Raw genomic sequence first — 72,089 nt, forward strand, 5'->3', positions numbered from 1 at the left:
CGCTTCTCCTCCCCGCTGCGGGTCTCTGTCTGGCAGGGCCGAGGGGCTGCTTCCCAGGTTGCAAAACGCCCTCCGAGTAGCTTTAAAAAGAAAAATATTTAATTATACATATGTAGCTTTAGATATATATTTAACATTGTATATATATTATATATAAAAGATCTATTTTATTTCGTTATTTGGAGAAAATAGCTAATTAATGCCACCCTTTCTCCCAAGCATGTTTCCCTTCTCGTAAAGGAGGCTCCACCTCTGCTAGGGACTGATTCGCCCAGCAGTTTTTAGGATAATTTATGGAGCAACCTGATGAGCCTATTGGGTGAGTTGCTCGGTCCTTGAAGAGTGGGTTCCTACCTGTTTGGGGTTTTTTTCTTTTTTTTTCTTTTTCCTTCCCCCCTTCCCCTCCCCTCCCTCTGCCTGCTGTGTGCCGTGGGGGGACGGTGGGATTGGCAGGGTCGCTATTCCCCAGCTTCTCCGGAGAAAACTCGTGAAAGGTAGAGCGCCTTCACGCCCATGGATACGTGGGGCGGCCCCGCACCCCGCTGGAGCCGCCGCCGCGGGGCCCGGCTGCTGCTGCTGCTGCTGACCGTGAGGCTGGGAAGCGGGTGAGTACGGCGGGGACCTCCGCACCAGCCCGGGCCGCCCGCATCCTCCGGCCGGCTCTCGGCTCTCTGCGCGTTGTGCCCCGGGCTTAGCTCGGGGGATGCCGGCCGGGCTTGGGGAGGGGGAAGGGAGAAGGGGAAGTGCGACGCGCCGCGAAACTTCAAAAAAAAAGAAAAAAAGTCCCGGTGCTGTGGCGACGGCTCCCGCGGGCGGCTGCGGGGGAAGCCGGCACCGGCAAAGTGAAACTTCTGCCGCATCCCGCTTGTTCGCTGAGCGAGTTGGTGAGTCTAGGCTTAGCTCGGTGCAGGGAAAAGCGCGTCCCTCCCGGCAAGAGGGCGGCGGGGCCGGGCCGGGGGGCGGCCCGGGGCTGGCGGGGCAGCCCCGCACCCCGAGTTGGGGCGGCGGTGCGGCTGCTGCCAGCGCAAGGAGCTCCCTGCAGCGCCGGCACCTCCCCGCTGTGCTTGCCCGACCTCGCTCCCTCGCCAGTGGCTGCTGAGGGAGGAGGCTGGAGTTTCGCTGGCGAGCGGCTGCGGCGCTCATGACTTCTTTGGAAGAGCCTGGTCCAGCAGCTGGTGGAAACGCGAGGGAACGGCTAGTGGTGCTAGTACTTTTTCACTGTGCTGCCCGTGCAGCGGGGGGACATCCTGCACGGCACCGGCTTGTGCCTCTGCACCCCTCGGGAATGGAATTGGACCCATGCGTGGGATGGTGCCGAGCAGCTGCTCAAGTCCCAGAAGTTAGAAACGTGCATTTTAGGAGAGTTACAAAACTGATCTGAAGGGCTTTGAAGAAACAGCAGTTTGGTACTGTTGTGTAAAGGTGTCATTGGTACCCATAACAACGTAACGAAACGCAGGCTGAGCATTCAACTGCATTAATAATTCAGACCTAATGTGAATCATTCCACAGGTTATACTCTCATAAAAATCACAAGACAGTACTGAAAGGGTATTTGACTCTTGCCCAGTGTGTCTTTATTTTTAATGATAAACCAAATTATCATTCTAGGAGGATATACCAAATGTGTAGTATGAAGGCTAGTAAAACAAGAAAAAAATTCTATTAAACATTTTTTTGAGTCCGACAGACTCTAGACCCCTTCCCCATACAGAATGATAATTTATCAATCTGTGTGAAGTGTGTTAATCTTGGCTCATCTCTCATCTTCAGAAGGCTGCTGTGTTATCCTGTTGATAGTCAGAAACACCACTGATCATATTCTTCTTATTCTGTGTCTTTGAAAACCTTGGCATATTATGGAAATATTTTTCAAAAGCAGTGATGGAAATTATACCAGTGCAGCTGTGCATCTTTAGAATGTTTCTTAATGAACATATTGTACCTCAGGTACGAAAGAAATTATCAAGTGATTTGCGAGAAAAGAATCTGCATGCTAATTTATCAGTTCAAAGCCTTAGTTACAAAGGAGGAGGACTAGCTAAAAAAAAAGTTATAATTTTTGTTTGTTTGTTTGTAAAGTGTGATTGTGATTACAGGACTAGGTGTATATTATTATGTATACATCTCATTAGCAGTAGCATTTATAAATAAGTTCATAAGAAGTCTTCAGTGAGAAAAAGAGGTAATTTACGTGCATTATTTTATTTTGTGCTAAAGAGTATCTCAGATAAAATGAAACTTTTGGTATAAGTATCCATGTATCTCAATCAACTCTTTTCCAGCTTGCCTTGCATTCAGAGATTACATGGAAAAAAGGTGGCTGTTGAGAGATTTTTCTCTGTCTTTTTTTTTAAGTGACCACAAATTGACATGTTTTTGAGATCCTGATTCTCTGGTATGTAGTGCATTACAATTCAAGGATGTTTGCAGAGAGCTCAGGAGCTCTAGGGCCCTTTAGCAGCCTGCCACAAAATAGGATGGAAATATTATTTTTCTGATTCTTTGGATGCATTTCTGTAGTTTCAGCCAAAGCTTTTCCTTGAAGTTCAAACTGAAACACAGAAGTAAGGGCTTTCACAAGAATAAACCAGGCTGCACCAATTCTGGCTGTTTTTCCAAAAACATCCTGAAGGAACCAGTCCACCTTTTCAACACACATGTTTAAAAGATTTCAAAATGCATTGCTTCTAGTGCATTTATACACAAAGTAGTTTGTGCTGAGCATGAGTAAAATTGCTTCAGTTATAACAAATGGAGCTAAAGCCTAAGGAAGAAAGTTTGAAGTTGAGTCCAAGCAAGAGTTCATCCTTTTAATGTATCACCCCAAAAACTGTAGCGTGGCATTAGATCAAACTTCTTTCGCCACAGGGATTCATAGCAGTTGAACTCTGTCACACCAAACAGTTGTTTTCCCCAGTTTTGCACATGCACCACAAACACACCTGAATGGCCAATGCACTTGATGTAACTTCACAAGCCAGTTTCTTGAAGGCTTGTTTCTGTCAAGAGCTGTCATCTCGTATGTAGCAGAAGTTGGTCTGTGAGCCTTTCTGTAAGGTATATGCAGGAAAAGAGTAGTTACCCAGCAGTCTCTTCGGTCCTAGATGTTCAGCAAAACCATTGTTCTTGTTGAGCTAAAATAAATAGATAATTCATAGGGAGAACATAAGAGCTGACAATATAATTAATATTATTTCCTTAGTTTGAACCATACAGGTACAGCATGGCTGTAGCATTTCTTCTAATTTATACTGCTTTAAATGCTATGTGCTGGTCAGCATTCCTGAAAGTCTATTGTAAGCTTGATAATTTTGGCAATATCTTCTCTTTAGTTTTGTAACCTGATGTTCTAAAAAGCAATTGTAAATGCTCCATTGCATTGTAACTGTCATCAGGTGCAGATGTCAACTGATATTTTCTTTTCCACTCTAAGGTATCTCCTAGGAAAATACTTATATAATATGGCCTATGTTTTCTTCTTGTATAAATTACTGGATCAGAGTTGAGCCTGTCATAACAACATGGGTCTCTTAATGGTTGATAATAGTGATTTGCTGTTTCATTTGAACATCTGTGATGTTTATTCATTATTTTCCTCACTCTTATGTCCGTTGTTCATTTGACAGTGAAGAACTTGTTATTTAGTGGTTTAAACTACTGTTTATTTTATTTAAACTTTATTAATATTTTCTTTTGTTAGTATAAAGGTTAATGAGACATAAGTGTTAAGAGATACTCACATTCTTTACACATAATTTTCTTATGGTGGATTTAAAGGAAATCTTCAAGCTATGGCAATATATTAAAAAAAAAAAAACCCTCTCATAACAAATTAAACTACATTTTTCATTACTTTTAACATTCTGTTTTTTAAATATGCCTGATGTTAAATAAAAACACCCTTGCTACCAATTCAAACCTTTCTGAGATGGATAGAAAAGATTACAGGTGAGCACTTGTTGACATTGGTCAACTGTTTTTGTGGATACAGAAGTGAATTACAAGGGGGCTGGGGATACTGTGATTTTTCTTTGAAGCTGTAGAGGAATCGTAATAAACAGGGTTGAACAGAACACCTAGTTTCTATGGCTAGTAGGTAGGATTACTTAAATGAACTTGCATTTGCACTGTTTGAAGGTGAATTGCCTTGGCTTGTGCTACCATATATATATTTAAGAAGTCATGTATGTTGAACTCATATACAACCAAATGTGAGTATCTTCCAAGATGGGCAAAGAGCCATTTTTGTAGTAACATTTATGAGAGAAGAGTATTAGGGCTTTTTTAGTTACTTGCATAAGCCTTTCTTGCACTGCATACTCAATTGAGCATGTACTTAAATAAAATAATGATATCATAACTTATTTGGTAAAAAGTAACAGAGTAATAATTATAAGAAGTAACAAGTAATAATTATAAATGACAGTGTGTAGCATACTAACAGGAACCTTTCGAAGGGTGGTGAATGACGGTGCCACTAACTTTTATTTCTTACCGATGTCTTTGAATGGTAATAATTTGTAAGGAGTAATTCAGATGCAATTGAATTAACCTGGATATGACACAGAAGCCTCAATTTTTGCAGTTTTACACAGGCAAACAGTTTTAATAAGGCTGAAAATAGCGTGATGAGTTCAGTCGCCTGCTGGCCTATGTAAAAACTTGATTCTACATGTCTAAACTTAAAATGGTAAGTTAATGCAACATTTAACTAATAGAGGTGACTGAAGAGACTAGAAAGGTCAGCAGGAGTTGATCTGGAACAGAACTTGCTTCAAAGAAGAAAATCTTAGTGATATGGCAAAGATGGAAAGAAATAGTTTCTAAAATATGCTTTCATTGCTGGATGTTCTAGTCAGTAGGATCTGTTGTGATAATTCAGTCTGATATCAGAATCATCAAAATTGGAGAATTTACCCTGGCTTCTGAATCAGGTTTATGGCTTCAGTATAATTGTTGTAAGTCCTTGCATAAAAGCTTGGAGGAGGAGGAATTTGATGAAGTATTTTACATTATTTCTAGTTGGAGGTGTCTGTGGCTTCCAGCTAGTGGATCTTCTGACTTCTGCTAGCTGAAAAAAAGCCTGATATTTTTTCCCAGTACCACCTGCTACAGCTGCCTCATCCACTGGATCCCATGTCCATCTCCTTGTGGGGAAATCCAGGTCTTGGTTCATACCTTTGGTTATGCAGGGCAGCCTCAGGCAGCCAGATCCATGGCTGCAGTGGCTCTTGGGGAATGGACTGTGGTCTGCAGCCAGCTGCAGTTCAACAGGAAAGCCACTCACCAAAGCTCTTTCTTACCCTATGTACCTCTGCTGAGTTTTACCTTGAGTAGAGCCCAGAGCACCTAAAATGAATCCTGGAAATTCTTAAAGGAATCAGCATTTTGGTCAGAAGATATCCTGCTGACTTTTTCTTTCCAGACTAGTCTTTCATGACGTTGTAGATTATTTGCTTAGAGAAACCTCCTCACCCCTTGGAGATGAGAAGCTGCAGTGCAGTTCTATGTCAAGCAGTTGTTGCAGGATGAATGATCTAGTCCAAAAATCAAAGTTTTAGACAAATGTGTCACAATTTGCAATACTCTACATGGAGTGGAAATTTCAATTGTATTTGATTTACCCATGTCATACTAACTATTGCTAGAAGTATTTCCCTGGTATCTGTAGTTTAAGAGGCAACTTGGTAGCAGCTTCCACTTTTCTCCCAGATGAGTAAACTGAGCTTGTTACATTTTTTCAGAAAATATGAAGTTGTTTGTTTAACCATTCTATAAACCTTCTCAATTTTTTCTTTGAATAACATACCTAAAAATAAATAGATTATATAAATATTAGCCTCATTAATGGCAGGTACACACAGAATATTGCGTCCCTACTCCTGCTTCATACTACTGAGATACTCTATGTCAGGATTAGCCACGGTACTACTCTGGTGTACCTCATATACTTTTTACTTTCTACCTTGATTCTCAAATCCTTTTCAGTTTCACTGCGTTCATCTCTGGTAACGTATGAATGGCTAATTCTGTGTTTCTAAATTTATATGCACTTATTTTTCTTGTTTTCAGGAAGGCAGACAGACATAGTGAAGAGGAAAGATCTGAGGTAACATGAGTTATGTCACCTTTGGATTAAATTATTTGAGGTCTTTAAAAAATTGTTAGTCCTTTCATCTAATATGGTTTTCTTCTTATTTAAGGCAGTATACCAAAGGGATTAAGTCTATTTATTATTAAGTCTTGTTAATGTAAGATTATGGTCCAATTTATCTTTCGGAATAGAGTTCAGCTGGATGGCATTTATATTTTATATTGGGAAAAACTTGTATTTTTTTGTATTAAGTATTAATTTAGGTGGCTAATTCTGTCACTATAAGCCATGGCATTTTTTTTTTCTTCACTGTCCAATGCCATAATTTATATGGCAGAACAAATTATGCAGATTCTTTTTTTTAAATGGAGTACTAGATCTCACCAGCATACAGTCATAAAAAATGTACTGGATTGTATCAGACCTGCACAAGTCAGCTATGGACCTGTACCTTAGGTTCTTGCTTTGCAATGAGGGCCATCCAACTGATGGCCTGCAAGTTGCATCCAGCAGGGAACAACTCTGACAGCCATAAATTTTAGTCACTATCTGACAAGATGTTTAATACTCCTGTTGTAAAAGAGGTGTTATATTTAAAACACAATAAATTACAGCATAGAAGAGATAATCTTGCTTGCAGAGAGAGAGAGAGAGACAGCAAGCTTTTTATTACATGGTTTAGGTATTTCCACTAACCCTCATGGGGTATATTCACCTCTTTGTATGATTATTCATTTATTTCATTGACCTTTGGATTAGCCCATCAATGCCTAATGGCAATTACAGTAAAATTCCAGTAGAACCCGTTGACCATTTTCCTCTTGGGCACATATTGTCATCATCTAGTTATTGTAGGCTTTTTCTGTGATTTTAAGTCAGATTCACCTGTAATCCACGATTATGGTGTGGAGTTCAATGCAAGTCTCTGGTTGTGTTGCTGCCTCTTTCTATACATATTTCTTTGTGTCCTGTGGGAGGAGACTGATACCTGCTCACATGTGTACCAGACCTTGGAATTATTTCAAATAAGCTTGTTTTTGTGAAGGGCTGCAGTAGATTCCTAGTTACCTGAAGATTTTGCAGGAAAACACAATTCTGTTGGAACCAATGTTCATATTAGTATGTTGAAGTATCTTAAAGCACTTAAAGGACTGAAAATGCCTCTTAAAGGAATCACAGAATCACAGAATGTTAGGGATTGGAATGGACCTCGAAAGATCATCTAGTCCAATCCCCCTGCCGAAGCAGGAACACCTAGATGAGGCTACACAGGAAGGCGTCCAGGCAGATCTTGAATGCTTCCAGAGTAGGAGACTCCACAACCTCCCTGGGCAGCCTGTTCCAGTGCTCTGTCACCCTCACTGAGAAGAAGTTTCTTCTCAAATTGACATTTTAAAGTTGCAATCTAACAAAATTGACTTTGCAATTTTATGAATGTTATAGTGACTGTGGGATGGCATGAAATTAGGGTAACTACTTTTTATTGAGGTTATGGTTAGCATTTATTTATGTTAGCTTTAAGTCTAGTTCCACTATGAAAAGTGCTTCTTGGACCAAGGCACTTAATCCATCATCAGTAGATCAGTTCATTCTGAATTTGATGACAATAAACCTTTCATCAGTCAAGTGTAGACAGAGATCTGCAGATTCTTCAATGGGCTGCTGGCATGTGGCACATAAATTTGTGTGTCTTTGTGTGATGATCTAGTCTGAAACTCCCAGGAGAGCTGATACTTCTGTGGTTAGTACATGTTTCAGATATCCAGAGAGGTGATACCTTTTCATCATCATATCCTTCCTTAACAGCTTGGTGATATTTAATGTCCTTTTTCAGTTATATCTACTTATGCTCTATAATTTGCCATTGTTATCCTTTTATCTTCTGTTCTCTGAATCTCCACTTATTCCCCACTGTTTGGTCTGGATGGACAGGGACTATGGCTATTTACATTTTCATAATTTGATTGCATGGTCTGGCCTAGACCCACAAAGAAGGTAAAGCTTACCAACTGAGAAGACTTACCAGTTTACATTTCTAGGTTTCATTCAAATCCATCTAAAATAAATTGTCCTAAGAATTTTAGTGGGTTTACACTTCAGTTTCAGTCAAGGCAACACACATTATCTGAAAAAGTATTTTATCTTCCCGATAAATTTTATTTTTTAATTGCATGCAATGGCTGGAAGGCATTTCTTAAAAACATTTTGTAGAGGAAGATGAATGTATATTCACCTGAACATTTTACAACAACAAAATGCTCTTGATCTCTAAGATTAAAATATAATTGGCAGAAGAGCCCCTACTAATTTTTCAGCTAGCATTAGAAATGTTTGTGCTAGAAAAAAGGAAGGACCTACTTACTATGTGTGGGAGAAAATGTCTCTTTTAGAGATGTACTAGAGTCGAAGCTCTAATGGCTCAAAAGAGCTTGATCGCCTGATGCTTGTAATATGTATTAAGATATATATTAAGATATCACAAGTCTGAGAATCTAGACCTTAAATATGTAGCCAACTCTTTTCATTACAGGGAATGAATTGCAGAGGTACCTGATTTTATTCTGTTAGTGCTATGATTGTTCTTTTTTTTTTTTTTTTTTCGTAGCAAAGCTTTACTTATTTAACATGAAGTGAACTTCTTTATGTAGCATATCCTAAAACTCTGATGTTTCTTTCTGTAGAAGAATTTCTAATATTTTTTCCACGCTTTTCCATTCTAATTTTACTGCCGACTTAATGTCCAGAATCATCCCTTCAGTAAAAACTCAGGGAGGAGTTTCTGCTGCTTCTTCAGGAGTCTATGGGTTCCCCACAATCAGCCTCACTTGTAGGACTGGGTGGCATTGGGTGTGTTGACTTGGAACAGGAGCCTGGAAATGGACAACTAAATGAATCCCTGTCTGTGTTTAAATACTCCCAGCTACGCTATATGTGTAAAACTTTGATATGCATGATGCAAATAGCAGTAGGAGCACTTTCATCATATCTTTTATTTTTCTTCAGTTCATTACATTACCGGACAGATGTTCATTGCAACTTAAAGCTAGTCTGATTGGTTTTCCTCTTATTTAAAGGAGAACAAAGGCCTATGGTATTAATGCATGAATATAAGCTTATTGCCTGATGTTGAAAAGACTTATTTAGTCATAAGTCACTTGTGCTAAGGGATTTATTAGTTATGGTAATGTCTCCAATTAGCTGAAGGACAGAGAGCATAATTAGGGCACTTTTTGCCTAATTACTGTTAACTGTATACATGAAGTTTACTGTTGAATTTATGAGGCTTGCTGAAGTGTTATAACAACAAGAGTGTTAAGAAATTAGGTCTCTAATTTATAAAATAATTAAATTTAAAATTATCACCTGCAGTAATAGATGTGAAACAGTGTAGTGCCGTGGAACAGAAATGTTTTAATGTTTGATGTCATATTTTTTCTAAGTCATTGTCTCTACAGACATTCTGAAAAAGACCTACTCAGTGAACTTTGAAAGAAAAAAAAAATTACAGTAAATGGAGAAAGGGTCAAGTATTATGTTCCATGTATAATGAAATAACCTTTAGATGAACTTGGAAAGGAAAGGAATTCCTCTTTAATTAAGTTTGCTTTTCTTCCTGGGACTGTGAGATAAAGGGGAAAGTGCTACTGTTAAAGTAAGGATGGAGTTAATTGACGTTAATCTTCCTGGGTTTGTTAGATTTATTTTAACTGCAAAGAAGTAAAAAGGTGCTCAGCCCAAATTACCTGTTGCTAAATATTTGAATGGCATACCTGAATTTAAAATTTTATTTTCTGGGTTGGAATGAAGTTTGCTGTCTTCTGCCTTTCCTTCTACCCCATTCCAAACCCTGTGGAAAAAACTGGACTTTGCCATGTGAGACACACAGAAACTTGGGTAAAAGGTCAACAGCTTTGAATTATCTTGTTTTCCAAAGTAAATGTTTCTTTGAAGGATGTGGTTGAGCATCCTCAGTTAGATCCTGGTAACACTGTCTCAGCTGGTCCTGCCAATGGTGTAATTCTGAAGGGACTTCTACCTGTGAAACCGAGTGGGTTGAATCTATTTAGTGTGACAAAGATCAGTAATTAAGATTCCTAGAAATGAACAGGAACATAGTGTCTGTCCTGTTGCCTTTGTGTGTCTAGATGCGCTTTTTGGGGAGTTTTATGCAACTCCCCCCAAAACATCTGAATTGAGAATGCAGAAGGCTTCCAAATATTCTGGTCACTTCCTTTCTCCAGCCAGCATCATTCCTGTCTTATCTTAGTCCTCTGACTGCACATCAGAGGCTATAGCTTAGGAATCAAAAGCATAAAACTGGATGCCATCAGTGCTGCCAAGACATTACAGTCTTTATTTCATACTCAATGGTCTTGAGCACATTCTAAAGACGAGTTAAAAAGATGGTATTCTGCCAGCAAGGTGGGTTAATCACCGTCAACCATCGGGGGCCAGTAAGATAGGAATGGAGTGAGAATGTCTCCTTGTACTGTGTGGAGCAGCAATAGTCCAGTTCCTCTGCACTTGGTTATATTAGTTTCTGATTTGCGTTGGTTCATTTGCTGGTTTAGCTAATGGATTAGAGAGCCAAAAGTTCTTGTTAACCCAGTGTACTGGTGTGGAAGTCTAGTGTATTTCTTTTCTAGCAGCTGGCAATTTTTTCAGTGTGTGATGTTTTCTAGATAAAACTAGAGAGTTCCATGTAAATAGTAGGAAATGCACATTTTAAGCCAAGACTCTTGTCAGACACTAATTAAAGAAATGTTGCCTCTAATAAAAGTGCCTCCTTAAGGGAATTTATTTAGTAGTGACTGGAAAAGCTGTCAGATGTTGGAATGGAATTGTCCCTTCTCCCCTGGTATTGCATTATTAATAGCTTTCTGTAAGCTCTTGGTGTCCTTATCTGTATACCTACTTGTAGTTCAGAGTTTTAAAATTTGAGGGACAAGAGGTTCTGCAATCAAGCCTTTGGCGTGACTCTTGCACTTTTCATTTTGGCTAAATCTATGCTGTTCTTAATAGCAATGTGGAAAGAACATGAAAATGGGATAAAATTGTGTCATCATCACTTCAAATTCTCTGCAAATAGTTGGGTTGATCCTGAGAGTCGAGTGCCCTGGGTCTGTACAGAGCTGTGGTAGTTTCAGTGTGCTTTCTACTTCTATGGGATGGAAGACAAAAAGAGGAAAAGATCAGTTTTGTAGGGGGCATGTCTTTTTCCTTAGAGAGAAGCTTGTAAATTAAGTTTTATTTCTCATCATCTTAATGTACCTGGGGAAAGAGTGGCTTTGCCTCTGCACTCTTAGCAACCGTAAGGTAATTTGTATTGTAACTAGATGACATAAAGTGCAAGCAGACCAAAAATACATTTAAAAAAAAAAGCAGTGTGGTAACAAAACATGAAAGAGGTGGCAATAGGTAGCTGTGAGGGAAAAAGTGTGTACATTTGCAAAACTTAACTTCCTGCTTCTTTTAGTTTTCCCATTAGTAAGATCCTCCTGATGGGAAATGTTAAATATTTAATATCTAACATTTCTATAACGTCTATGTAGCGCATTAAAGATTAAGTATTTTATGGCGCGTTTCAATTTAAAAGAGTGAAAACGCTTTTCAGACTATTACAGGGGAAGCTGTCAGCAAACCTTGTATTTAGATTACATATTACTTTCAGCTGTAATAGACTCTTGTGATTTGTTTGCAGCAAGCTAGGTATGAAAGTCCTGATATCTGAGCAGTACCTTTTGTTCATCCTCTGGGCATCCGTTGAGCTGTGGGAACCTCCCTATTGCACTTCCCAAAATAAGCAGGCATACCAAAACCACCGAGCAGTTTCTGCAGCCATGATAGTCTTGATTTTTCAGTGATGCTTGCTAGGGTTATCTCAGAGGTGGTGCGAGGTCTTACTGAATTTTGGTGCTTTCTTACAAAGGAGTGCAATAAAAACCAAGCATGCCTACTCCATCTCTGTCCTTTCCTGACTTTTTCTGTCCTTTCCCCATGAAGGTGTAGTATCATGTCCATGTGTAAGATGCTGGTAGTCTTCATTCCTGTGGGAAATTTACTGAAATATTCCACTCTTAGTTTTGGGGGCAGTGTAGGGCCGTGTAATTTAGAAGCCCTTAAATACCTTTCTAATAATACAGCAATAATATTTTTAGTTTTGGTGTACAATACAAATTGGTATGAGGAGAGTAATTTAATTACTTTCTTTTCCTGGAATATCTGTGCTTATGTTAACATTGGAACTGATTTATATGGATTGCATACATTCTGTAATAATCGCTAGCCAATGCCCATTTGTGAAGTTGTGTGACTGTCAGAGTTACTGTCATCAGTCTGATGCACTTTGCTTGACTTGAAGCCCATAGCAGTTCCCTGAAATAAGCTGGATGAGTAATATAGATCGCAAACTTTAGCACTGGAGGAATACTTAAGTCCACACTCATTTGATTCAACTGGAAAGAAAACTGCTTTCAGGCATTCTTTGACCTTTCGGTGATATCTGAGTGAATCTGCAGATGCAACCAAGGTATTGTGATTTTTTTCTAATGACTTAGTGATTAACTATATATTGCAGCTTATCTAATTAAAAGATAGGCAATACATGAATGTGTAAATGTTTTCCTTGTACATTTATTTCATCTTCATAAAATAGGGAGCTAACAAATGATCTTCTTAACTGAAAGGAACAGTACAGCGTTTTAACTATACCACATATACATGCAGATACATAATTGACACACTAATGCAGCTTCTATGAATGTTTAGTCATAGCACATGGATGTAATATTTGTTTGCTTCCTTAAAATTTGAATGGAGTTGAATAAGTGTATGTCTTATTTTTTTTATATCATAGCTAGAATGGAGGTTACTAGGAAGGAGATTCTATTAATGTTCTTGACACCAAGATGTACCTATTACCATGATTGAGCATCTCTTAGAAATATTAGTACCACTACTTGAAAGTAAAATATATGTAGAGAAAAGCTCGAGAATTACATTTTGTGTTTTAAAACAGGAACAGGCTGGCTGTAAGAGGATGCCTACTGCTGTTTTTCAGGGTTTGAGTCATGGCTTGAACTTTTCCGTATGGGTGATGTGATAATGCCTCTCTTGACATGTTTAGTAGCTTACACTCTCTTGGTGTTTTAAATAGCGGCCTGCCTCTTTCTGTGGCACCAGAATACATTTGAATTTTTACAAAGTACTCTAAATAGTCTTCAATATTTTATCAGTTTGTTTTCTCTTGTATATTTAGTTTCACTGTTTGTTTTTGTGGTCTTTTTTCTAACTTTTTTAAAATTTAATTTAATTTTTTTTTTTTATTCACTCACCATAGAGCTGATAAAGCAGATGATGAGGATGATGAAGATCTAACAGTGAATAAAACATGGGTCCTTGCACCAAAGATTCATGGTGGGGATGTAACTCACATACTGGACTCCTTACTTCAAGGATATGACAATAAGCTTCGGCCAGATATTGGGGGTAAGCCCATAAAATAATTCAGTAAGTAGAAGATGTGAACCAGAGATGGTGTACTTTTTTTTCAAAGATGGCAAAAATCAGCTTAATGCAATTTCTAAAATTTGGTATAGCAAGATAAATATAACAGCAATAAACTGGAATGGTTTTCTGGTTTTATGTTCTATACATAAGTAGAATTTTTATGTTCTATTTACAATTTATTTTTCTTATGCAGAGTATTGCTTTTTGGGGACAGAGAATGAATCATTAAAAGGCAATTATAATTTGCTTTGTTTAACTAAGATCTTCTGACAGAAAGAAATGTAGATATAAACCAGCCATGGTTATTTAAAAAATTGATCTTTAGTCTGCAGGAGTTTGTTAAATAATTATTTGTAGATATTTTTACTCTTATTGTAGAAAATACATTGTAAGTGTGTATTTTGAGCAAATTTAGCTCAACCCAGTTCTCTTCTTCCCTTGGCTCAGATTTTGGAAAACTTCAAATGAATCCAAAAGATATAACTTAAGACTATATCTTTTCTAGAGTATCAGAAGGAAGACTGCATTACTATAGATTAAACTTTCAAGCTATTAGGAAGGTGGTTTTGTCTTTCAATACTCAAAATATCAGTTTGCATACACCTGCTAAGTGTAAATATTTGGAAGAATCTTCTGTTGAAAACATGGAACACATTAAGCCTTGCCAGTTCTTGTACACCACAGACACACTGGATCAAACAAAGAAAAATACTTTCTCTGAGTTTGTTTCCTGAACTGTGAAGGGAGAAGTGGAGGACATAATTGTTCATTAAAAATTTGGCATTCCCTGTCAAAGAAATGCATGTAAGTCTGTAAGCTGTTTGTATGATAAATGACACAACAATCCAGACTTGTTTTGTTTATGTAGAACAGAGAGATGCAATCTCAAACTAAGTGTTTTCTTTTGAAAGCTACTGATAAATTGTTTTCTTCCCCAAATTTCTTAGTTCTGTTTTATTTTTGACTAGTACCCTGAAGATGTTGAATGGCAATTTTTTCTCATTGTCATAATATAATCGCATGCAAGTCATAAAGGTTCTTGTAAGTCTATGCCTTCATGTTCATTTAATTGAATTACTGCAAACATTTAAACAACAATAAAGGTCTTTCACCATGTTTTTCCTTAAATTCTCCATGTGAAAGATGTATAGCCTGACGTTCCCTCCAACCCCTGCCCCCCCACCTGCTTGATGCAACAGATAGCAAAGTGATTATGAGGGAATGAACTCTCTCCAGTAGGATTCCTTCTGGTTGGATTAGCTGGTAGGTGAGAATGAAAGAAAATAGAATGCTCTTTCTCTTCTCTCACCATAAAACTTAGAAACAAAGAAAAGGAAAATAGAGGAAGAGCAGTTTATTCTGATGTCAAATGGATTTAGATGGGCATGGAAGAATTTTGGTATATTCCTTACCTTCACTTTTCTGGTCATGTGAAGAGTCTTTATAGGTCAAAGACTCTGCCTTTTTTGCGAATAACTCAGTGGATAGGTTTTTTAATTAAAAGTATCAGGTCTTAAAAGAAGATACTTGGTTCTAGCTTCTCTTACATAAATGCTCCTTTTCTTTTTCTTCTCTCTCTTGATACAATACTTCTGTACCAATCTGACCTTTGCTGTTTGAGACTTGCCTCCATCCCTCCATCCAATATATTAAAACACAAGCTTTATGAATAATCAGCCTGAGTGATGGAAACAGGAGGTGTCTGGGAGTATTCACTTTGTTGCTGGGAGAACAAATGTTAAGACTGGCTCTCTGCTGGATGGAAGTTACAGACTTCTGCCCCATGGCAGAAATATTGGACAACATAAGATGAAGTTTCCAACCTTGAGCAAAGGCATCACATTCTGTCCAGCTACTTGGTAACTGCAGCAGATACCTAACAGACAGGAAACCAAAATCAGGCTACAGTGCATTCATCGTAGTCTACCTCAATTATATGGATAAAATCTCATGTCAGATTCTACTTCTTCAGCGTATATGTCAGCACTTGTACAACAAGGTTATTGAACTGGAATTCTAATTATCTTTCAAAGCAATAATGGCCCACAGAACATTTTTTGCTATTGAATTTCGAAGCTCAGTTATAATAGCAACATTTTTTGTTTAGAACCTGGACTTTTTGGATTTGCATATCAGAGCAGAATTTAGTTTTCTTCCTCATGCTGACACAGAATTTCAGCATCTCAGAGTGAGAAAAGGGGTTTCATTGTTAAAAATGCAGTTAGTTGAGGGAGATGATAAAAGAAAGCCAAAAGCAAATTGAAACATCAGAGGCAATACTGAAATTTAATAGGAGAAACCCACACTCTGTCATTTTCTGTTTGTCTTATTCAAATATCCACAAGTGTAGTGATTTCTTAACTGATACTCTTTGCTATGCTTATTAATCTTGCTATTCTTTATCTCAATTTATGTAATATACTCTGAGGTGTTTGGAGCATAAAGGCAGTAGTATTAAAGTACATTCTGCTCAGTATGAGGTAATAGCAGTTACCAGATGAAGTCTCTTATCTGTAGCATAAATCCTTTAACAACAGATGCAAACTTGGAGTGTTGATATATTAATAAAGTAGTATTATTTTCACTGTAACTTTACCTTTTCACTACCTGATTTTATAATCATACTGTTTTAGCTTCCGTTCTGCATCAAAATAGCTGTTATTTTTCAACTTTCCTTTTTAAATGAAAGAATTTTGGCTGCATATTGTTCCATCTCCAACATCTTAGGGACACTGTTATATTAATATTAGTGTATCAATGTACAGCACCTTTTTTCCAGCTATGTCTCATGTCCGATGTATTGTAGTATATGGGTGAAATACAACCAGTCAATCTGAAAGTTTAATTAAAAATAGGGGATAATCATCACATATCTGCAGCTCTAAGGGTGTGTTTTCAGTCAATAATTTGAGGAAAGATATAACTGATCTAATGGTGATTATGACTGCTCATGGACATAGAAAAATTGGACACCTAGAGAAATTTGGGTAGTTGTAATTGCCCTATAAGCAGAGCATGGGTAAGTAATTATATCTCGGTGTACTAATGTGAAAAGTCATGTACTGAGGGATACAAAGGATACAGGAACAAGACGTGGACTTTCAAGAGACTAGTAGAAGCACTAATTCTGAAAAGATAAGGAGATTAGGTGAATATTCTGTTGAACAGGTATGCTTAGTGTAGCATTGATCAAAACATGATATAGACAGGAAAGTAATAAGCCCCAATAGGCAGGAAAATAACAGGTAAAGAAGAATGTATTCTGAGATTAAGAATATTTTGCAAGAATTGAAGGAAACTGAAATACAAGAGCAACATGTAGAAGAGCATATGCAGTAAATGTTAAAGGTACAAGATGTGTGCACTGCATAGAAAATGATGGAAATAATAAAAACAGTGGGGCAGGAGTATTTTTTAAAGATGGGTTTCTTTCAAATAAAAAAGTAAAAGAAGAATTGAAGAGAACAGGGCACTGCTTTCATCCAAATCACTTTGAAAAAAATATTCAGAAATGGAACTGGAAGCCTGCTGCAGACACTTGAGGCTGAAGTTTCAAAATAGATAACCATATAAGCAATACTCTTAGATAACTTGTGAGAATTGTTCTTATTCCATTTAAAACTATTACAAGTTGAAGGCCTCTGTTATTCCTGAATGTGGTACTCAATTAATTTGCTGAATAACTTCTTTATCACCAAGAAGAGATGCATCTTTAGGCAATTAATGAGGAGTTATAGAAAACATGCTCAAAGAACATAAGTCTGGATGAAATTATAAAAAATGGTCTTAGTGTAAATTAAATAGCATGATAATTAATAATAAAAAAGGTTATACATCTTAGACTTTCATTTCAAAATGGAGAATTGTGGTAAACTATGGGAACTCATTAGTGAATTTAGATGGGCTAACGCGCTATTGGGTGATGTTGAGTATTGGAGTATTGAAAATATAGCAATATTAAGCAATAAAACATGCAATGTTATGCACTATTATGATAATGATAATAATTTCTGTCAGGAGATGCAGTTTATAAACTGAAAATAACTGACAAGGAGAGCTCTTCAATATAGCAGGCAGAGACATTTTAAATATCAAAACCTGCAAATTGGGCCTGGATAAATATAGGGTAAGAAAGAGGCACTTCTGGTAGCAAGAGCAATTACTAAAATAATTTGTCAATGATTGAGGCAGATTTTCAGCACTATGTTTTTTCTAATAGAGAGTAAACTTTTTTCGAAGTACAGATTTTGAACTCAAACTGGGGTTCCCAATATGCCTGGTGGTAAGACAGCATCATCCCTTACTAGAAGGATGGTGGTCTATGCCTGCTGAGAGAGACTTCTTTCCAGATCTTGTTGCTTGTCCGGAAGTTCATTCTTGCTCTTGAATCCCAGGCACAAGAGCCACTTGTTTACTGTATTTATTTATTGGGACAAGCCTGTCCTTAGCTATGTGCTTGTGTTAAAATATGTTCAATACCAGTCAAACTTTTTAAACCAGTAAAAGAGAAGTTTAGTCTAGTGAAGAAAAGATGTAAAAGCAGGAAATCAGAAAGTGTGAGTAGATCTCTCCAGATCAGGCTTAGCAAACAGGTTCCTTGTGTGCTTCAGTTACGTTGGCAGCCAATGAACAATCCCTTGAGGGCACCTGCCCCTTCTTGATGCTCTTCTCTTTCTCTGTTGAATATGCAATCTGCTGTCCTCTCACCTCGTTATTCTACTCTAGTCTGGCTCATATTGTCTTACAGAGTAAATATTTAAAGTGTGCCATCTCTTTGTCCCATCCCTTAGAAGCTTCTATAAGTTTACAGTACTGTTTTGCACTTCACGCAGGATGTGTTAAACAGCCTTCTTCCTACTCGTAATGTTTTCAATGCTGATACAGAATTTTAAAATTAAAATAAAAAGTATTCACTGTAGAAGCATCTCAAAACAGCTTTCTCTGTTAGCTCTTTGTGGAGAGTAAATGAACAATAGTAATTGTATGGATGTCAAATGAGTACTAAGAATATATTTTCCTCCAGCATTTGTCATTTTCATGGACTCATGTCACTTCTAGTTCAGGAACATGAGAAGAATGAATTCTTTCTTCTAATTCACAGAAGTACTTCACTCTGTACCATACAGGAGAATTAAGGTAACAAACAGCCTCTTTCAGTCCTCTTGAATTGGATCTGTTTCTCTGGATCATTTGGGTCAATTAAAATAATTTCAACAGAGGCAGATTTTCAGACTCTTCACTGACTCTTAATATCACTAATAATCTTACTCAGAGCAGTATGGAAAAGGCAAATTGAACTCCATGGCACGTTATAGGAGAGCTCTTGTGGCAGATCAAGTGCTGCTTGCTGCAAGCTGGAATTTCATAAAATTGACACAGCCCTATTAAAAACTGGCTCGCTGACAGATCTCAAAATGTAGTTGTTAATAAGGAAATATCAGTGGTTTGGCTGTCTGTTGTTGGGTCTCATAGGAAAGTCTTGATCAAGAATAATGATATTTTGCATTATTTCAGCAATGAATTTTTGTAGTAAATTTGGCAGATGACACAAAGTCTGTTGGAAAGGGGGAGGTTGTATATGCAGAGTAATAATTTGCTCCTTCAGTAAAACTGGAAACACAAAAATTGAGAGGGAAAAAAAAAAGAGGTGGGGAGGAGGAAGCCCGTGGGTCATATTTCAAGATGAGAGATTCTACACAGTAAATCAGTCATTTAGGGCAAAACTTAGAGATTTTGAGTAGTATAAGATCTTAGGTATACATTCTCTGAGCATTGACCTGAGGTAACTCCCCTTTGAAAAGGAACACAACAAGGAAAAATCTGGAAATTCTCATGAAGTGTTGGTAACACTTTTACAAAAATTTCTCTCTCTGGTGTGCATATTTCAAGATGGATCTGGAAACAATGGAGGAAAATTGGAAGTTAAAGCTGAACATTTTATCTGTGGGTTGCATTTGTGGTTTGCGATATGAACTGTGCAGTATGGTGAAGGCAAGTTTCAGAGGTGACAGTCTCTGTGTGGAGATACTTGTGTCTGAAGAAGAGGTTTGATATATGGCTAGGGAGTACTGAAAGCTGGAATCAAGGACTTGAACCTCAGAACAAAACAAGATTTCCTAGCCCTAAGAAGAATTAAATATTACCTACAAATACAGGGGAAAAAATAGCTGATTCAGCATTGTTTGAGCAATGAGGCAAGGTACACTTTGATCCACCTCCTTGTGTTTTAGTCTAGCAGTGGAGTTGCTATTATAGATAAATAGGATTGCAAAATTAAAGAAAGAGGATATGTGTTTGTGAGATATGGCATGTGTAAATGTGTTATAAATACGTGTATATACACACATGCATTATATACTTTCTTTACTCTGATTTTTCAGTCTGTGGATATGAGTTCTTGTGTTGTGCTCCCTTTATGAGTCCTGCAGATATCGGAAACATTTGCAGCTCAAGAAGTACCTTTTTTTTTTACCCAGGCAATAAATTGGTTTCCAGAGTCTGTTTTAACTTTCTGTGAAGCATGTTGGGGACAGGATGGTGATGAAGTGACATGGTGATCAAGTGACACTGTGCTCTGTGGTTGTAGAGAAAATCCTTTGTGCAGCCTCACTAGTGTGTCTCACTGTCAGGCTCAAGGTCACACCAGTAATCGGATTTGGAATCAGGGAGAATTACCTCTCAGGTGAGATTGGCAGGGAAAGATTATCTTAGGATATTTAGGAAATGTATATTTCCTGTCATTGTAGCTTACAAGGATGTTAATGATACTTTATTTCTTTTCATGTGTCTGCTTGAGTTTTAGATTTTTGAGATTTAAAAAATCCTGTTACTTAAGATTTTAGGTTTGTTATAGAGCACTTGGGCAATCTCTGCTTTGCAATATAAAGAAATCAAATCTGATGATGCAGGGTCCCTCTCCTATGAAATCAAATTGCCTTTTTTTGGTGTATTCCTGGTTTTCCATCTGCAGATGAGCAGATATGCTTCATTTTAATGTGCCAGGTTGTGGAATAAAGACCAGCAGAGATTTATTATTAACCCTCTTAATTCCACTGGGGATGAGAACATATGTCCTCTTGTGTCCACATTCTGACTCTCCAGTACAGGCTAGGAGAAAATGCTTAGTAAATGGATGATGTTAAAATGCATCCTGGCCTCTCCATTTGTACGTTTTTTCCCTATAAGCCAGTTAGGAGGAAACAACTGGATTATCTGTGCCACCTGTACTTCAGATGTGACGTTTATAGGGAGTCATGTAAACTTTTTGCCCTCTTTGAATGCGCAAAATAAGAGAGTATAATCTGTAAGAGAATATATGTTAAAAACAGTTAATTTTTGTCTGCCTTGTGAGAGTGGTTTCACTGTGTTTTTTAAGAAAAACAAGTTTGGAAATGTTTAACTTTTAAATTATTTTCACTTGATGAGCTTTCAGTTTGGTATGTGAAGGAGTGTATTAATCGAGCTGATGAAAGGACGTTGTTAATCCTTAGGTGTGCTACAGTTGCATGGATTGAAGAAATCTGTGGTGAAAATTGTCTTATTTTTGTTACACATCTTCAGCAGGAATTGACAGAAAGCACTGCATATTGATTCCTTACAGCTGACAAACACATCTGCTCCTGGACCTCATGGTTTGTTATATGAGCAGTATTTTTACAAATATTTTCTTTCTGTTTATGATTCAATTTTTATGCTGGAAGACACTTTTCATTTTTCTTTTTCCTGCTTCCTCTACCTTTTATACTTTTTTATATCTGTCTTATATCTGTTCACAAAACACAGATGGGAATTGCATTACCAAGTAAAAAAATCATCTTGATAGTTCTAACAATTCATAAATAGAGGAGGCAAGTCATAAATGATCCTTCACAGAATGAACAAACCAGAGATTTAATTATTCTGAATCTAATAAAAGAATATCAGATTTGTTGTTGTTTAAGTAAATAAGTTAAATTACTTTAACAGTGTACAGAGTTAATTAAATAATTACTATGGTTACTGTTTTGTTTAGTGAGAACTACGGTAATTGAAACAGATGTCTATGTTAACAGCATTGGCCCAGTTGACCCAATCAATATGGTAAGTTCTGATTATTGACAGAAAACATTATCTGAATGATGCTATGGTTAATATTATGAAATAATTCTAGTCTCATTCAAATAAGTTTATTTCTTACTGTGTTTTCTTATGCTCTTGGATATAATTGTGATTATTACAGAAACAGGTTTAGATTCCCTCCATTTGAAATGGTTGTAATTTTAAAAATATATTTCTTGAACAAAGTGGGGTCACACAAAGGACACTGTATCAGGTCCTTATTTTTGTTTGCATTGAGCACTTTCACTATGTTTGTGTATACTTGCTTTATCTCTGGTTTAGTACAATTTCCTGAAGCTACCCTTCAGAAAAATAACAATTGACCCAGAATTTGTAAATAAAACTATTTTCATTGCAGTGATTTATTATTATTTTTCAAATTCATAGAAATAAAAATTTGAAATTAACTATTTTGTCCTCATTTTTCATGTCTTATTTGGTCTTATGGGTTGTCTTTAGTGTGTGTGTACACATAGCTGGTTTCTTCAGAAGTTAAACAATGCATCTCATCTAGTTTCTCGTTGACCTGTTGAGATCTGACCCAGCTATTTGGTACCAATGCTGAAGTAACAGCACTTATGAGGATGTTGAGGCTGGCCTTTTCTTAAATCACTTAGATTTTTTTTGTTACAATGTGCATTGTCTGAAATGGTGGTGTTGGAGACTTAGAAAGGCCTTGTTGCATGACTTCTCTTGGGGACTGCTGCCCAGCGGTGGCTGCGGCTCCTGTTAGCCAGTCAGAACCTGAAGGACTGAGACTGATGCTTAGGTGAGTTTGAGCTCAGCCCCCTCCTGCCTTTTTCCTTTCCTCTTCCCTACAGAATTACTCACAGTGAGTTTGTGTGGCAAAGAGGCTTTTTGTTCAATCTGAGGCTGGAGTATGCCAGTGCTTCTGTGAATTTGGTGAAAGCACAGTAATTCCAGCTTAAGGATCTTGTGGTTTACATGTATGTCATCATGCTTGGATGGAGAATATTGACTTTCAGGGATGGGAAGCCAAGCAAGGAAGACCAGTGGTACTTAGGTACTACAGGTAAAGGTGCCATAAGTAGATGATGCAGATTTGTGGCAAAGGATATTCATTCCACTTTAACAGTCTAACGAGCTTAGGGGTTGTCATTACCTGGGGCTATGTCAGACAAGTTCCATGTCTCAGGCCAGGGCTGTATGTAAACAAATGCATGAAAAAGCAGAAGAGTGATGGGGTAGGGGAAAATTTCCATGTCTGGTATAAGTGGTTTCTTAGGTTTTGTCTAACTTCCTACTGCAATCTTTCTGTTTTGCTTCTCTCCATCCTATCCTCTTCTGAAGGAACTTATTGTGGGGGCAAAATGTGTGGACAGGCCGCTACCTGAAAGGAGAATATAGCAAATGGTAAAGGCTTCCTTTTCCAGTAACCAATGTGAGTTCTTCAGCCGGTGGCCAGTAGGTATTGCACACACTGGGACCAAAAATGGGAAATGCTTACAGGTTCACTTTTCAGTTTTTGATGTGGCTGGCTTTGCAAGGTACGCCTGCCCCATTTCCTGTGCCCCTCTTCTTGTTTTTGCAGCGCCCGGGCAATCTCCTCACTGCCATGTACTGTGGCCTTGCCTGTGCCTTCTGCTTTCTCAACCCAGAGCCTGGGAGGCAGTGTTATCACACTGCACACTTGCAGCAATGACAGTATCAGCCATGGGACTCTTTCTTGTCACTTCTTTGGACATCTCCCTACCTCTGCTAGAGCTCTGCTAGAGCTTTCCTGGAGCTGGGTGGTGGTATTCTTGCCATGGCACTAATGAAATTCAGTCATACTGGCTTTAAGTCCAAGATAAAGATAGTATCATATTGGAATGCATATTACTTCATGAGAAAGCAGGCTCCTAATAGTTATAATGTATATCAACTGAATGTTTATCCCTCTAACCATCTAATTTCTGATTAAAAACCAAAAAAGTATAACAATGGATCATGCCACCAAAGGTTAATATGGTCAATGTCATTAAGACATAGAACTTTATAAACTATTCTATGTTTTTTTTAAAATGGACAGAGAACTATTTAGCAATTTAAATTATAGTATAAAAGCACTATGGCCTTCATAAGAGAGCAGTTGCTTTCACTGCACTTTGACTTCAGGAACCTGGATCATACGAGCATCTCATATCACTACAAGAATAAAATGTTTGTGAAAATAAATAAAATGATATATATGTAAATAATTTGCTTATGGTTTCAAAAAAAGATGTTTTTAATCTGGGAAACATTCTCAGAAAAAAACAAACAAATGAACAGATTTGACCCTGTAAGCTCTTTTTATATGAGCTGTTGATTTCATTAGGAAAGCACTTTCCCTGGAGTCAATATTTTTTCAGATTGTTAACCAATAATCTAAAAATTGTTTCAATTTCAAGGGCTGTCCTTAGCCCTTCATGTGATCACTTAATGTGAGAATACCTATCTGTGATTCTCCATTGCATTACTGATTTGCCAGACATGTCAGTTCACTCTGACAAATGGTGTCCTTTAACTATTTAGTTCAGATACAATATGACACGTGTTATGAGAGGAAACTGATTTATTTTTATAATTCAGTCTGTTTTCCTCTTGCTATCTGATAGACTTTTGCTTCCATAAAAAGGGGTGCTTTAAATGGATATGCGACATTCATTAGAATTTGATTTTGAAGGCTGTTGTGTTTTGGCTTTCACTGTCGTAACAAAGGTCTACACTGTATAGACACTCCATGCTTAAGGAGATGTTTTTCTATAGCATGTCATCTCTTCAGGCATCCACAACCTAAGTACACATTTTTAACAAGCGTCTGGACCTGCAGAGTAATTAGGCTTCTAACACTCATTAAGTCTAAAGATTTTCTTAATCAATCTTTCAGAGCTAACCTGTGCTATGCATCATGCAACAATAATGCAGCTAAATGCATTTTTATGGCCAAAGTCTTGATCTTCAACAGCTCTGCAGTAGTACAGGGATTTGTTAGCAAAATTTAGACATGGAGTGAATATTTAGAGCCTGGTTTTCCTCTATGTGGAATCTCATTCAGTTGAGCACTTAATGTAGTTGTACTAGGCTCTTACTATCTTTCCTCCTTAACTAGGACCAAGATGGAAAAAAAACCACTCTATTTGATGGTACAAGTAGCAGAGATATGGTCCCTATGAAGAAATGTATGTTGATTTGTGTTGCTGGTGGGCCTCATTATCTTTCTCTGCCTTGTATTCATCCCCCAAACCCGATGTGTTCATAAATACATGAAGTTTTGTACTACTGGTGCTCCAAGGGGTCCAGGAGAGAATGATGAGAGAGCCACAGCTTTTGTGGTTTGACAAGACCATGCAAGTGTGTAATGCAGTGGGCTAGTAGAGGCATGGCCAGCCTCCAAGACATTTTTACCTTCCTTTAACTAAGAGAATATCTGATCTCGTAATTTGTGGTCAAAACTCTCACGACAATAAAAGAGTGCTACCCCAAATGTGGGAAATTTTTGGAGAAGGAATACAGCAGCAGTTCCTTAAAATAAGAAGCAGTATTGCATCATTGTGTCAAAAATGAAGAGCAAAGAGAAAAGTTTATACTTTCCCTGCCCTTAATGTCTATTTAATCGAGTTTCATATAGTAAATAGTAGAGCAATACTCAAGTAACAAACATGGAGGAGGGATTATTAAGAAGCAGATCATTTCTATAGAGATACATAGACATCATAACTGATAGATTAAAAACTAACCAAAAGAAAATGCTGTATGTCTGTCCCTGTTAAGTGTATAGATATATAAATATGTATGTTTACAGAAACAAAATTATGTTTTAAAATTCCCTTGTGGTTTCATGTGTTTCTAACTCATGATTTAACATTCTGAAACATGATGTGATCATTGCCATTCTAGGGTGTTTGAGAGCTACATATTTTTTTCTTCCTTTGCTGTGGATGCAGATGATGGCCTCTATTCAGATTGCGTATTTACTAATGAAACTCAGAAGATCCACACTGAAGGCACCAGGATAAATTTCTAGGACTGCAATTCACTGAGGCAGTTCAGCTTCCTTGTTATTTCCTAACATTTCTGTTTCTTCTGTGCTTTTGTCGCGTGATCTTGGCTAGTTATCCATTGAAGGCTGCTGTGACTGCAAGCTGAAGGCCATACTTTGAAGCATAGCACTCTTACTTTTGACAAGATAGCTAAACCCCTGAGCAAATCAGATATTCACAGAATACACGATGTGCTAGTTTGGTACACGGGCTGTAAGGCCTGGACACTGTTCGGGTGCAATATTTCCGGTCATATTGTACCATTTATGACTTCGTGTAGAATGTACTGATGATGAATTTTAAATATCCTGTGACTTCTAAATTCCATTTCATTCTCAAGTCGTAGTAACTAGTGGCAGATTTTTAATATTTTTTTTTAGGCATTCAAGTATCAATGTGATCAGTATCCTAATACAGATTGCTCAATATTATTGTAGTAATGGAGGATGCTTTGTGGTCAGGTGTGTCACTGCACTTATTCTACTAGTCACTAAATTTGTATTAAAGGTTTGAAGGTTTTGTATTTTTACTTTACAGGGCCAGGTAATTTACATTACCACTCCAGAATAGAAGTAATTACGACACAAAAATACATTATCTGAAGCTACCCTGAAATCCAGCACTCAAAGATGCACACTCTGTGTGCACTATTCTGTAAATCAATCTACTTTTAAGTGGCTTTGAATGATATTAGATGTTTTGTTACTGAATGAGTAGTAACTATCATATAGGAAATATGAGGCTTAGAAAAAGGCAGATGTAGATACTGGAATTAGCAAGACCCTGATCCTGCAAATATCTAGGAATGTGCTTCAGTTTACATGTGTCAGCCCTATCACGTTGACTTAAGGATGTAACAAACACAATAGGAAAAGAAAAAAAAAAGTAAGAAGTGTGTAAATGGAAAAATACAAATGCTCTCTCTCCATCTCTGTCTGTCTGTTACAGAGAGCTGTGTGTCTAAGTGAATGTAGTTCCATACAAGAAGCATAACCATAATAAATCATAATGCTACCCAAATGCTGTAGTGTATAGTAATATTTCAGGACTGGGTGAACACTGCTCGATAGGGCTTGTCATGGTCTGTGAACTGCATTTTAAGCTTTTCCTGGGGGTTGGAATTGCTTTCATGTTTGAAGAAGATCGTTTTGAGGAGAATCATTGTCTCTGTGAGCTTTATGATGATAGACTGAGAAGAAGAGCATGAGGGATGCACTCCTGCCCTTAACGTTTCCTGAGGCTGTGTGGGTTCAGCGTGCAAACGCTGCAAATTTTCAGAGAGGTGTGTGCATTTTATGCAAACTGGTTCCACTCTCTTTCAAATGGCAGGAATATTTGTTCATAATCAGGACAGAAGTACCAGTAAGTATTTTAAATATTACCTGTTTCTTACTGTACAGCATCTTCTTTGGATTGGGCTGGAGTAGGACTTTTTTTTTTTCCTAACTTAGTCTTTTATTTTGATTAGGAAAGATAGATTCCAGTCATTTTGGTGCCTGTCAGCACTGCAAGTGATCAGAGTTAATTGACTGTTACTCAAATGAGTATTTGAGATTGATGGACATAGTGTGCATTTACGGTAGCTGAGTAAATATTCCTTCAGTAGGCTTGAGTATTGTTTTTTTCTTTGTTATGAAATATATTTGTGTCAAAACCCATATGTCTGTTAGTATTTCTTATTTTATCGGCCCTAGGAACTTGAGTAATATTTCACAACTACAATTTTATGAATGTTTTCTGGTTTATTCTGAAAAAAAATAGCCTAAATTGCTTATTCTGGCTCTTGCAGGCAGCTACTTTGCCTACTATTATTGCAAGGTACCTCTAAGCTTGCCCTATTCGGTTTCAGGGGAAGTGGCCAAGTATAGGCCATATTCTGCTCATGCTGGCTCAGCACAGCAGTTCCTGTGTCACTCCCACTACATTTTTAAGGTAATGGTGAGGGCTGAGGGAAAAGGCAGCCACTGTACAACAGTCAAATGTTGCAGTAGCTTTCTGAAACCAAACCAGAGTACAGGCATCTTTTCAGCCCCTGCTTTAAACAGTATTCAGTACTTTCCTGTTCTCAGCTGCCGTTTGCTGGTTGCCCCTTAATAGATACGAAGTCAGGAAAGTGGTTAAGATGCCAGAAAAATCAATGTTCTTTGCTGTAAAATATGTCCTAATTGGTGTGTCGCATTTAGCAATGCTAATATCTAAGGCTTCAGTCTTTTTGTGCTGTGGTTCACCCTTAAATTTTGTGTTTGACGAGTTAATACTTTAGGAAATACTGTTTTTGTATAGTACCATTGTATCACTTAAGCCACAGTTGGCTTTGTTTCAATGTAAATAAAGAAAAATAAATATTGCTTTGACTGTTTATACTAAGTAATTTCTTGCTCAGGTTCTTCCTCTCTTTCACTGGACCTCACACATAAACAGTTCCCTTTCACATTCAAGGTACTTCAAAGCCTATTCCCAGACATAATATTTTTTCAATTTTTATTTTTCTTCCCCAAGACCCCATTTCCTATCTCAGATCTCACTAGCTTCTGCTCCCATCCTTTCAACTTTTCATGCTACTTTCTCCGAAGCTGCCCTTTAAGCTTGAAATAAACTTTCTATAGATGTCTACAAAGCCACGTTATTTCTCATCATGTTCCTGTTTTAATATTTTTGTTTCTTCTTTTTGTGGAAGCTACAAAATATCACATCCCTTTAGCTTTTGTTGTGCTAGGATCACTAGCTATACTTCTGACTGGTATTGGGTTTTCTGTTTTCTGTCACTTATGCCATTGTTGTCTTTCCAAATCTTGTCTTTTATGTTAATTCAAAGCACAAGCTCCTTGTAGAGGATGTGTATCCTGTATAAGCAATATTGAGTGCCTGCACAATTCAGTTGTCATCTCAGATGACCTAAATCAAGAATAATGTTAATGTACTTAACTGGGAAGGTAAAGGTATTGACAAGCGCTAAAGCTAATCAAAACAGTCCTTTACTCCTGCTTTTCTTCCCAAAACTGCAGAGACTGCTTGGCTGCTCTGTTATACAGCTTATTGTTACTTCTGATTCTTTAATATCCTCTCCAAATACATTCTGTCTGCTTCCGCTGTGATTGTCTCCCTTGTGTCTGCAGCTGAGACAAGCTACATTTAGTTCTTTGTCTTGTACCTCTTATCTTTTTGTCTAACAGATGATAAATATTTTGAAAAGCATTACACATGTGTTCTTTGTTATTAATTCCTAATCTGTCTTTCTATATGGAAATTTGTGATGTTGCATTCCAGTTTTAGGAGTGATTTTGCTGGCCTAGATTTGAACTGGGTTTCAGGAAGAAAGGCAGGGAATGCGCTTGGATTGTTATAATAGACGTAACAGCTGATTGCACTAGAAACTGTCTTTGGCAATGGCTCCTGCTATGCAGGTTATCATGGCCTCCGCTGCTGTGCTCCAGAGGAAAGCTGCTGCCATTCACTGGTCCTTGCAATGGCTGGTGCCAGGGTCTGTGCCGACACTACAAGACCTCATTCTCTGCTAAAAGCTGGGCAGCTGTAGGAACAGGACTTTTCTCCTCAGAGTGCATGCTGTGGGAAGTTCACTTGACAAAGTGAGGGAATGGTCTGGATGCCCTTTCCTGCTGCAGCACCTCCAAGCTGTTCACCAAGGAAGCAGGTCTGTGCTTGAAAAGAGTGTTGCCCCACCCCCTCCTTACTAGGGGTGACAGCACTGACAAAATAGCTATTGTGCTTCTGCTAGTAAGTGAATGTATCTTCCCTGCCTGTTGATCTTGGCCTTCATTACTTTTATTATATTGTTGTATGACAAGTCTTCTACATTCTAGATGGTTATTTTGACCAGCATGGAGAATGCACATCTAAAACACTTTTTGCTGGACTGTTTTGGCATTTGTTATTCATTGGGATACAGTGAGTTCTGCATGAGGTTTCACCTTTTTGAATAACAGTGGTGACTTTATTGTAGAGGGTTATCCTGTGAAGGGTTACGTCCTTGGCACCAATAAGTAAACAGAGACTCTTTTAGGAAGTTCTTAACAATTGCTTATGGTCTTATGTACGCAGTGTAGCAGATGATTGATATTTGGAGTTGTACAACTGCTTAATCAAAAGCTAAATTGATAGGAGTGCTGTATTCCATGTGGGATCATGTATCTCACAGGAGATGCAGGGTAGAAACCAAACCAAGATAAGTCTCCTTGCTGTCAACGTTAGGATTTTGGATCATGGCAGGAGAATCTGGGAAATAAAAAAAGAAAACAGTAATTGTGCGATTAATCTTGCTTTGGAAGTAGTTACACCATACTGGAAGGTGAATCATTGTATTTGAGACTTTATCATTTATTTATAAAATGAAACTGGAGAAAACCATGTATGTTTGAGTAATGTGCAGTTCTATTGCTAAAGTTGTTCATGAGACCAATTTTGACTGCTTGAGTCGCTCTAGTTGCAGGAAGGTAGATATAGCTGCAGAATTTAGAAAACAGTTATTGGAGTTGATAAATCACTATTGGCAACGTCAAAGCCAAACCCTTAATCTGTATCAGTATTCACTCCTGGGTTTCTAACATATATATGTCTGTATTTATGTCTTTTTTTTTTTTTTGTTTGTTTGTTTGTTTGGGGTTTTTTTTTTTTGTCTTCCTTGATTCTTTCTATAGTTTGATGTTTGTTTATGAGTAGCAGCAGCTGAAATGTTCAAATTTTAACCAAAAAGCAAAACAAAACTTTTTTGTGTCGTTTTCAGGATGGGAATGTATATAGATCATATATATAATCTGCTTCCTCTCCTCATGCTTTCTTCAAATGCCCAAAATCTAAGCTGATCAAATAAAAGCAGAGAATTTGCTGAAGTGCTTTTCTAGCTAATCTTTTGACTATTGGCAAGATTTTAATTACAGTTTCTAATCTTCAAAGCATTGAAGTAAATCTTTATTCATATTTTTGTTTGCATCTGTCACTTTGCATGTTCAAAATAAGGACTGGATAAGCACAGATGCCAAATTATGAGTGATAGATTTTTTTCTGTGTTGTGACTACACAGGTCTCACTGTACTCCCTCACCTTCAATAGATATGGTTTGCCATATTTCCACTTACCCCGTGCATATGTTCTCATAGCATCCTCTAGTGTGACTGTCTGTACAATTATAACAGTCTGACTGATTACAAGACTCTGGGAGCAGATGCTGTGCACTTCTGTTCAGTGCATTTCCTGCAGCTCCCACCTCTTCCACTGCTGTAATATCATTAATTTAATATTACAGGTACATGTTAGAGTCATTGTGATTTGCTGGATCTTTGAGACCTCACCCTACGGTCACTAGGTTTAGCTTGCTCTAGTGAGTGAACTAACATGGTTTAACAAAACAAGAAATTTTACTTTTGCTTCAGTCCCAGCCGTGGAGATGAAGCGCTGAAACAATCATTAAGCCTGAAGCAGTTCTGAGAACTTTTTAAAGGGCTTTTAAAGTAACCCACCAGACAGAACCACCACACTTTAGGCCTTTTGTTAAGAGCAGTTTTACAACAAAGATAGGTTAAGTATTTTAATAAATTACATATTAGCCCCTTATTGATATCCAGAGATAGTTGGCTGAAGGAAAATGTAAAGGTTACAAGTGTTTATCGGCAGCATACTGGAAAGATGAATATAAATTAGCTAATACTTGATGCTTTATTTGGTGCTTACCTCTTAGGGAAGTATGTGGTTACCGGTTTTATCTATGAATTTCTTTGTTGTTTAAACCCCTTAATCAGCATACTAAACTGGGTCATTGATGTTAAATCACATCTCTTAATGTTGAAAAATAGAAATTGGTAGAATGCTTTCTTTAGTTTCCCCTTCTTATTTTTTTTTCCTTTTTTTTCCTGAAACATTCCCCAACTCCTTCACATTGAGGTCTGGTTTAAAGAATTAGAAAACCGGATAGTATGAAGAAACATGGAGAAAATATCTTGAAGCTCAGATAACTGAATAAGATGAAGTCATCTCACAGTTGGTAATCAAACTGAGTTTGGGGGCTCCCTATGAAACAGATTTCTGAATTAGCTTGTTGCATTCAAGAAAACTCCAGGTGCCTATTCAGCTAAAATTTTGAATCTAGGCAAAAAGCTGAGGTGAGTTTCTTGGACAAAGATGAAATGACATGAGTATGTTTTTATTCATTTTTCTCTGAAGTTCACTGGTAGTGAACTGTATTGCAATTCTGTAGTTCACACAATTTTTCAGTTCTGCGGTTGGTTTTAGAACTTTTCATTGCTTTTGTGTTTGATTCCAGAAAACTAGGCCACTTTTTTCCTGTTCTCAAACAAAATGTATTGCAGTTAACATAATTCAGCCAACAATTTAGCTACTTGTTGCTTGACTTCTCCACACGTTTTACTGTGGAATATCAAATCAGTTGTGAGACTGCCAGGCAAAATATCCAAGAAAAATGTTTTTTCTGCTTTGTGAGGCTTTTCCAACTTATTGATATGTTGGAATTCATGTGATGGGGTTTGCACTGAGAAACAATCATGTAGGGTGGTATCTGCCTCCATTTCTCTCACAACTTTCAATAAAACAGCTAATCCACTGGTCCATTTTCATGTCTGACTGTAACTGAACTGTGTGTGACAATGAAACTGATGTTGAGGATTCCATTTATTCCCATACAGTAGCCATTCCTACTTTATTTGGAGTAATTGCTTTTATTTATTAAATTATTTTCTCTGAGGCAGTACACCTGCTTATCAACATTCACAGTTTGTTCACTGCCTGGCCCTTTAATGGTAATCTCTGATTAGTCACTCTGTTCCCAGCCTTTGGAGTTTGTGATGATCTTTTAGAGAGGAAAGAGATGGAGGAGGATTTCAGTTATCTGTAAATAATTAAGCAGGTGGGCTCTTTATGCCAGCTGTGCAAAAAATGTTCAGTGATCTAATCAAATGCCAAATATGAGCTAACATGCGCCGTGGTTATTGAACCCTGTGAATAACCATGCATTTTGCTATGGTTGTGACTAACACAGCACAAATTGATTCCATTTTGTTCTGCATGGCTGTTTTATCATTAGTTTCATTTGAAAGAGAGAGTAGTAAACCAATTTTTATGGTTACACAGTGGCATTGAATGGTGAGCTTCATGAAAGACTAATAGAAGTAATGATAAGAGTATTAAATTTAACTTTGTATTAAAAAAAAAAAAAACACAAGGAAAACAAAATAGCTGCTCAGAAAGATTTGTTGCACTAAAATGGTATTGTATAAATCTGGTGTGCTGTTGTGCTTGCAGGGCTTTTATTTATCTAGTTTTGGAAACAAAATACTTCCATAAAATAAAGTATAATGAATTTTCTAGCTGATTTTCCACAATCTTTAGCGACCCAGATTTCTCTTTCTTATAGGGGAATATGAAATATTGTTCAGGAACTGCAAATTTAAGGGACTTCACTGTATCAGTCCATAAACCCTGCAAATTTAGGGGAATTAAGTGTTTGAATTCATAAAACCTGAAAATTTCAGTCTCATTTCAAAACTAGATTTTCAGAAAGAATCCAACTTTCTTCACAGTCTACCTAGCATAGTTTCCCTTTCAGGTTATTGCTCTCAAGCGTCTATACTGTCACAGCTGCATGCTACCAGATTCTCAGGTGTCTGATCATCCTGTATGTTTGCTTGTGCTTGGTGACTGGTTGGGGTCTGTTTGGACCTGTGCCATATGACCTCTTCTGTGGGGGAACTTGTATTCAGAAAGAAGGTTAATATACATTTGAGTCCCATTTTCACATACTTTGCACCTCCACAATGTGAGCATGTGTATGTGCTTGGACATTGTGCTAAAGTTCACTTGAATGAAAGATAGTGCAGATATAATGGATTGAAAAATGTGATCCCGTGTGAAATGCATTGTATGAAGAATATATGCAGCCTAAGTATGTATTACGGACCCTCAAAGACAGAGAGGTCTCAGGGAGGCATAGGACAAATAGTCATGCTGAAGAAATAGGTAGTAATATCCACCAAGGCAAATGTTAGAAGTGGAATAAATGGTCTTGGGAGAAATCAGAGAGCACTGACTCTGGGTCCCAGCTGGAGAGAGGGGTGAACTGCTGCTGCTACCCACCTCGAGGCTGCAAGATTAGTACGGTTATGCCTTTGGTTGGCCGACTCCTGAGGCAGATGGAGTGCTGACATGTCAGCTTACAAATGGAGGACCACTCCTTGCAGGTATGTATGTATGTGACAAGATGGTAGCAATTAGATCTCTTGTTATACATTCAGCAAGATACTTGAAAACAGGTAGTTACTAATGTCATTATATTAAACTATTCTGTATTAGATTCTTTTTGAACAGTGACGCATGTAATGTGAAGGAGTTTAACTATATTTTTTCTTTTTTCTTTTCTTACACGTTTAATACTGAAAGGTAAGAGAATACAAGTATCTGGGTACACTGAGGCTGTTCCTTTGCTTTGTGTGTTCAAAATATCCTGTGAGCTCCTCTTCCTTTTTTATCTTAATTTGTTAGGCTGGCTGATATTCTGTGACAACATGAGTTTTCTTGCTCTGTGTGGATTTGACTGCAATGACACTTTGATAATTTCTGTTTCTCAGATACTGTAGTGCTACTGTGAAGTGACTGCTTAGAGGAGCACCTTCAAACAGACATTTTTCCTCTTTTCATACATTTGGTTGTGTCTGTTGATTTCACTTAGTGACTTTTTTTTTTCGTACTTGTACTGTAAAGGCAACACATAAATCTTTGTTCATTCTGTTCCATTTAAGCCTATTAAAGTGCCTATCTGGTGGACTGCCTCAGGCCTTTACTTCCACTACAGCAAGACAAGCTTCCTTTCCAGTTGTAACCACAGAGAAATTCAGCAGAGAAAGCTGAATTTTAATGTTAAATGGGCTTTGGGTTTTCACAGGTGTCTTCAACATTGTTTACAGAAATAAAATAATCAAGGAGGACTTGTTTTGACTTGCAGAATCTTCCCCTGGTGGTGGTGACTCTCAAGGAATAAGCAAAGTTTTAGAGTGAAGTAATCTCTTAAATGCATTTTTGATTAGTCCTTTTGCTCCTTCTGTCTCTCCACTATTTGCCTCATACACTAATTATTCATAACCTTTAAGAGTCATTGAGTTACCACAGTCCAGGTGGTAATTCATCTGTCATACCTCATAGAGCAAGGGCAAGCCTCCCTCTTGCGTATTTATTTCCTAAACTGTTCTTCTCCCACCTGGAGAGGTGGGAAAATTGACAGGGATTTAGTTAGTCCTGGAATATGTGCCTTACCACTTCTCAAGGAGGAAGCACTAAATACACAAACTTTTTTGAGAGATGGGTGGTATCAGTTGCAAAAATGAGTGAAGAGTCTGTAACTCATACAGTTGGCTGCTCTTATTATTTGAAAGTAAAATAAACAAAACCCCCTAGTCCAACCAGCAAAGCCTTCCACTTTTATTTTATTTTAAGCCAGAATTGACTGTCTGCGCTGTGCATTTTTATTGACCAAGTAAACTAGTAGTGACCCCTTTGGCTCAAGCAAGAGTTTGAACCACTGTCTCACTTTTATCTTCCCCTGCCCACCCATCCTGTAACTGAGAGATGAGCAACCAACACCAAGTGTTTAAGTCTGGTCTCCAGCTCTTTTTCTTCCCTGCGGAGGAGCTGCTGAGTTGCTCATTGGAACCCTCATTGGGCAGCTGTGCAGGAAAGATCACATCTGCCATCAAGTAGAGAGACCATTGCCCTTAAGGTCAGAGTTGTGGTCAGGAGTGACAAATACAGCAAAGAAGAGACTGCTGCCTTGCTCCTTTGCCTGGACTGCTGGAACAACTGGCTTGATTCTTTGAAAAACAATATTTCATTGTATCTAATGTTTATCTCCCTCAAGGTTTACTGTGTCAAGAATTGTATCACTAAAAGGCTGTGGGGCTTCCATTTATTTATTTTTTCACCTTTCTTTTCTGGCCATAAGTCTACTGAGGAATTTGACATTCTGTCACAAAAGGAGCTTTCTTTAGACTTTTGTAAGTAAAGTGAAATTGCTTTGGGGAAATTTCATTCCTGATTATGATTATGTATACTTTTGTGTGTATGTAAGTAGATATATGAGGCAGATGGTATCAAATAGTTCTGCAAACTGTGATGTTTAGTTCCCACATATTTGTGAACTTTTCAAAATCTGAAATTTCTTGAAGGATCTTAAATTGTATGTTGTGAAGTTTGGGGAAAAATATAGAAAATTTACTTGGTTTGCTTCTTAAGAGATGTAGAATCTCTGTCTTAACAAGCCTATTCTAGCCCTGAAGTACACAGGTTACCCTTATATTTCTGTCTAGGGCCCCCAGAAGTGGTTGCATTGTGTGGTGGCCTCCAAGTTGCAGCAAGCTTCCATGTCTCCTCTTTAATTCATGTGTGTCAGGGGAGAGGAGGTAGAGACAGAATTCTGTGTGTGTCTTCCTCAGTCTGTAATTTCTTAGTTTGAGGCTACAGGCTGCTGTGCGCTGTGCAAGTAGCAGTATGAAAGATAATAGAAGTAGCCTTAGATTATATATAAATTAAAAATTCTTGGTAATGTATACATAAGTATGGCTGTTTCTCTGTTTTTAGGAATATACCATAGATATAATTTTTGCGCAGACATGGTATGACAGTCGTCTAAAATTTAACAGCTCAATGAAAGTGCTTATGCTTAATAGCAACATGGTTGGAAAAATTTGGATTCCAGACACTTTCTTCCGGAACTCAAGGAAATCTGATGCTCACTGGATTACAACTCCAAATCGTTTGCTCCGAATCTGGAGTGATGGAAGAGTATTATACACTCTAAGGTAGGTTTTTATTAACTGACTAGGAAAAAAAAATATTATGACCAGAAATATGAAAATAATGAATACGAATCAAATCCTTGGCATCTGTTTTGTTGTGGACCACAGGAATTTGCAAGGACTTTACCAAAGGAGGAAAAAAAAAAAAAATTATTTGATCATTAAAAACATGGAATTAGTAGCATTGAAATATATTGACTAGATTATTGAGTAAAGACAATTGAATGGGATAGCAAATTTTAATCTCATTTGTGTACAGGCAAGATTTTTAAAAGGTGTTATATAGCATGTAGAATGATGTGGTGGTCTGTCACTAATATATTGCAGATCTAGTCATAATGTGTTTTGCAGATTTTCTGCTCTCTAAATCATTCAGTATCTAATTTCCACCAAATTGTGTTCTGTAAGTAAAAGGTTAAAAGCTTCAGATAATAAAAATCATTAAAACTTTGATTAAAGCTAAGTCCCCAGTCCTGGATATACTGCTTCACATGTTTACCCTTGCAAGCTATTAAGATGAACAAATCTGTTCATCCAAATTAGGCATAAGCAAATATGTTGGTGATAATTCTTGGCATATGGGGGATGCTTGGACTGGTTTTAAGATTACCATCTAGGCTATCTGTAATGATCTTTGAGACACTTATAAAACAGTTCTTGAAAGGCTGCAGTCTACAGAAAGCATTTTAAGACCATCCCTCTCAGTTTTAATTTTTAAGTACACCTAAAAACTCTTGCAATCAATTAGGAGCTGATCAAGAAGCAGTCCATGCAGAGCATCCCATAAAACTGATTCTACTCTTAGGAGTTTATTTAGTTAGATATTTTTAACAAAACCTAGCACCTTTTAATTACTTTATTTTCAGTCATTTATGCTGTTTTCATATGCAGGCTAGTAGTGTTGTATGAACAATTTATAAAAATCTTCTATGTCAGAAGTAAAAAGAATATTTCAAAAGTATTCTCTTTATTGATTTTTTTTCTTAAGATGTTTAATTTGAGAGCATACAAATATCTCCAAAGAACACTTTTTAAACAGCTTATTATACTGGTGTTTATAAAAATCTTTAGACAGCCTTTTCTCTTAACATGCTAATATATTTTTTTTTTCTTTTTGTAGCTAAAAAATCTAGAATCATACTTTGGACCTTATGCTTCCATTGCCCATTGAGTTTCAATGTACAATTTCTTTTAAACAGGATATAAGTAAAACAAAGAACAAATGCAACAAAAAAACCCCATGTGAGCTCTTCCAGAGCAATGGGTTAGATTTATTGTGCTAGACCATGAGCTATGAAGTACAATGAGCTAGTAATAAAACAGCAGGACACACAAACATCTGTATAGGTGAGGATATGGCCTGAATTTGGCCTCAGGTGGAGTAACATTGAGAGGTTCACATATTGGTTATTGAAGGAACAATAATAGGATCTGACAGTGCTCCAGGTTTGCTGACTCCCCTGTACCATCACTCTTTGCCTGTTGATACTTGAGGGAGCAGACGTGGTGATTGTTAGTTTGCTCACAGACTTACAGGGCTTTCGGGCAGCGTGTGGCAGAATCTTCCTTTCCCCATCCCTTTTAGTCTAGTATGCAAGTATTGCACACAATCAAGTATGTAAGCATTATGTTAATTTTCAAAGTTGATTTTAGAAGACATTCTGACTTTCTTCATTGTGTTACCAACAAAAGAGGAGATATTTTAAATGCAAGGAGGGCAGTTTGGAGTCTAAGCCATTATCTAGTTTCCCAGTGGAAGTTAGTGGAACTGGACTTTACATTGGTTGCGTTGAAGCTCTTTGGAAATCTATGATAGTATTTTCGAATGCAGCAAGTGATTCAGTTGATACATCATGAGTCCTAAACTGCTTCTAAAATGTATATTAGTTGTGTGAATTACCTTAATGCCTTAGATATTAAATGAGTAGAAATATCAAGGCTGCTCTTTCTTTCCCATGCTGCTGTTTTCACCAGAGCTGCTTCCATGAATATAGAACAAGCCAAAGTGTGTCCCCACTGAATGCAATTTGACTTGACAAATGTGTTCTTCAGAAGCTTCCTTTATTTGCTGTTACAAACTCCCCTCCTTGCCCTGCCTTCAGTCCTTCTCTTTTATCCCATTTCTGGAAGAGAGCCAAGAGATCCCACCAAATCAACTGAAAGATTTTAAATGGCTCAACATGCCAACTGAAGCAATGCAGGTCCTCAGGTTTCCTATGATAAGAGTTTCTGTTTTTTGCCGGTGATGCTGGATGTTTTTTGCAGATACACAGCTGACTATGCATAACATCCATTAATTGCCAAAATTGATTTCTGTGCATGTTCTTTACTATCTAGTCTGAAGTGTCTGGATGATTGAATATAATCTTTTTTCTCCCTCCCCTCACCCCTTCCTTTTCTAATTAGGCTGACAATTAATGCTGAATGTTATCTTCAGCTTCATAACTTTCCTATGGATGAACACTCCTGTCCACTGGAGTTTTCAAGCTGTAGGTGGTATTTTTTTTTTTTCTTTTAAATACAGTCTTTAAATTTCCTTAATTTCTGGTAACAAGAGGGCAAGTTTTTCCTTTTAAAACCTTTTAGTGAAGGAAAGAACCAACCTGTTTATGTTTTGATTAGATACATCGCATTTTTTAATGCATTATTAAATGCAGTAATGAATACGTTGAATTACATGCATTTCAGTTAGTTGCAACTTTAAAAATATTCGTATTGCTTAGGAGACTGATACAATGCCCATTCCAGTTAATAGAAGTCTATTACCCTGAAATAACTTCATTTTTTGTGCCTGTCAGTTTTGCCAGTTTTGAATTAGTTCTGTGTAGTATACCTAAAAGGAAAACTAAGCTCTCTTCTTCAGCCTGTTCCTATAAATGCTTAATCAGTATAAAAAGTCCTTCTCCCTTCAGTAGGACTTACTTATGTGAGCGAGAAACACAAATTCCAGGCTTCATTTATTTAATATAAACTCTATTAAAAAAAGTGTTCCTAAGGGAATTGTGCTATTACTGGCAAAAGAAACCCGAACCACCTGAACAAGGTTAAGTGACTTATTTCTAAATGCAAAATCCAATAGCCAATGAAATCAAACTTCAGTGATTCTTTTTAAATTAATGTTTTTGTTTAGCACTTCCTTCTTGAGTGCTTCCAGCTGAATGAGCTTTGGTAGGTCCATTGATTAAGCAGTTGTGCCACAGAAGCAATTCTTGCTTAATTTCATTTCTGCCTTGCTGCAAGATAATGTGGGACAACATGTGAGGGACTTGAAATTCAAGAAGGTTGCACTTCCTTGAAGTACTGGACAGTGAGTCAGGCCACAAAAATCCATTCTGGGAAAAACAGACAAAGAAATTGTCAATAAATATCAATAGGAATTTTATCAAATTGTGTAATAATAAGTGTCTGTCCTTTTAAGCTCTTTGTAGTCTTTTAATGATAATATATATTACATTTGTGTATTAATTTATAGTAATGATTCTGAGCTAGTTTTTCATATCTGAGTTCCAGAATATTGTGTATATATTTCCTCAACATTTATATATACATAGTTTTTGATCGATCATATATTTAGCTAGGCTAAAAACTGAGGCTAGATATTTTGTGGTTAAATTTTAAGTCTGGCTTTCTCTCTGACCCACTTTCTGTATAGCCCTGCTCTAGTTTATAAACAACTTCAGAGGTCACAAAACATGCCTTGGTACATACTGTGGTTGAATGCTTAATTTTCTCTGTTTTGTTTCAGATGGATATCCCAGAAATGAAATTGAATACAAATGGAAGAAAACCTCTGTTGAAGTGGCAGATCCAAAATACTGGAGATTGTATCAGTTTGCATTTGTAGGGTTACGAAATACAACTGAAATTTCTCATACCTTGTCTGGTAAGGCAAAGTTTAAACTTTTATTTCATGTAATATCTATGTAGAACAAGGCTCACCGATGAAGATACAACTGAAAACCATTTTCAGTGTCATGAATGTTTTGTCTTTTTTTTTTTTAATAGGTGATTATATTATTATGACAATCTTCTTTGATCTCAGCAGACGTATGGGATATTTTACTATTCAGACATACATTCCTTGTATACTCACAGTTGTTCTTTCATGGGTATCATTTTGGATCAATAAAGATGCAGTTCCTGCAAGGACTTCTCTGGGTAAGAATGTATTTTTTCAACCTTGAAGGGTCTGGTACTAGCCAGCAATACAATTCTGCAGCAGGGAGCAAATTAACCACAGTTGATTCCCCTTCGGTGTGTGACCATTGTTCACCCTTTCTCTTGAACTGCAAGATTAAGAGTAGGAGGATCCTGCTGTGGTTGCACAGCAGGGCTTAAGGAGGGAGTATCCTGATCCAAGTCTTGTGGATCTGCTGTTGTTCACATAAATACATATTTTCTCCTTCATATTCTTCTTGTAATCTCCAGAGATGGCAACAGGTAATCATTAGTCTGATTAGTATGATTGGACTTCACATCTCATCATGGAACAAAGGATGTCATTACTACACAGACAAAGACTGTAAAGATCTGGTGGTGTCCGTTTTTGTTTGTTTTTTATTTATAATGTTGTTTTTGTTTATTTTTAATAACAGAAATTTTTCAAATTATTCAGTTGCTCTTTTAAACCCAGGATAGGACAGAAAATTTGCAACCAAAGTTGCACTTCAGGCAGTTAAGCATTTAACTCACAAAAACTGACTCACTGTCCTGATTTTACTGTGGACAGTACTGAAGTGTGTTGCAAGTTCTGCTACAGGGATAATTTTGTGTTAGTGTCATCTTGGCTGACCTGTTTAGCATGGTGTCAGTCTCCACTGTGTGACTGTTTAGGATTCATGCGCTGCCTTGGAGAGGCATCATAGTCCCCACAAAAGGCAGGATAGACAGGGGTGCGTGGAGAACACACAGTAGCAACTTCCAGTTCAGCAGCGATGGAGGCTTTTAGTGAAACAGGTGATAGCAGTATGACATATTTCAGGGGGAAGATCAAGAGCTGAGAAGGTATCTTAGGAAGTGAGAAATGTGAGTTACTTTTCCTCATCAACTCATAGGGTTGTGGACAAACCATTCTCACGTTCTAGGAGCATTTCCTATTGGAAGGGTGAGCCCAGGCTTTAACTCTCTGCCTTTCCCACTGAAACTGGACCACTGTGCAGTCAAGGCTGCAAGATTAATGAGTCAAGACTGAAAATAAGAAAAATGAGCATGGCTCAGTAGCATAATGAAAAGACAAGGGAAGAAAATCAGAACCTTGGATCTTAACATTATGCTATTTATAAGTACTGCAAAGTTTAGTGAAGTCTTGAATAAATAAGCGAAACTATTGATAGTTTCAGGTCTTGATTTAGAAATTTATTGTAAGTTTTCTTTGACTAATCATCGGACATCATTGTGGGTACTGTCTGGAAAGGCAGTAGCTATGACGGAAAAACTGTTGTATTGCTATCCTGCTAGTTTTGTATCCAGTTTGTTCTTTTCTGCAGAGTCCTTTCCCTGTGCCACAAACCTAGCAAATTTGCCTTTGATCTCATGGTTAAGCTAGAGTTTTCATGCTCCCACTTCAGCAGTACTAAGCTTCATCTACTTGAGATGTACTACAGATGTTTGCAATGTCGAGTTTGCAGTTCCCTGCAGTTTACTCTGAGCTTCTTTTGTGTGAACATGTGGAAGCCATCGTTTTGGCGGGTTGTAGGAAGACTTTTCCCACATACAGATATTCTGGTGAAGAAGAGAGACAGTATCAGTCAGTAGACAAAATTTTATAGAAAAAAATATGAGAAACTAAGACAAGATAGCCAAAACTAAGGAAAGTCCATCATGGCAAGCAGTCGTAACGCTGTGGAAGATTTGCTCCCTGTGGCAGACTCCTATATGCTTTTCACACAGTGAAGAGGACTGGGAAAGTCCACGTTTCTTTTTGTCCTCTCTGAACAGAAGTCAGTAAGAGGAATCATGTCACTTCCCCCTGGATGCTGTGCTGGGTTCTGGTGTAGTGAAAAGGCTTGGGCCTTTGGCATATGTTGAAAGATCCTGTCAGATTGTGGTTTCCCGAAGGAAAACGTTTGAGATTATTTAGATTTATTTAGATATTTAGTTATGCAAAGAAATGCCTGATTGATTTGCAAAAGCATCTAGTGGGGGTGGAGCACTTTTAAAAACTCTGTGGTTATCTGTTTGTCCTTTTAGGTATGTAATTACATTGGGAGATCTGTTGCAAAATCACCACTGCTTTCCTGCTGCAGGATCAGTCCAACAACCCCTGATTCCATGCTTTGATTTAAAAGGCATAAACAGCCTTAGATCGGTGTAACACGTTTTTGTGAATAAGCTTGTGCATGTAAATAACCTTATTTGTGTGTTCAAGTATTGCTCTCCAAAGGAAAGGTCACATCTTAATTTTAGCCTGCTGTGAAAAAGGCTTTGCATCTCCCTGAAACATCAAATATATGAAGAAAGTGTTAAGTGTTAACACCTTCCAAATGTTAAACCAGTGACGAGTTGTATAGTTGAGATTCTGAACACATGGCTATTAAGGCCAGCTTGTTCTTTTAATTAACTTGTATGTAAGTGAATCAATGGAAACATTTTCTATTACTTAAGACACAGTATTGAAAAACCACCTAGTAACTTAGAATGGGACCAGAAAGGCCATGAAGGTCATCTGGTTTGGCCTGCTACATGTCAGAAGCGAACAACTGAAAACTTTTACTTTTTCCCGTGTTTTCTGAAAGTGTGAAGTCATTGATATATAACACCTTTTTTTTTTTTTTTTTTTTTTCTGAAGGAGTCCTTTTGTACATTTTGAACTTTCAAGAGTGAAAGGACTTTTTTGTGTTAGTAGAATTTGTGTGCTTATTTGTACCTCCTTGTCTATTGTATTTGTTTTACGTGGATATTCTATAACATTTATAAAATTACACAAACTGTTTGGGTGTCATTGTTTATTCAGTGTGTGTTGAAAATGGGAGGAAGTTAAACTGAAGGTGAAGTGTGCTGCCTTCTTCATGATCCCATGGTGGCCAGTGGATCCATAGGGAGGGCTTGTTGCACTAGCACTAATGTGTGCGGGTGTGATCAGCAGTGAATCCTGATGTGGCTCAGTTCCTGTATGCATTGTGAAAGAATTAAGGGCTAATTTGAAGATTTTTTTGGTGACAATATGATTGGATTACTTATATACTTCCTTCTTTCTGTTTCATTTTGTTTTGCTTTCTTTCTTTCTTCCTCGTGCAGGCATTACAACAGTGCTGACCATGACAACATTGAGTACAATTGCTAGGAAGTCACTCCCAAAGGTTTCGTACGTGACAGCAATGGACCTTTTTGTTTCAGTTTGCTTCATTTTTGTGTTTGCTGCTTTGATGGAATATGGCACCTTGCATTACTTTACCAGCAACAGAAAAGGGGACAAAGGAAAAGAAAAGAAGGCAAAATCTAAGCCATCAGTAAGTTTACTCAAACAAGAAGAAAATACAGAATGCTCTTTATTGTAGCATTAGTTTTGAGAGACTAGTTCTTAAGAAGAAAGGCTAATGTTAAAAGTTTACTACCACTAGTATTTATCATTTTGTCATTCTCATTTTCTGTAAATACTGCTAATGAACAAAGGGTTTAGATCATTCCACTCATATGTGAATGAGAACACATAAGCCTAAGCTATAGGGTGGTTTTAATATTCCATGTTTGCATGCCATGTCCAAGCCCTTGGTGCTTCTAGAGCTGCCTGTGAAGTGTGTGCCCATGTAGACAATTCTGTCTGGGCACAGTGCTACTGAAAACAGCACCTGGCAAAGATCCATAGATAAGACTGTAGCAGTAGAAATAATGCATATGGATTGAAGGTATGAGGATTTGTTTAGGTCTGCGTCACCTACCTTGGGTCTTATCTTGCTATCTTTGCAAAAGAAAAAGTGCTTATTATTGGTCAGGATTCTGACTCCCATTTCAGAAAACATACCTTTTTTTTCATTTACTTCATGTGTTTTTCTGGTAAAATGAGCCTCCTGCTTTTACAAGTTGTTATTTGTATGGTATGAATCCCCACATATTCCAAGAGAAAGTCTTACTCAATTTTAAGAGGCTTTCTGTTTGTGTAGTCAGAATACTGGAACTTCCAATCTATTGTTGGAAGCCAGTACAAATATTTAAAGCTAATTTTTAAACTAATAAAACGTTGAGGAAAAGGTGCTAAATAGTTGTATTCATTCAAACACTAGTCTTAATATCTGAGGCTTGACTGTAGTCATCTTTTAGAGAGAGTAAGAGGAAAGACAATGTTATAAAGCCCTCTTCTAGATCATTTCATGAGAGGAACGTGGAGCACAGCTGAATCATGTAAGTTGTCTTTTCAGGGTGCAGGCTGATTATCACCTGTGTAAGATCAAACAGAAATCAAAATGAAATTACAGAAGCCCGGATATGGAAATGCAGAAACTCTGTTATGAACCCTGTTATGCGACTAGTGTTGGAAAGCAATGGCATGTCCATTTTGAGCAGCACTGCTGTGGGAGACTGTCTTATGGGGGCACCACAAGGCTGCTCTGGCTTAACGTGGGATAAATGAGAGCCCTGACATTTCATATGGTGAGCTGTTTTGAGTGCTTCAGCTCTGTATTTAGGACAAGGCTAGTGGATTAATCCAGCACAGCCAAGAGGAAACCTCACAACTGGAAAATGGAAACCTCAGACCTCCTTATTGCTAGTGATAGAAGCAAATGTGGGCACAATGGGAAGGATGGAAAACAAGCTTTGGCAAGGGCCACAGCTGAGAAATGAAGGTAAAAGGTAACAGATGCTGCAGAATTTGGGACACTTCCCTGTGTTAGCAAGGTAGATTAAATTTTAGGTGGTGGTTGCAATGAGTTCTCAAAAACACTTAGGGAAAAGGGAACTGAAATAAGTTTACGTTCAGCATGCGCAACAAGAAGAAAAGAAAGAGGGGAGGAAGTGCTGTTTATTCAAACCAGGCAGATAGTAAAGAAATGCTGCTGGCAGATCAAAAGCCATGGAAGTGGTTTGCAAGTATACACCATTGAATGGAGTAACGAGACTTTCTAGAAACTGTTCACACATCAGCCGTTTGTGCAATTATCTGCCAAATGCTTTGAGATTTTCAGCGTATATTACAATTTAAAGTGTAGAGTAATTGTGAGATAGCAACTATGTGACTTATTGAATAAATAGCTGGAGTTTGGTTAAAATTAGCAATATAATACTCAAAACACTGTTCAGTTGTGTTTTGCTGTGTTCTTAAAGCATGCTTGTTTTTCTTAGTTGAAAACCAACCATCTTTTCACACAGAATTCTTCAGACATGTTTCAGCACATTGTGGCTATAAGATCATACTAGATAAAAGCTTACTCTAAAAAAAGGGGATTAAATTTAATATAGTTACATGCAGGGATTCTAAGTTGATAATTAGGGGTTTTGTTTGGTGACATTTTATAAAGAGCTGTAAAATTTCTTGTTCCAAATAGAACAATTAAATAAGCTATCTGATTAATTAATGTGAGGTTGTACAATTACAAATTCATGTTTTTCTTTTTTCTTTTTTTTCCCCCGTTGTCAAAGATTTCTATTAATACTTTTTCTCTTGTAGTTATGGGTATGTAACTCAACAAACCATTTTAATTAAAATAGTTACTTTAATTCCTTCTGAAAGGTTCTCATTTACAGATGTTTTTTTTCCTTGGACAACTTGCCTTGCATAGGTCTTCTATTTCTACTGCAAAATGCAATAAAAGCCTATTACTCCAGAAACTGATGCCAAGAAAGTGCAATAAATAATCTTGTGCAAAAAAATGATGGGATTTTACAAATGATTCCAGCAGTTTCATCTTACAAAATATGTGCTGGCATCATTCAAGAAAGGTAGTATAAATTGGCTTATGTAAATCCACATTAGTAAGGATAATGAGTTTGGGCAGGAAAGATTAAAGTTAATTAGTTGTGGATCTTGTTCTGATCATCATTTCACCTGAAGTAAATGCATCACTTTTGCTATCCACAGACAATCACTTTCTTTTGTACATATATTAGTGTTAATGCAGAATAATTTTATTTTGGCCCTATTAGAGTGTATTAAAAATGCTTCTTACTATACATGGGGTTTTATCTACAATCACACTAGGCATGTACGTGAACAATCAGCATGTAGTACTGTATCTAAATGTATTTTTTTTCACTTTTTTCACCATTTTCTCTCATGCTGCCTCTTTCTTACACACATTTATGTATTCCCTGTAGGCAGTTAGGCCTATAAGGTGGCATCATCTTATCTGCCTCTTTCAGGCAACTTCTAATTCAGCCTGTAACTCAGTAGCCAGCTTCAGTCTGTACTGGTGACATGAGCAGTGAAAAGCAGTACTATTGTTTTTTTCTTCCTCTCACGGTGTTTCTGAGTTGAGGATACCTGTTTTACCCCACTAGTAGAAATAAAACATGCCACGAATCTTACATTGGCAGAACCAACAGTCAAAAAATTATTGTAAAGCCAAAGTAGGTGTGAATCAGAAATAACAATATTTCCCTATATATCTTCAACAAAATAAAAATTTTCTAAGTTAAAAAAATTGAACTTACTTTTTAAGTTTTATAAATACAAGCCCTGTTTGTAATACCTCAAATTAGGGTAGAAGCACGTAACTGCTGTTTGTTAGTGTTGTCAGTATTTTATCATAACTGAAAAGAATAATGAGGTCCTTTAGGATGATAATTAGCTCCTTAGGTCACTATGTCTAAAAAGTGTTGAAACAGCAGTCTGTGTCAAACTTCTCTGATAAAGACTCTTATTAAACAAAGCTATTTGAACAAGTGATGGATACAGAACTGCTTTAGCTTCAACCCTTTGGGCCATCAGGTAAAATGTGCCTGCAGCAATAGAGTGCCTCCTTAACAATGTATAGAGATCTGTGCAATGTCCAAAGTAGTTCCCTGGAAGTGGGACAACAGCACTCTAAAACGTAACAAGAATAGAAACAATGTGGCTTCCTGCTTTTCATAATTTTTTTATATTTTTAAATCGCCTGTCATTTATAGTTGTTTGAGAGAGATTCTTCTCTACACTTCAGTACACACTTAGTTCTTCTGACTGCATCTTTTCCTGCTGAATTTATTCCTTACATGACAAAATATGGTGGTGATAGAGAAAAGACAATGTAAGAGTAGTGTTGATGTAACCCCTATGTCTGAAGATCTTAGAAGAGATGCCAAAGATGGTGGGGTGGGGGGATGGAGATTGAAAGAAAGAGTATTATGGAGTAGTTTAAAAAGGCTATGAGATTTAGAAAGAGAAAAAAGGACAGAGAGAGAAAGACGTTTGAAATATTGAAGATGAGGAGAATTGTGTGGAAACAAAAGAATAAAAGTGGGAAAGATGGGCTGTGATAGTGCAAGTAAAAGAAAGGTGAAAAGCCAAAAGTATATGTACTAGGGCACACAGCTTTTTTTCTGTGAAAAATATATATGAACCTTAACATCTATTACACCCAGTTTTTACCAGATTGCAAGAGGGTTGAGTTATGGCCACAGAAAGTAAGATTAAGAATTAAGAGCTGAATTAGTCAGTTTCACTGACTTGAATGGCATTCTCCTGAGTTGTATTATGTCTTCATTTCTAGAGGTGAGGCATATTGTTTAGGGATTTTACATCAGAGGGTTAGATGATGTAGCCTGACCTTATGTGTCTCAGTGTATTAAACTTCCCTAGTGATGCTGTACTAATCCCCTTAGCCTTTTTTTGGTGTAGCTTCCAGAAACACATCCAGTCTCCTTCTAAAGACTCTAAGTGATGGGAGAACCATCATTCACTTGCTAGAAATGCTTATAGCCTGCTTGTGGACTTGCTTGTGACCCAGTTTTCAGGCTGTGACTGACTTAAAAATGTTCATTTCTGTTGTGTAGATGGAATCAGCTAACCCTGTCTGTGTAACTAATTATCTACTATTCCCAAATCCCAGTACAACCCAGTTTTCACTGTGGCAGGTGAAAATCATTCATGATCTTGTGCCTGCATGAGCTAATTATATACAGCAGTTCATAATTTACAATGCTCCCCACACTGTTTTTTTAAATATTGGAATTCCTGTATGTTATACTGAATGTGCTTATATTAGCCTTTGCTATGAAAGCCTATGGAATTATTTAATGGGAGAATAATAAAACCTGCAAAACTTTATTTATTTATTTATTTTTTTTCTTAAGAAACCACCTGCAATTGCTGTTCGACCTGGATCAACGCTAATTCCAATTAATAACATAAATCATCTCCCAGAACGTGATGATGATTATGGATATGAGTGCCTAGAAGGGAAAGACTGTGCTAGCTTCTTTTGCTGTTTTGAAGACTGCCGCACAGGATCTTGGAGAGAAGGAAGGATACACATCCGGATTGCGAAAATTGACTCCTATTCTCGCATATTCTTTCCAACAGCCTTTGCATTGTTCAATCTTGTTTACTGGATTGGCTATCTTTACCTATAAATTTCAGAGGTTTGACAAACTCAGAAAGAAATGCTAATTGAACAGTCATTAACAGTTTTTAGTGGGCAGTCAAAGATTAGAGCTGATCCAAAATGTTTGGATGCTTTAAAAATTTGAAACAATGAGAGGAAATATGGTGATGTAGTCTCCCTCTTGTGATCAACTATATAACTGATACTGGTATTTTGAAAAGAAAATTTAAAAATAAATACCCTTAAGGTTTAACTTGCCTGAACATACACTATCTTTGTCCAGCTCTAACGAAATGCAGAGTCAAGAGGCTATGTTATTTAACTGGACAGTTCTACATAAGCTTTCAATTTTAATCCTAATTGATAATGCAGATGAATTTTGTAGCATCTCTTACACCTTCACAAAGAAAGCCTTAATAAAATGGGATTAGTTATTCTCATCCATTTCATCTCTAAGGTGATGATTTTATTAATCCTGATTTTTAAAAGTTGAAATGGAACATTTCTATTTTTCAACCAGACGTTTGTTCTCTGCAGCATGTTAAGAAGAGTGATTAAGTCATAATTAATCACATTCAGATTTATACAGAATGCAGAGATTAGAGCAGTGAGAAATAGATATATCAAAAAATGAAGGGTAATTCTGAGCTTGTCTTATCCTAACTATTGATACAGGCTTTTGGCTTTCAAACTTAGATTACATTTACATCTGTGCTCCATCTCCTGTTACTTCACTGTTGTGAGTTCCCCAAAGTTCTCCAAGAGGGCTATAACTATCAAAAATTCCTACCCAGCTGCCATTGCTTGCTGATGCTGGCTGAGATTCTGGTCATTAAACATAGCGCTCTTCACGCTCTTCAACCCTCTCGTTTGTCTGGTTCATACTCAGGGCCAGAGAAAAAGTCATAACTCTATATTCAGTAGAATTTGTATCAGCAGAGTTTCAAAAAACTGTAACAGTGTTATAGTCATTGTATTCAAAGCCGCTGTGTTAAATCTCCAGCCCTAAGAGCGCAGTGTATGCTGGCTCCACTTTGCATACAGTATTATTTTGTAGATCATTTTCTTGTCACTGAAAACGTTACTCACTGAGTCAAAACCAAATGGTATAAATTTACTGAACCCACATTATGGATTGCTGTGTAAATATCAATGAGGTAATTGTTTCTTTCTAATAGAAAAGCCCTGTTATGGGCAGAGGGATTTAAAATAATCCCTATGCATTGCAGATCCCTCTCAAAGATGGGATATATTGCCCCAAAAATCTCCAGTGACCAGTTCTCCAGCCTTTCTGTGGTCAGAGCTTCTGTTCACTTTGGTCGCAATTCTTCCATAGTAGTCTTTCTGGACTGACTTATCTGTGTTGACTATTGCTGGCTGACAGCATTTAGTATCTCATTTCTGTTTTTAGATCCATTGTCTTCATTATGGTAAAGTGCAGTCTTTCCTCCTTTCTCAAAAAGAAACTGGTCTCAAGTGAGTTTGCAAAAATCACTGTAAAATTAAGATATGCATTAAGTAAAAGTCAGAATTACACAGAAGACCTTACAGATCTTTAAAGAGGATTAATGGGATTAACATTTGTCTATAGGTAAGGATGTTCAGTACTGGAGATAAAGACATGATTAATGGCTAATAATAGAAAATAATACATGAAGGACTCTCCCCACCCCAATATTTCTGTTGAATGCTCTCCCTCCTCTGAATTTGTCAGAAAAGATTAATGTATTTTTATACTCTAGTTGGTACCAGACATAATAAGATATGATATGCAATACACATTTCGGATTAAATGTTACTGCAGTATTCAGCCCCGAAGTTTAATATAGAATGCAAGACTATGTGCAGTGATTCTGGAAGAATGTGTGACAGAGAAGATCCTGTTATAATGCAAACTTTATTTCAGTGTTTAGCTGATGAAATATGAAAGTGGTTGAGAGAATCTGAAAGCCCGCTGTCAAGGTTGTCTGACATTATTTGTTGTGTGACCTTTCTGAGCACCAGCTTCTTCTGACTATTAGACTGAGTGTAGAAGTGCAGCATCATTAACAACACTGATCTACTATAATTTATTGTTTCTTTAGAGTCTCATTTTCAGACAGTATTCAGTACAATGGAAATGTGTCAGTTTTAATTCCATAGTGCAGCTTGATACTTTTTGACAGCACACTAAACACATTCCTCTGTAGGAGGGATGAAGGTGGCTTCAGCAGCAGTATGTTGGATGTGTACTTGAAAAGCAGTCTACTTGCTATACAACACAAGGCCCAGATTTTGTGAGATCATTATGTGAGTTTCATTAATTCACCTTTAAACAAAAGGAACTTGAAAGAACTTGGCACTTCACAAAAGGAAATAGAAATTTTATAGCCTACTCTCCTCTGGCATATCTGGTTAGCTTTTTCTATTCATGTGGTTGTCAGGTGCCAATCAGCCTCCAGTGACTGAACTGGAGAACAGAAAGCATCCAAAATTGGCAAGGGATGGATAAGAAGTCTTTAATCTCTAATTTCTATGAAACAATGTAATGCAGTATTAAACCTATTGAATGTTATGGCTGTTTGGCTTATGGATACACTTGCTTATGTCTGTTGACAATCTTTCTGTGTACTTCATTTGTTTCTGATTACATAATTTTAGTTTCCCATAGTATTGTGAGTGCAAATAGAAATGGGAACGCAGTGAACTGTAACATGGCATGTAAGAAATGTGTTATTTTAGTCCTGTGTGTTTTCTTTCTAATCTGCATGTAAACACTTGGTTCCAAGAAATCTAAGTGATACTAAAAAAAAGAAGTAAGAAACAGAGACTATAATTACTTGGACTTAGATGCTGCAATCATTTTGAAACCTGCCTTGGTAAAAGTTCGTTTACTGGCAGCTGGGATCACGGTATTTGGAGTCATATTATTCTGACCATTACTGTTGAGCACATGCTTAAACCTATTTCTAATCAGTACTGTAATTAGACCAGAATTCAGTAAAGCGTATACTTATGTACTGTCATAAAGAGTGATGCTATCGTGAGTTGATGCCATTAACACACGCTTAATTTGCTCTAATTTTAATAATCAGTGTTAAGTAGCTCAAATGATGGAACATTAAGAATATGAGCCAGAACCTCTTCAGTAAGAAGTTTTCTCACTGAAAGAGAGGGACATGATAGGAAGAATTGCCAGAAAGGCAGGGAGGTGAAAAAATCTGGGGAAACTTATACTGCACCTATCTTGGGCATCTCCTGAAATGTATTTTCCAAAAAAGATAATTTGCCTTGATATTTCTGTATTAGTGTTCACCACTTGTCTGTTTTAGTAGTGAGTACAGCTCAGCGTATTATTTTTTGGTAAGGTTTTGTCTATGATTGTACCTCACTGGTCTTCAGTGCATGTCTTCTGTGTCTGAATGGATCTATTTTATGTGGTGGCAGTGCAACCAAAGCATGAGCTCTGGGTAATGTATTTAATATTCTCATGTTGATGTGCTTCAAAGTCTTTAACCTTATCCAGTTTTCTGACATTCAGAGACATAGGGTTGTGTAAGACTTTGGAGGAGAGTCACCTCCAACATGGCTTTTATAATTTTCTGTAAAAGATTTGTTTAAAATTGATGTATGAACTGTGCTTTGTAATTTGTGAACATCTTTGACCTTTCAATTGAAAGCCCAACAGGAAAAGTCTGGATTTAAATATCTGTCTGCCTAAAGTAATATATGTTTTGTTTAATTGCATCAGTCATAATTTCAGTTTACTGTTTCCAAATATCTGAGAAATATACATCTAATTTAAATGTTTTAAAATAATTGTTAATATATTTTTTAAAAAATTATTGTATTTTGTCTCAGTTATACATTAAATGTGATCTTTTATGTTTGTGAAATAATACTGTATTTTTTGTCCTAAGATACAGAAATAGAAACTAATATAGAATGCCTGAACTAAAGCATACAAGGCCAGGAATTAGAAAGAATTACTATGCTTCCATTCCTGTAAAACCTCAGTGAATGTCCACATGCCCCAATGAATGTGCTGTGGGGGAGACTGACTCATGGTGAGAGGCAGAATATTCTCCAGGGTGTAGAAAAGGTCCCTGCATTGATTCATGCCATGGGCTTGCTACCCAAGTAGTTTAAGTCAATGAAAGGAATAGATCTGTCTGTCCTTTTTCAATTGTCTGTTGCTTTTGCTTCACTTGTACCAGCAATAGTAGTTGTAAAGCCATGTTGCCAGATGAACCTGAACATTTTTCTTCATTTACTCTTTAGTAAGTTAATGATTCAACCAGATGAGTGAATGAGCAATGGACTTTTAACATTCTGGTGAAATGTCAGATAGAAAATCAGAAATCAGGTAAATCAGGAAAAGGTTATCTTTTTGCCCTCCTTTTATTATTAACGATAAAACTATTTTAAAATTGAGTATTAATTAGTAGAATAGACACTGCTAAAGAGCTAGTACCCAGGTGTCCACATGACTTTTACTCCCCTTGAGGGCTCAACATTTGGGAATGGAAACCTGACCCAGACTGCATTCAATCATTGAGTCCCTCTCTCCTTCAAAGAGTGGGAAAGGCTGATTGTGATCATGCCAGGTGTGAACTGGGGCAGCCAGTGTACTCCAGGGACATTGGTAACAGCTTCTGGTTAAAAGGAAGGGTGATTTCTTCCTGCAAGACTACAATTTGAAACAGGTTATATGCTTTCCTTCCAAAAAAGCTTGTGTGCCATGACTTCCAGAAAGATGGAAAAGCATCCCTTCACTTAATGTTTATCTTTGCACAGAAGTTATTTCATTAAGTTCATTGAGCTGACTGATACCCTGCGTGATATAGAGGGAGAGTTTTCACTGCACTCCTAGGCAAGGCATCTAAATTTTGTTACAGGGCTCAGTATTGTGGGTTCTGAGTTGTCTTTCAATCTGTTATGATGCTAGTGAAAAGGTAGTGAATACTAGACTTTTGATTTTACTTACTAGTACATCTCACTGAGAAAGCCAGAGCATTAATGAAAGCTTTAGAGGAAATCACAGACAGCCCATGGAAATAAGAGATTAGCTAAAACTGTAATAAACTAAAGTATGTAGCCCTTTCTTTTTCCACAGGTGGGTCTTGTTGCCCACTAGCAGGATATTGTTTCTAAAACTAAAATGTGAAACTCTCATGATATTTTAAGGAGTAAAAAAAATAAAAGAGTCTGTAAAATTCCTGAGCAATGTCATTCCCCTTCCCAGTGACAAATCTTGCTTTGCCTGCACATTTTCCTTATGGTAGATCAACATTACTTGAGCTGTGTGAAGAGAGCCACAGGGCATGTAAGACAAAAGACCTGTAAACTATTCCACCTTGTTCTTCCTCTCAGTTCCTTTTCTAAGTCAAGAAAAGAAGAGTTTCAGAAGAGACAGTGTATGGCATGTATAAATGAGGACAATTTTGCTACTGAAAAAAGAACCTGGGTCCCACTAGCTGACAGGATCAAGAGAGGAGTCTGCTTGCAGTAATAATGCTTTTCTTTTGTAATTCTTTGTAATAGCTGCTTTTCCATACATCTCTGCATGCTTACCTGAGACTCAAACATTTTTCAGGTTGGAAGCAATTCTTTTGTGTGTTTCTGGCTTCAAAGAATGATCTTTATCATCAGGGTTTGAGCCATGCTGTATTCAAAAGAAAAGGTTTCCTCTTGAAGTTTCCCTGTCCAGACATTGCAGGTAGGAGGTGACTTGCCATCAAACATTGGAAAAGTGATTTTTAGTTGATCTTGCTGAGCAGGCAGCCTGGCTCTGTAGGGTGGCATTAAGATTGCTCTGTCGTTCAGACTTTGAAAGGCTGAAGATTGTTAACAGCAAAGACCAGTACTGCCCCCACAGAGGACATATTGCCTTTGCCAATTTGAAATTTAAAACCTAAAACTGAAACCAGCTACTGTGGGTGGGAAGTAAGGATGAGTCATTATTTCACTACATGTCTATTTCCCCTTGAATTGTTTTTCCTCCTTAGGGACATGGTAAATAAGAATATTTTGGCTTGTGAAATCTGCAGAAAACAGATCGTGGTCATTTTAAACAGGTAAAGTAATGTTTGTCCCTTTGTCCACTGATGGTATGGGAGCAGGAACAATGAAGGCGTTTGCACTATGGCTCAGATTTCCCAAGACAGGTAGATCTGGACATTTCCTTATTCATAGGACTACTGTAAATATACAATGTGTGTTAACATTTTCATCACTGAAAAAATTTTAAGGGTTTGTGCATCTTCACAGTATCTTTTGTATTTCCCACTGTTATCCACTGTGGATGGCTAGACTTTTTGTGTGAACATAAAGCATTGTGTTATGATACCTTTACTTACAGTTTAAATTGCTATAGAATATAAATATTTCCTTAAATGAAACTGAGAGATAAGAATCTGATTCCTATCTTGAAAAATCTAATATTTGTTTTTAATTACGGTTTCATATTAAATACATAATACTGCTATGTTCTGTATTCCCTTGACTGAAGTTTTATAAACAATTACAGTATATGGTCTAAAAATTAAATTTACAGAAATATCCTTCAAAAAATAAAACTTGTTGATTTATTATGTCTCAGTATTTATTATATTGAGGTTCCATTATTCAAATACACTGTTAATGCAAGTCTCTGTCGCAGCATCTATAATTCACATAGTATTTCACTGAGTCACAGCTTGCCCCTTACTAGTGTGTCCTTTTTTTTCATTCTTTTTTAAAGAATGATGATATTTTTAATTACCTAAGAAAGCATTCATACCATGCAGTTGATTTTATAGTGTTTTGGCACCAGTGGACAATGTTGTAATATTCCTTTTGATATTATTTATTAAAGCCCTTGGGGGTAACTTAAAAAAATATGGAACATTAAGATAAATTTTGAGATAAATTTTAAGATAAATTAAGATAAATTTTGTAACTCTCAATGCTGTGTCTAAGGATTATATATAAAGTATACACTATTGATGCAAATTTATTCTTCCATTTCAGTTTTCCTTCCAGAAGCCTCTCCAGTTGTGCTAATATTATTATGATAAGTGTGCTGATATTTACAGTTCTACTCAGTTTTTTGGTACTTTTCCAATAGCCTTGGTATACACTCATCCATTATTATATTCCATTACCTAGAAGCATCAAGGTATCCTCACAGGCTTTTAATGTGATTAAACCATGACTTCTTCAGCCTCTCGTAAAATACCGTAATCTTTTGTGTGCAACGTCAAAACCAAAAAAACTATTGTTATTTGCTTCTCCATTTTGATAAAGTCTATCTGCTGGGTTAGAGTGAAACATTGATATCATCATTGTATTATTTGACAACATTATTGAGCATGGCTGAACCAGAAGACTTCAGAGATGGTAAACTGATGATGCTCTTGGCTAAAACCCATACAGCTGTGACTTTGTGAGTGTGATAGTAATTATATTGACAATGGCAAAGACATATGTATATATATCCATATGTAGACTGAAAAGCAAGTTATGAAAATTTTTACATACATCAAGTTCTGATTGTTATTTAAACAAGCTTTTATTTTCCCCCTACAAAATTTATGTTCTTAATGTGACTAAAAAGGTTCTAAAAAAAAAAACCATTTAGATTTGCACTGTTAGAATGTAGAAGTGGTTCAGAAACATAAAGTAGTTATGACTATATTTGATGGGTCTTTTGATTCATTTTAAATTTAACTCATTTTTACTAAAGAAGAAAGGGAGAACACAAATGTTCTAGTTGAAGATAGGCATTTATGTCACTGAAGGTAAACATGAAAATTCCCTCTGGTGAAAAGTTGATAGGTACGAGCAAATTTCTTCAGTGCTGAGGACGTTGCTGTGATTGCATTGTGGAGTCGATGGATTCTGCTTTTTTTTTTTTTTTGAGAACTCTATGGTAAAAGATCAACTCAGAGTTTTACACTATTTAGTATGCTCTTAGTTTTTGGATGCCTCATTTTCTGGTGTGCTGTTTAAGACATATGAAAAAGACCTGCTTTTCAGATTGTGAATGTTTATACCTTTCTAAAAATCATCCCTTAAGCTATCAGTTTAAAGCAGTCCAAAAGTGAGTAACTAGGCATCACTGGTAGTGTTTTAAATATATGTGAAGTTTAGGTTGTTACAGAATATTGCAGAAAGTTAAATATGGTTCAAGGCTGGAATTCTCTGGCATTTTGTTCTCTCTTGCCTGTGGGATTTTGCTTTATTTAATTATTTTTCTTGAGGTCTAGGGAGAAATGAAGGCACATGTAGGGATTACACCCTATGGTGGTTTTTTGCCAACAGTATACCTCATGCAGAATAGTACATCAGCTGCTAAAAGCTAATTTTATTTGAGGACTGATGAGACTTTGAGACTGATGACAGGAATAATACTAACAAGTTCAGAAAGGAGGTGCTTGCGGACCTCATTATCAGAAGGGGCTTGATTGGTTAAGGCTTTGAAAACAGAATTTCTGAAGTAAGATTATGGAAGAGAGCTGGGTTATAAGGACTTCTAGAAAAAAAACAAAAAACAAAAAACAAACTTAGAAACCTCTTGCCAGGAGAAGACTGACAGTAGTTTGAAGGACAGGTTGTATAGCTCATGACTGTACTGTGAATGTTAATGTCTATTGAATTTTCATATAAATGTTGCACTAGTCCTTGTGCATTGAACAGAAATGTGCTTGCACCCTGGTGCATGGTTCATAAGATGTTTCTGAGATGTAGCCTGTAATCTTCTAAATGTAAAACTCTGAAAGCCATAGTCTTAGAAAATAAAAAAGATATTTAAAAAATCACCATCGAATACCTTGTGTTCTGTGCAAAGTGAAAATATTAGGTGTTTTTGCTCTGATGTCTCTTAAACTGGTAAGAATCAAGATCATTTGAACACTGAACTTTGTAAAGCAATTGTAATGCATTGTTATTACTGTATCTGCTGTGAAGTTGATTGGTTACACTGTGAAAAAATAAATAATGCCTGGCTACTTACTTTCTGATATTATCTATTTTCTACATACCATACATGATTTTCTCTTTAGGACCTGATGATAAGAGTCATTCTGGTGAAAATAGTCTCACACACTGCTCTGATCGAGAGCGATGCATTTACTTGCTTTTAAAAATTTTCCTTCCCCCTTCCTTCTCTCTCCTCTTTCCCTTCCTGAAATAATAATGTAAATAGAATATGAGTCATCTCAGAAGTAAAGCTCTGGAGCTAAAATACCGCTTTATCGGCCATGTTGGTTGGGATCAGTTTTATATCACTGATCTAATGAAAGATCTCTTGCTTGCTACTGCCAAAAGGAGTGGTCCTGCTCTGCCCCACAGCCCCTATGCTTCTGCCAGAGCTGATGTGTGGCTAATCCTGCTCTCCTTCCCCTTCCAGGATCCTTCATGGCCATGATGTGTGGCCCCCTCTTCCTTGTCTTGTTTGTCATTTTGGAAAAGGTTGTAACTTTCTATTAGATTTACCAGGGGCAAGGAGCAAGGCTCAACACTGAAAGCAAATATGCAGAGAGAAATCAATCCTCATTTTTCTCCTCAAGTTGCGTTCTCTGGCTCACTGGAGGATTTGCCTATAAGCATCAGTTTCCTCGTGTGGTCGGTTCCAGTAAATGTTTTTAATTCATTCTAAACAGAGTGTGGAAAGGTGGTGAAAGGGATGCAGTCGACATAAAAACTCTGGGAAAGCAGTCAAAGATAGTCTAAGCATCTCAGAGTTCTGGAAAATACCATAGATTTCTGCAGACTCTTGTACATCCTTTTCACATTCAAGTCAGGGATCCCAGCAATACCTACATTCCCTTTAGCATTTTATATTTTTTTTTCCCCTGGTAACTACCTCCAGTATTATGTCTTGCCAACTGTTACTTAAATTGTTAAGGTTACTTAAGGTATAATAGAATCTATTTATCTTTTTCTTTTAAATTGTTGATGTCCTCTCTGTTGCATAAATGGTACAATGAACTGTGGTATTTCAAAACACCAAACCTCTGAGAGCATCATGTTTTGAATGGCCTTTTAGCTCAAAAGAATCAAACCTCTAGCTTCCACAGTATTGAAGTAGCTGATAAATGAGGAAATTAGGCAAAGCCTTTATGTACAGACTTCAAAGTGAAATCTGTCATCTATATTTTTAAGGTAAACATTTTTCATTATTACTGTCAATAGGGTGAATTTCAGCAATACATGCCCGCAAGGAGCTAAAACGAATTCATTTCTCATTGACAGGCCAAAATATATTATTTTCTACCAAACTGAGATTGCTAAGACTCAGGGTGGGCACAGGCCTTGCTGACTGAAGTTACTAAATGTCAGTGCAGAACCAGAATAAGGCAGTAAATTTTTAGAGTTCCCAAATACTTTATCTTAGTAATATCTAATGTTAGATATCACTTTGTAATAGTAAACAAAATTCACTAAAAATCAATATTTCTTAGTAATATCCAGTATTATTATTTGCTAATAATATCTGCAGTAGAAATTGAAGAGCTCTTTTGAAATGTGGATTAGGAGGTTGAAGTCTACAAATGAAACCTGTGGATATTTAACAATCCTAGTCAAAAAGAAGCAACTGCTGTTTTCCAAAATACTAGGTAAAGCTGCCTCTGCACCCCCTCTCATGCCCTGGGGTCCTGCCCTGAGTCTTGTTGTGAGGCAGTAACCCAGCCCATGTGCTCTGAGACTGCCAATAGAGCTGCCCTTGGCAAGGGTGAATCCTGTGATGCTCTCCCCTCACTTTTGGGAAAGGAACCGTGAGCACTGCTGTCATTCCACATGGACCAGCGAGCAGCCAGCATACGGTAACAGCTTTCAGACCCAGCTAGCTAGTGTTAGGTACATACTGGTCAATGAAAATTTTCATAATCTGTTACCAGTCCCTGATGGATTATGCCAGGTCATCTGCTGCTGTTTTCTAATGTATTCACTCCTGTGAGAAACAGGACCTCAAGTTTCCCCACCTTTTATGCTTGGTTAGAGATATTAGCTACCATCTTCTCCCAACTTTTCTCAGCAAATCTAATACCTGGTTCTTCTGCTTGCATTAGAAATCATTGGCTCTTCCTGAATTTCCACTGCACCATTCATCCTTCTACCTGCTTCTGCACCTTCATTTTCTCATTTTCTGTTTAGTGCTGGCTTAATTCATACATTCACAGATGAGAACTATGGAAGGTGAGAGATGATTGCTCTGGAAGTGATGCTGACATAAGAAATGAGACTTTTCCTTCCCACACACCACCGGCGGTCTGACGATGCAGTATATCAGCCTCCTGCTGTCTGAAGAACCCCTCAGAGACTTCCGTCTGGTGTGAAGTCATCTGACAAGAAATGGTAAATACACAGCAGATCTTGTCTAGCACTCTCTTAAGGATGTCAAAAGACAAAAAGGACAAAACATCCTTGAGAATAATTTTTGTTTTGGATGTTCTTACATGGCCCTGCCGTTGTGGTCAGTGAGCTCTCAGTAGCCATGTCTTCAAAGCTGGTTGGGTTCTTGATTGCATTTTCACTGTGTCATGGTAAGATAGATAACCTGGCAAAAGTTCAGATACTTTACTAAGCTTCCCAAATAGGGACATTAATACCTCAAAACTGACCTTATTTTCCTGCTCCTAACTGTTATTTACCATAGCGACTACTACAAGAAGCCCTAGCTTAAGATTGATCCTGGGGGCTGTGCTCAGAGCATGAATCAAAGGTTAGATATGAGCTTTAAGACTTGGACTTTTAAGGTTCTTCTGTTCCTATGCTACTGCAGAATCTGTAGGGTTCAAATATTTTCTGTTTTGTTTGAGATAAGTAATTTCCCTGTGCCTCAGTTTCTATCCACAAGATGTCAATAATGCTACTCATGGACCTGCTAATATTAACACTGAATTAATAAATGCAAAGTACTCAGCTTTTCTTGTAAAGAAGGACCTGTCAGAGAACTAGAACAAATGACATTGTTGACCCTTAATTCTGAGAAGGCAAACATATGCAACTCTTTAGTGAGAACTACGCTGATTAAGCAGATCTGATAGTTGTGTGCCTGGAACATCCCTACCAATGCAAGTATTTTTGATGCAAGTATTAAAATGTTAATAAAACAGTCCTTAAGGAAGATAGATCCTCAGAAGAACTTAGTGATCAAGGTTCACCTCAAGATGTAACCAAGAGCAGACATACTTGGCCAGTATTCTCTGAATATGAAAACTCCCTGGAAAGAGGTGTGAATAATAATATCTTTCTGTTATTATTGATGATAATACACAAAAGCAATTTTATCCTGCTTATCTGTTGCCTGTTCTGAGTCTGTTGCTATATCAAAGCATGCTATCTTAATAATGGTTTTATTTGTAGTTTGTCCTAAAGGCAGTATTAGAAGACTCTAAGACCCCCATAGGTGCAGTAACTTAAGCTGTAGTCACAAGTGTGGGTCAGCATTGCCTGAAGTCTGAATGAGTGGGAGAAAAAAATCTGTTAGAGAATAAATAAAGTTAATAGCAAAGTTTAGTCTGTGTAGTAAGACTGCTGATCTAATTTTATTTAAAAGTTGACAGGATCAGAGTCCCAGTGAAAGGCAGAATTGCTCCTCTGAAATCAATAGAATTAAACTGATTTACAGCTGCAACTGCATGACCAAAATTATTTTATACCTAAGAGCTGTGTATTCTGACATGGTAAGAAATATCACCAGTGTTTTGCATCAAAGAAGTATTTGGTTTGGAATTACAGCCTTTTCAGCACATAGTAAACTCATAGTGAGATCATACTGTCATTGTTCAGTCAATGAATGCTCAGCACTGTTCTCATCAGTAGCTGCTACTTAATCCATGCAATTGGTTGCATTGAATTAATACGTTCATGGTTTAACACTAGTCATCTCTATTCAGAAATTGTTTTGATTCCCTGTGTTTGGAATTCTACAGCAATGTGCAGAAGGGCTTTGAAATATTATTTGCTATAATATCCTAATCCACATACCATTTGTTAGGTTGGAGATCTGTTGCTGCCTTCTGATAACATAGAGTGCTCTGAAATCCTAATATGACTATTTAACTAAATGGGAAAATCCTGTTACAGACAACTTTCAAATATTCCAGCAGCAACAGTGAAGATAAATGTGCATGTGTTATCATCACAGTATTCCAAAAAACACATTAAGGGAAGTTATACATCAAAACTGATTTGTCCTCCAGACTACTGGGGATTAGTGGTCAATAGTTGGGCAGCAGATTTAGAAGCATGCAGATAACCATTAATGGTGCACTTGCTATCAGCCAGAGTGTCCTGTGATACAGGCAGCAGTCATGAACTTACAAAAACTTGAATGTCACAAGGAGGAAGGAGACTTCTATCGTTCTCCTCTTACATCAACTCCACAGTCCATATTGGCATTTTTTCAGGGCTGGTTGGTGCAGTACTTCAGAATAAAACAATAAATTAATATCTGAGAGAATATCTGTATGCTTCTTGTTTGGTGAAAAATAACATTTGTAGAGTTAATTCTGCAAAGTATCTCCTGGCCAGTGTGATCAGATAACCCAAAATAATGTATTTTACTGTTCTACTGGGCAAGCTGTTGTTTTCCTCATGAGTTTGCCTCAGTTTTACCAGCACAGCTCTTTGTCTGTTTTTCTGTATTATCTTGCCTGTCACCATTTCACTTTCAGACTGCTGTCTTTAATATACTGATCAGTCAGATTCACAACTGTACATTTTAAATGGATTATAGCAGAAATGAAAATCTCTGTATTCAAGGCCTTTCCAACCACTTGAGGCTCTGGACTGCTGAGAGAAGGGAGAAAGCTTGCACCAAGCTGCGATTAACCTTTCTTTGCTTTGTATTATTTTGAAGCTTTTTGTGTTCTCAGTTGAAAATATTCCCTTTGAAGGTTTTCCCTCATGAAAGGGATTATTGCTTGCCTGAGAAATAATAATTAGCTGATAATTTAGACTGAAAATAAACCACTAGTTCTTGATTCATAGTCCAGCAGAGGAATTATAGTCTTCTGTGCAATAAACCAAAGCTGCATTCCAATGGTCATTATGCCCCTGGGAAAAGGCTATGTGAAGGCAACATTTTACCTGGAGACACCTTCACTGCAAGATGGGAACTGTGGACACCTCCTTGCTCCTGCTTGTTACCTAGATAAAGCTTTCCAAGAGTAGTCTCTTCCCGGTGTCCTGCTATGTGGACATTTGCCAAGAAAGAGGAAGCAGTAGAAAGCAGAAAGATTTAAGCAGTAAAGAAGCTAAACAAAACTTTAAATGTCAGGGCAAGACACTATACCTTTTGTGCATCATCAGATGTTTTAGTCTTCAAGGCACTGAAAGTTTGAGAACAATATGATTAGCTGCTGGGGATTCTATCTGCAGGGCCTAGTGTTAAAGAGTGTTAGGATCATGGAAATAATTGTTAAAGCTGATTCAAGCTGTCTGAGGAAAACTGCATCTTGAAATCTTAAACATTATAGGAAAAATAATTACAATATCTACCTAAATCATCTGAAATACTGCAACATCTATAATGTGTAACTTTTGTTATCAGCAAACTGCTTGCTGAACATTTTACTGAGGTGTTTTTGTTGATCTCTTGGTGATCTGTATAGCCAATACAGTCTTAGTACAAGAGACTATTCACAAAATTATGTTTGACGTAGTAGTTTTCATCATGAAAGCTGGGAAAGCATCAGAGCAGGATGAGAGGTGAAGGGTTGTATTACAGAAAGTGAAGGAAAAAGGGAATGAAACGGTTTCTTGCTCTTTCTGTCTAAAGCACCTGAAGAGTGACCAAAAAAGGTAGAGACTGGTGTCTGTGGTTTCTCCCTTGCAGATCTGAGTTACCCAACTGGAAGAGCAGAAGCAGAAATGAGTTTTGTGTGTCTTTGCATGGACTTAAGAAAAAATGAAGTAGTATAACCAAGAAGGTATTATGAAGAAGCCTGTGAAAGTTTACAAATAGTGTAGGAAGGTTTTCTAAGAATATGCCGAGGAGGAACAAGAAAGCTGTGCTAAGAGATATGAAGTAAGAATTGGTTGTAGAAGGAGAGAACGAATATTTCAGGACCTAAAGGTTGGAACTTATGGAAGCTGTTTCCTATACCTTAAAGGACTGTGAGTAGTTGCTTTAAATTGTTGAATAAAGGATATAAACTAAACCTAGGAGCTGGACTGTTCAGAACTTCTCTGGGGAGAGGGGAAGGACTTTACAGATAAATTTGATGGGAAATGTTTCAAATGTTTGCTTTCAACTAGGAACAGAGGAAGGATGGGAGTGAGTGAGTCAAAATATCTTCAGAGTTAACTCATTAAAAAATAAACTAGTCCCAAAAATTTCATTTTTAATGAATTTTGGTTATTTTGAACAGTTCAGAAGTAAAGACTTATCCCTGACTTATTTGTAAGAGTCCCTAACTTTCTTTGTAGCAAGAACATGATATAATACTTTTTTTTTTCCTATATCTTCTCTTTATTTTTTTGTTACAAAGAAAATTTTTGTATTTTTTCATGGTGGTAATGTCTTAAAGGTGTACTCACTGTGTCCAGGACAGCTGGACAAATTACTGCAAGGTGCTTTAGAAGGATGCTTTAAGGAGATAAAATCCATAGTCAGTGAATAACATGGGTAAACAGCTAGTGAGGACTGTCTTTAATTTGAGACCAAAATAACACCTATTGCTGAAAGGTGTATGTTCTTTTGGGTATTGCTTTCCAGAATATAAAAATGTTGTTCTTATTGTTGTTTGGGGATATGGAAGAGATTCCAGGGGATTATCTGGTGTGACCTACTGTATTTTGTAAAATGATACATTTTATATCGTTCATGTAAGAATACAGAATCCAAAAAATGTGAGTCTGAATGCATCAGACTTTCAAAAGGGTGTCTGTTCATGACTTAAAACTCAGAAAATGGAGATGCTACCATTTAACTTGGTAAGGTAGGAAAAAATAGTCAGTTTTTCCTCAGTGTTTTTTTATTGTTGCTTGTTTTCTCTGTGAATGTTGTGGTTTAAAGTGCTAGTCAGTGTAGCTATAATGTTTGTGTCTAAAAAACTAACGAGCCTGTGAGTACCCAATACCTTCTACCTGGAAGTGAACTTGACATTTTACTTCATCATGTAATGTAATTCTCTTTATTATAACAAGGCTTTATTATAAAAAGGCTCGTTTTCAGAGGCATCTTTCTTTGTGCTTTGAAATGTATTTAGAGCTCATTTGTGTTCCCTGAGAGCTCTTCAGTGCTGAGGATGAGCACAATATTCTCTTATCAGCTTAATCAGTGGCCTAGTTGAAAGAGAACCTCTAGTTCCAGTATTTTAATTAACCTTGTATATTCATATGTGACTAATTCTTAAGGAGGAAATCCCTCATCTGGAGACATTGTCAAAGAGGTGGTCTAAGGCTTAAGGTACCAAAATGTTTATTAACTGCACATGCTACAACATGCCTACAATGGAAAAGCACTTCCTCAAAACAGTGAACGGTGGGTATTCATCTCCCTAAGGTAAGTCCATATGCTGGCTGTAGTTTTTCCATGAATACAAATTATTTCAAATTCTGTGTTTCACCTGTCTCTTGTGCTGCATTGACCATTTGAGTTACGGGCTGAGAAGTATAGCACAGACTTGATTTGATGTGCCAACTACATTTTGTTGTTTTATTAACAACTACTACAACTGAAATGCAGGAAAGACTTCTAGAAAAATCTGAAGGTTCAATCAATTTTTCATGGCAAATTCTGTAAGCAAGGTATATAATCTTGATGTCTATGTTAATTTCCTGGTATTCTCTCCACTACTGGATGCTGTTCTCAGAACTTAAGATCTACATGTGCTTCATCCTAGAGGTGCTTCCTCCCAGAAGAGCTATATTTCATTGACACAGTAAAACTCATCGAGGAAGAGGATTCACATGTGTATACAGAGATAGTACTCAGACACTTGACATAGATTAGGAAGCAGATTCATATAGCAGAACAGAATGAAAATGGAGCAGATAATTTTAAAAACGCTATGCAATATTGTTTCTATATAGTTTTCTTGACTAGTTCATCATGTACTTATAGAGGCTTCTGAAACTAATAAAGAAATTGCTGAGCACCTTGCAGAAAGGGGAGTGATTAATGATGAATGGAAAAAAAAATTCAGATCCAGGAAGTACAGAACTATTTAAATACACTGAATTAGAGTCAAATATAAATGGCAAATATGGAAAAGGTACTAAAATACACATACAATGCAGAGTTTGACTCTGTTTTCATTGTTGTTTCCATTGTGGTTTTAAATTTTATTTTTTATTTTCCTGTTCTTAAAATCTAGTGGAACTACTGTGGCATGTATTTAGCTGTGAATGGAATATTATATCCATATCTGTGGTTGACCTCAAGGAAGAAAGGTAGCACTTTGACTCTAGTAGGTTTCCTTACCGAATGTCCAAAGCTCATTAGTAACCCATCAACTATTAAACATTTGTTTTTTAATTTTTAGTTTTGAATGCTATTGAGATATAAAGAAATTGGCAGGTGGCTACCTGGAGTTCCCACTACCATTTAATGTGTCTTACAGCTGTCTTTCTTTAAACCATTTTTCATACTGTTCTGTATGAACAATTTTCTTGCTCTGATACATAATTTCCATATATTTTAAATTTTTGTCTCAATGATCAATAAATACCTCCTTGCTATGAATGGGAAATTGACCACTTAAAATAGATTGAACACACTTCAGTCTTTGGTGACTTGTAGTAACCTGTAAACTCACTTTATTTATGGAAGAGATTATCAGATCATTCTGACATAGTCCAAAACACTCTTCTTCTGAACATATATTTGACATGGCATTCTGCATTACTTGTTTCAGTTTTTAGGAGCTTCTTTCATGAGTGACTGCACAAGGTTCCCAGTGATTTGTCTTTGCTAATAATCTGTTCCTGAGGCAGAACTGCTTGCTGGAGATAAGTAATGATGTTTGGCCCTGGAATATAACTCTTAGAATCATAGAATCATATAATAGTTTGGGTTGCAAGTGACCTTCAAAGGCCCTCTAGTCCATCCCCCCTGCAATGAACAGGGACATATTCAACTAGATCAGGTTGCTCAGAGCCCCATCCAGCCTGGCCTCTTCCTGCATTGCTGTGTGAGGGGGTCTTCTTATACCCCTTCTGTGGCTGAGGTAGATGTGAAATGGACAAATCACAGATTTATCAGCAACTTCTCCAAAGTAGGAAGTTATTGAATCCTGACAACTTCTGCTGTGTAGATAGCTGGTAACAGTTGTGTTAACATCTTTAAATGACACTTCTATGTGAAATGTAGACTTGCAGAGATTTTCACAAGTGATTTTGAAACTTGAGAGCCCAGGGATCTGTTTTCATTGATCATGTTGTAGAAGTTATAACAAGGATAAGTGATTTGTTGAATCAGCTTTAAAATGCCAACTTATTCTCCCACACATCTCACGTTCAAACAGCAGAGCCTTGAGGATGTGTACTTCTAACTGCTCAGAAATGCCTTGTGCCTCTCATGAGCTAAGCTCATCCAAAATCACCAGCTCTTGTTTGGAGCTGTGTTTCTAGACACTAATTTAGCCTAAGCCCAGTGCAGGAACATCTGTAGAACTAATTAGAAAGCAGCAATCCATTGTGTGGGACCTGAAAGAAAGAATCAACTGCGTTACGCCTTTGGCTTGGACAGAAGATGAAAATAATACAGAAAGGAAGAACTGTATGGATGTTATAGAGTTTGTTTTGAATTTAAATTGAATTGCAGTCTCTTTTTAGGCTCTAGATTTCTTATTTATTTATTTATTTATTTAATTCTGCAGCTCACAGAGTCAACTGACAAATGAAAATATGTAAATGTAATAGAAATATTAAGCAAGTCTTCCTCTGCAATCGAAACTATAGGGTTTGGATAATCTTGTGTAGAGTCCTGCTGGATATTACCAAGTGTTTTAAACTGGGTCTTGATCACATTACATTTTTTTTTTTTTCTGATTTAATTGTTAAATCTTTGGGAAAGTAAAGAAGTTCATTAAAGACATACCTGAAGGGAAGGAATCTCAACTGTTGCTGAGACTTCTCTTTGGCAAGGCATATCAAGAAATTCTACTGAAATGCCTTCTTAACAAATAATTTTTTAATCCCAATAGTGGAAGATCTGTTTGTCAGAGACAAAGCAGATTGCAGGTGCTTGGGACTACTTTTACATAGTGTCCAGGATGACTGAGTCACACTTTTACCCTTTGGTCAGCAAAAGATGTTTCTAGGAGTACCATCCGGAGGGGATTTGATATGTATACTGTCCTGTTTTTTGGACTGTGCTAGAACAACAGTCTTGTTCTTTCTGAGGTAAAAGAAGAACATTCTGTAAATCTGGAAACCGGAACTTCAGAGAATTGCTGCAATCCCATTATAGAGACATCTGACATTAGCAGATTGTTCTCATATCTCTGTCAGTAGTTTTTATAAGACTGAAGCAAGGAAACAAAACAAAACACAGAAATTTAGGCCTTTTGACATTTACACAAGAGAATCAAGCTGTGAGGATATTGCTTTGGAAAGAACTGGCTCTTGTCATTGCAGCATGGCCAGCCTTTGTTATTGATTTGCAGAGCAGCCTTCCTGACACGATATTTCTGGTATCTGTGTTGTGGAAATGCTAGTAAGCCCCTTTGAAATGTTTTTCTTTTGTTGTGGTGAAGTATCTGGCTGTTCTTGGATGGCAGGTAAAATGTCCCCCTCTGTTTCTAGTGTCTCTGAAAAAAATGATTGTGTCTGTAGTGGGTTAGCCTTGGCAAGCATCTGAATTCCCACCCAGCTGCTTGTTCACTCTCCCTTTCTTAGCCAACTGAGGGGAGACAAAATAGGAAAAAAATGGGGTGATAAAGCTCATGCGCCAAAATACAGATAGGGAGATTCCTTGCCAATTACCATCACAGGCAAAACAAACTCAACCTGCGGAAAATTAATTTGCTGCAATATAACATACATATTTAATTACTTATTTGGGTAGTGGGAAACAAGAAGATGAACATTGAAACAACACTTTTCCTCCACTTTTCCAAGCTCAATGTTACTCCACTCCAGAATCCTCTGCTTCCCCACCAAGAGGTGCAGAAGTGTGGGAAGTGGGAGGTTGCCATCAGGAAGCAGTGGTTCCTCTCTGCCACTCCTTCCTCCTCACATTTTTCCTCTACTTTGACTAGGGCTCTCCAAGGGCTGCAGTTGTCCAGGAGGATCTACTGTGCCATGCAGCACCTCCTCCTTCTCTTCTGGCCTTGGAGTTCCCTTTGGCATTTCTCACTCTTTTGTTCCCTTCTCCAGTGTCTGTCTGCATTTTCTGACCTTTTAAAAATACAGTTCCACAGAGATGCCACCAGTTTGTCTGATAGGCTCAGCCATGTCCTGTGGTAGGTCTGTTGGACCCAATGGGCAATTTTGCACAAATTCCTAGCTATGTCTGAAATTTACTTTGAGAAGTAAATTTTGTGAAAGCGCTTTGAAACTTGAGACATTTTATTTTGTACTAGGATGAGTCATGAGAGAAATACAATATGGGATGACTATACTGAGAAGAGCACTCTCCACCTTGAAGTCCACCAGAACCCAAGGATGGTTGTAGAAACTTGGTGTTCCTTAACACAGGAGGTTAAAATTCAGTCATTCATCTCAATGAATGCAGTCTGAAAACATAGGTGTTGATCACAAAATACCTCATCTTCACTGGGTCTCCATGTACTACCATTGATTTAAATCAGTGATGGATTACAAATTCTGCAAGCGAACCTCGAAGTTTAGAGATCATTTCAGACAGTCAGTAAGCTACATCCTTATGATCAATTTATGTATGGTTTTCATACCATTAAATTATTCTAATTGCTTGAGTGATGTTAAGAATGGCCAAGTTAAAGTAAAGCTACTGCTAACAAAACATTGCAATGGAGTCTAGTAACAAACTAAGTGTTCATTTGGCAAGAAGAATACTATTTATACTACCTAAATAGTTTTTCAGCTTACATTGTTTTTGTTTGTCCCTGTTGATGCATGGTACTTGATCCTGTTTTACCTAAGGATAACATCTTTAATGAGACTGAATATTTACCATTTTGAAGTCCTACCCCCTTCATAATGTTTGCTAATGTTACTAAAACACAAAAGCAAAATTGCTGCTGTTCAGAGCACACCATCAGGGAAAGGACAGACTGTTGATCAGCCTGATGCAGAGACATGCTGACAGCAGAATATTTATTTACCATTTTTAATTCCTAGGCTGCCCCCCAAAATGTCATTTGTTTTCAGCACTGATTCAAGCTGACATTTACATCACATCACATTACATTAAGCAGTGTTATGATCTGGAGAAATACTAAGCTAGGTAGGTAAATTAGACAATTTGAAACAGGAGCTCAAAATTAAAAACATGGCTAAGAAAAGGCCTTTGAGGTTTAGCACAGCTGCTGCAGGAGATTTGAATTGAATTTGGTCTATAAAGACTGAAATACACCATTTCAGAAAGATAAGTGATCTCATCATCTTAACCAGGGCCCAGAGCTACTTCCTGAGATGCTTAAGTTGATTACATCTGCCTGAGAGCTTTTTGCATGCATGCAAAATGGTTATTTCCTAAAACTCTGTGTAGCTGCAGTGATTAAAAAAGGTCTCAAATGAACCAGCACCCTTTCTTTGTAGTTCACTGTGCCTTTAGATCAGTAATACTGATCTAAATCAAAAATTTTACCCATTGACCTCCCAACTGACCTCTAACCAGACTTGCATATTCTGAATTCCATTAGTCTCAACAATCTAGTAGAAGGTGAAAATCTAATGTTTTTCCTCCAATGTCTTGTTCTTCTCTTTCTAGGGAAGCTTGCTGTCTTGCAGCTGGCTTTATAATGGACAAGTCGTCTTCTTTTTTTATTTGCCCCTGTGTTTACTCTTAGAAAAACATTTAAGCTGCTCTGGCATGAGCTATAGGGACTCTAATGTAATGCTGTGTAGCAGTTCATGTTATTCAACAGTAGAAGTATGCTTAGATGCGCAGAAATACATGGAAGTTTGGTGAGTTATCCAATGAAATAAAGACCTAGTTTTGCTCAATAGAAAAATGTTAGTATTCAGCAACAGTTTAAAGATGGACTAAATCTGCCCATTCAAATGTCTGTATTAGGATTTTGTCAGATCAGCAAGAAGAAGAACTACACATACATGTACCAAAACCCTTGTAACAAACCAAGGAACAAAATAACAGGCTTTCTACTTCTTGTAGACTTCCACTTGATGATGACGCTACAGCAATGGCTGAAGATAGTGAGTTTTACCTTTCTAGCCACTACTCTCACAATCTCTAATCACCACACCAGTAGATCTTCATTAACCACATTCTGAAAGACCTGACTAAAATAAGTCAGAGAAGTATTTCTACAGCTGAATTTAACAACACTAAATTTGAATGTGTAATATGGATTCCTTCTTTTCTCTTCCTCTTCTGTTTCCTTTTCCTTCCCCAGCCACATTTATTTTCTATCTCTTTCTCCATTTGCATTCAGCTGACTATTTGGCTGGCACACTTTCTTTAACAAAAGTGCTTTACTCTTCTGATAAGAAAGGTGGCAAAAAGAACTGTCTCAAATATCCTTATACTGGCACAAGTTTGTGAGGTCTTGGCAAGGCTAATAAAATCAGGGACCAGACATTGTAAAGGATTAAGATTTCTGTAGCAGGATTCATGCGAGCATTTAGTGTCGAAATCTGAAATTGTGGGCTCAGGTTGTACCTCCTTAATCTTGAAGCTGTCTGAAACCACCAAGACTTAATTTCTGTCAGTGCGAAATCAATTCTTAGACTGATGATGAATATGTGTAGCTCCACAAATCTTGTTCCCAGATATATTTTCAAAAATCAGAATGTCAGAATATCACAGTATTTCAGCACAGCAGAAAAGTGCCTTTTTTGTTTTTCACCTCTGTTTCTGTTGCTCTGACCTGTTTATGAAATGCCAGCAGATAATACCGGCTGCTTCTATTTTAAAAAGTTGTGGCAGTGGAGACTTGATGATACTGCGGACTCCTAAAACTACATTTCTTTTTCAGGAGGTTTGATTTATGCTGATGTGAGAGTATTAGGG

At 37.2% G+C, this 72,089-nt stretch overlaps 1 protein-coding gene across 1 annotated transcript; it reads left to right on the plus strand.

Annotated features, from left to right (window-relative positions):
* Positions 1–313: 313 nt before the first annotated feature.
* Positions 314–49,022, plus strand: GABRG1 (gamma-aminobutyric acid type A receptor subunit gamma1; the record flags this gene model as incomplete). Its single annotated transcript, XM_080344128.1, has 9 exons — positions 314–605; positions 13,437–13,585; positions 21,618–21,685; positions 36,322–36,542; positions 38,946–39,028; positions 40,285–40,422; positions 40,545–40,697; positions 43,776–43,987; positions 48,744–49,022. The coding sequence occupies exons 1-9, from the start codon at positions 514–516 to the stop codon at positions 49,020–49,022; spliced, it is 1,395 nt and encodes a 464-aa protein (XP_080200254.1). The 5' UTR covers positions 314–513.
* Positions 49,023–72,089: the final 23,067 nt, after the last annotated feature.

Source organism: Nesoenas mayeri (genome assembly GCF_963082525.1).
Source record: "Nesoenas mayeri genome assembly, chromosome: 4".
Classification (NCBI taxonomy): Eukaryota; Metazoa; Chordata; class Aves; order Columbiformes; family Columbidae; genus Nesoenas; species Nesoenas mayeri.